The sequence below is a fragment of the Nicotiana sylvestris genome, chromosome 4, assembly GCF_000393655.2.
Source record: "Nicotiana sylvestris chromosome 4, ASM39365v2, whole genome shotgun sequence".
NCBI lineage: Eukaryota > Viridiplantae > Streptophyta > Magnoliopsida > Solanales > Solanaceae > Nicotiana > Nicotiana sylvestris.
The window spans coordinates 16,768,201-16,840,289 of NC_091060.1; the positions used below are offsets into that span (position 1 = coordinate 16,768,201).

The window sequence follows — 72,089 nt, forward strand, 5'->3', positions numbered from 1 at the left end:
ATGGTTGAGCCGAAGAACCTGGATCTGCACCCGAAAAACATGCGCATAAAGGGCATGAGTACACCACAATGGTACTTAGTAAGTGCCAAGCCTAACCTCGGTCAGGTAGTGACGAGGAAGGTCAGGACCTTACTGATTATAGATGAAAAACAAGGTAAAGTAGTATAGAATATGACAATATAATTAAAGTGCTAACAGTCTATAGAATAAAATCACAGAAGAAAATCTAACTCAGTACACAGAAGTGCAATAGGAGATCTCCCGAGATATCATCCCGTAGTCACAAACGTAAATGTACAGAGGATCTCCTGGGATATCGTCCCGTAATCCCGGAATATCAAATTCGTAGTCCCAAAATAAATATCTAGTATGGGAAATCTATTGGATGTTGTCCCGTAGTCTCAATCATAAATGTGCAGGGGGATCTACCGAAATACCGATCTGTAGTCCCAAAGTAAACGCGTAGAGGGATCTCCCGGGATATCATCCCGTAGTCCCAAAGTAAATACACAACCATCTCAAAAAAAAAATATACAGCGCTATTCAAGAGTTAGACAGGAATTTCTACTCTAAAATGCTGCATAGAGTGCAAGTAGGCAATTAAAGCAGGAAAGACAATTAAGTCACGTAGGCATGCTTTTCCTAATCTAAATAAGAGGCTTCAATACAAGTATTTGCTAAACTACAAGAAAACATGGTATTAGCTCGATGAAAACGGGATTTTCAACAATTAGCACGTGTACACACTCGTCACCTCACGTACACGGCACTCATATAACTACAATACCAAAATCCTAAGGGGAGCCCCACTACAAGGTTAGGCAAACTACTTACCTCGAACCAGCTCAATCAACTCAAAATCACGTTCTTACCATGAGTACCCGACTCCAAATGGACCAAATCTATTCAAATCAATTGCATAATGTAAATATAACTTCAAGTAACTAATTCCACTAATTAATTCGAAGCTAACACGCGAAATTAAAAACTCGCCCAAAAAGTGCTCCCGGACCCACGTCTTGGAATAGGATAAAATTCGTAAAACTAGGATCCTCACACTCTCACGAGTTTATACATATCAAATACATCAAAATCGAACCATAAACAACCCCTCAAATCCCTAAATTGAAGTCTCCAATTTCAAACCCTAAACCCCCAACTTTTATCCTATTCCGTAGAATAATACCATATAAACGAGTTTGGGTTCCAAAAATCTTACCTCTTTGAAGCTCCATTGAATCCTCTCTCAAAAACCTCCCAAAAAGCTCAAACCTTGGATAAAAATGGTGAAAGAATAGGCTAAAATCACGACAGAAACCTTATATAGGTTCTGGCCCAGGGTTTCCGCACCTGCGACCATTTCCTCGCACTTGCGGACCCGCACCTACGGTCTCAGGTGCGCATCTGCGAAAATTCACTTAAATGCACTGGCCGCATCTGCGCTTCACTTACCACATCTGCGATCTCGTAGGTGCGATAAAGCACTCGCACCTGCGACTCCTGATTTCCCTTCCTCTGGCCATATCTGCGACTGGCCACACGCTTCTGCGGGCCTGCACCTACGGTCCCCAATCCGCAGGTGCGGTTATGACAACACTTCAGCAGCTGAAGCTGCTCCCAAATCTCTCAATTTTCCTCCGTCAACCTTCCGAAATCATCCCGAAACCCCCGGGACCTCAACTAAAAGTACGAACAAGTCACATAACACTATTCAAACTTGTGCCAATCCTCGGAACACTCAAAACAACACTGGAACACCAATTCACCCTCGGATTCAAGCCTAAGGATTCCAAATCTTCCAAATTTTGCTTTCGACCACAAAGTCTATCAAACCTCGTCCGAATGACTTGAAATTTTGCACACACGTCACATTCAATATTACAGAGCTACTCCAACTCTCGGAATTCCATTCCGACCCCTAGATCAAAATTTCACTATCGAACCGGAAAATTCAAAAATTTAACTTTCGGCATTTCAAGCCTAAATAAGCTACGGACCTCCAAAGCACAATCCGAACACGTCCCTAAGCCCGAAATCACCCAACGGAGCTAACGGAACCGGTGTAATTCTATTATGAGGCCGTCTTCACACTGCTCCGACTGCGGTCCAAATTCTAAAGCTTAAGCTCTTATTTAGGGACTAAGTGTCCCAAAACACTCCGAAACTCCAAACGAACCCTCTCGGCAAGTCACAATAGCAGAAATAAATACGGAAAAACCAGTTAATAAGGGATTGGGGCGTTAATTCTTAAAATGACCGGCCGAATCGTTACAAAATATGGCATTGAATACATATAACTTAAACCATGAATCTGCTTCTGGCCATAACTTTAAAATTTGTGGCCTCTACTGCTCAAACTTGGGTTTATTGGTACATATTGTTGACATCAATAATCAAACCACCACTGAAAGTGCGCGTTGATTGTCCATAATTAATCATGTAATTTAACGGAAACAAACAAAAGAGAGCAAAAACACTACTCTGTTTGGTCCAATCATAATAAGTATTCCTTTCGATCTACAATAAGTTGATCAATTTATTTTGAGCACATCCATTAAGAAAATATTGAATTTTAGATGAAAATAATTAGTGTGATTAAACTATCCTTCATTAAATATTGCACCATAATTATAGTAGTACTTACTTTTCTTCTCAAATGTGAGGAGTAAATGACTTTTTAGGAATATGTACATAAGGATAAGTTTGAAAAAATAAATTGAATTTTTTCTTGATTATATAAATAGACATTTATTTTGGATCAAAATAAAAAAAAAAATTGATCACTTATTGTGGATGAGAGGGAGTAACTTTTTGATCTTTTTATTTTGGTTCAAAATAAGTATCTTTTTTACGTAATCAAGAATGAATTAATAATAGTTTTTCAAATTTGCCCGTATTTACATATCCCAATATGTCAAGTTAACAATATGCAAATTTTAATTAAGGTAATTTAGTCGAGATACTTATTTTTTCTAGGAGTTAGTATTTAATTAAGGATTGTGCCAAAGGCCAAAAAGCCACTTATTGTGGACCGAAGTATTGTAAATGCATACAAAGATATGCCGAAAAGAAATGCAGATTCATATTCAAAACTATCCAGAAATATTCATACATTGTTCTACGACAAATTCCAGTTGTTCGGCTATTTTTAAACATTAATAACCTAAATTTTGATGATTTCTTATTCGTATGTACAGCTACATGTTTGGCTTTTTTTACTAGCCATAGCGTCGAAGTTAGGTTATTATATATTTCATATCTCTTATATATTGTTATTATTTTTATTATGCATTTTTATGGTACTAATATATCATCTTCTATTGTTTTTTTGAGCCGAGGGTCTCCTGGAAACAGCCTCTCTACCCTTCGGGGTAGGGGTAAGGTCTGCGTACATAATACCCTCCCCAGACCCCACTTGTGAGATTATACTGGATTGTTGTTGTTGTTGTAGCGTCGAAGTTAAAAGTTTACATTATTTGTTTGAAATATTCAATACGTAATTTTCTTGTTTAATTATTTGGTATTCAAAATTTACGGATGACTTAATATCTGAATTCGCATCGTATAGACGTACCAGGGATCAAACGGTCCCTACCAAAAAGCTTTTCATTTTCATTTGCCATCAACTTTAGGTGGCGTTTTGAATTTTGCTTTTTTATATTTTTGGGAAATTGGTTTCGAAAAATGTTTTATATAAAAATAAGTAATTCTTGTTAATCTTTTAATTTTTTGAGTTTGAAAGACAATATCAATTTTCTTTTTGAATGGGAAAGAAACATCCTAACCTAAAAGATACGCATTGTCGGAATTGTTAAAAACTTTAAAATACACTTAAGTTTTAAGCCAAAATTATTAAAGCTAATAAGGAATGGAGTATAATTAGCTTCCTTTCAATTGAAAAATTACCTTCTTTTTAGCTTTCTTTAGGAAACCTTTAATATATATTTTCTTTATAAATGTTTTCCTTTTTATTACAACTAAAATTTTCCTTTTGAAGGATGTTGCTTGTATCATTTTAATCAAGAAATTTTTTAGTTTTAGCTAAAAAGTTGTCAAATACATTTCTCTAATTTTGTGTCTTAATTTCTCACACATTTAGTATTTTCCTTATTAAAATCGCATCTATAAATTTCTTTGAAATAGAAAGTTACAATAAAAAAATTATTGTGAATTACTTTAAGTCTTTAATAATCGAAACTACAAGAAATTGTTAGCTCAAAGGTGTTTTCCTTTTTCCATTCTAGTGTAGTGTCCCAACTCCAAAACGTCAAAGTATTATTTAAAATTTACTCTAAATTTTTTACAAAAAACCAAAAGAAAGGGAAGAATTTGGTTATATTTCACTGACAATTCTTATCTTCTTAATGAAAGAAAAAGAAAAAAAGACTATTCTTATCTTAGAAGGATAAGACCCGATCTTTACAAATTTAATCTTAGTAATCTTGATTGTAGCATTTAATATTTTTTCCTTAATTGTAAATCAATTCACTTAAATAGCAACAAAATAGAAGTAGTCTTTTTTTTGTTTCTCACCCGATGTGTTGTTCTGGGTTTGGTAAATACTTACCCACATCGGGTGTTTACACCAAACTATATTAACTTACTATGGTTAATTAATTTAATTAGATGAGAATTAAATTTGTATATTTCACTGCATCGTAAATACTTACCCACACCGAGTGTTTACACCACTCTGAATTTTGACTAATGTAAATTTGCATCGTAAAGTCTCATTATGAAATAAAGCGTCCTATTAAAATTAGACTTTAATTTCGAGATTCAAATCTTCTAGTCTATAAAGCTAGAAAGTTACCATATATAATTGACATTATGGTTAAGCCAAGTGACAAGTTAATAAATATCAATAATATATGGTAACTTTGTTCTATATTTGACTATTTTAGTTAAATACAAATATATATATATATATATATATATATATATATATATATATATATATTGAATTAAAAGATAATTTTGAATTTATAGATAAAGTTCTAAAATTCGAATTTAAATTAAAAATAAAATTTATCTTTTTTATCATGTTATCATACTTAATTCGGTTAATGATCATATGCAATCATGTTAGGAACTGTTGTTATTTTTTTAATTATTTAAATACTACTTCGCCTCTAGAAAAAAAAAACTACTCCATATACCTATAAAACTCTTTCACATTTAAAATCTTATAAGTATAGTTCTTTGAAATACTGTAGCTAGATTTGAATAAAACGAAATTCTTTTAAAATAAATGTAACATATAGGGTACACGTCTATATTTATCTAAATAACAAAAAAGAGTTTACAAAACCAAATAAAAGTTTACTTACATATATAATAAAGTAAACATACATGCTAGAGAAAGAAACATCACAAAATAAGTCAATATTAAAAAAAAGTTGTTTCTTTTTTCTTCTTGAAGAATATTTGTTTGAAGAGTCAATTTACATATATGGACATCAAACAAATAACAAAACTTTGGCTATACAATTGCTATCATTAATTTCAATTTAGCACATTTAAGGAATTAAAGGGTATAAGTTGGACCCTTCATTTAGTTGTAGTTAAGCCAATATTGTAAGGGTATAATAATTTTTTCGTTGAAGAATATTAATTTTGAATCATTAGATTATGTGAAAGGTTTTTTTTTTCAAACTCAACAAGATTGAAATTAGTTTCTAATTGATATTTTCTATAGCGACTTTTAAGTGTAACAAAGAGTATATATAAAGAAAATATTGGTATGACGTGAAATTTTTATTTTTTTTAAATGTAAACAAATTATTTCGAAAAAACTCTTTACTTTTTTTAATTCAAAGATAATAAAAAGATAAGATATTTTTGAACATTAGTAGAGTGTTTTAAAATTATAATAATAGAAGTTATATCATGGATAAACTCAAAAAAACGAAATCTTATGGAATATTTACATAATATCCAGCCATATTTATTGTTTACTTTTTATAGCTAATATAAATAGACGATATACCAATAACACACGATTACACACATATTATATATGGATTATATATAAATTACACATCATCCAGTTTTTTATTTAAGTGGTCGGGTGAGCACCTATTCAGGCTGATTAGATAAAGCCAAAAGAAAAATATGAAATAATTTCACTAAAGACTAAAAATATAATTAAAGTTCAGATGAAGACAATTTATCAAAACTCATCCGTTTATAGTGAAATAAATTAATTTTTTGTAACAAAAGAAATAGTGACATAAAAAATAAGATAAAAGAAAATAAATATTAGAAAGATCTAAAAACGAGAAATAAAAGATGACAACAAATTTCTTCTTATGTTTCATCTTTGTTGAGTATAAAAATTTTAAAAGTTTAATCTCATCGATTTCAAATATATTTTTTTTCAACTCAAATACATAGATTATAAGATAAGGATATCTTAGAATATTTTTTTTAATTTACATTATGTGTCGTTTTTAAAAAATCACTATTACTAACAAACTGATATGATATTCGAATTTGAATTGGAATGCAATTTGAGTAGTTGCATTGAGGTTTAACCAAGTATGGTGTCGAAAAATAAACTACTGGACAATTTTAAGACAACATATGCAATGTTATATAATAATAATCAACTAATTTGACATTTAATGATTCAAAGAACAAATTTTGTGTATATATAGGGTATTAAAAATTCAAATTCTGGGGCTAGAGATATCGATAAACTTAAAGTGGAGTCATACTGAAATAAATCCGGCCAAAGAATCATTTAGATTTTTAGATAGCCGATTAAAGTGAATTTTAAATTAAGGATAATATCTTCACTTGCATCATTATAAAGTTAATTATTATTATTATTATAATATATATATATATATATATATATATATATATATATATATATATATATAAAGTTTTAGAAATTGAAATTTCAAAATAGAAATATTTTTTGAAAAATAAAATCATACCAAATAAGAGTTCAAGTCGTAGTATAAGAGTCACATTGTAATCAAAGAATCGTTTATATCGTATCAACCTTTGTGCTTTGCCGTAAATATGAGTTATTATTTTACTTTGTAGCTATATTTATTGAGAAAGTGTAAATTTTAAGATTATTTACATACAATCCAAATAACTTAAATATTTGATATGATTAGTATCCGCGCATCCGCGCGGGTACTAATACTAGTTAAGGATAAAAAAGTATATTTCATTGACAGTTCTTATTTTAGAAGTATAAGATCTTATCTTTAACAAGTTTTTAGTAAATCTTTAACGTGGCATTAAAATATTTTCCTCAAAAGTAAATTGAATTCACCAAAATAAACGAAAAAGAAAACGTAAAAAGAAAAAGAAGAAGTCCTATAAAAATAGAAGTCTACTACATGCACTCTCCTCAAGTCCTCAGTATCATATTCATCACCCTCCCTTTTTTCTCTCTCTGCCATTTGATTCCAAACTAACTTTCATAATCCCTCTTCACATAACACCTAATCCTAAGTAAATCCCATTTTATCCACTCTTAATCCCACAATTCTTCAAACAAAGATCACTTTTTTCCCTATATAAGCACAAAAAAGTGATCTTTTTGTGTTTTTCTTGTTCTGGGTTTATAGTGTTTTTGGATCACTTTGATTCTTTCTTGTCAAAAATTGATCTTTGGGTATTTTCTTGATTTGGGTCTTTAGTATTTTTGATTGAAAAGCAAAAGCAAAAATAAAAATAAAAAATGGTAGTGAAAATGATGAAGTGGAGGCCATGGCCACCACTATCATCCAAGAAAATTGAGGCTAAGATTATTGTTAATTGTCTTAAAGATTTCAACTTTATGTCAAATGTGCAAATGGGGTTCCAAGATTTTGAAAAATTAAGAGTTGAAATTAAGTGGAAAGGCTCAAAGAGTAGTTCTTTGAATTTGAGCTCTCTTACAAGGAGAAGTAGTAGTGTAAAGAAGAATTTTACAAAGGAAGAGTCTTTAAAGGAAAATGGTGTTGTTGAATGGAATGAGGAGTTTCAGAGTGTTTGTAACTTTTCAGCTAATAAAGATGGTGTGTTTCATCCTTGGGAGGTTGCTTTTACTGTGTTCAATGTGAGTTTATTTCTTTGATCTCTGATCCTTTTAGTCTTTTGGGTTTTTGGCTGTTATATTCTTATGCAATAAGAATACTGAATCCAACTCTAGGGAATTTGATTACCTCCCCTATTATTGAAACTGTTTTTGTCTTTTTCTGTGATATAGCTATTGAAACTCTATGTTATCAGAAAATTACTGAATGGGATCAAATATCTTGACTATATAGTAGCTGGAACTTGACTTTTGTTGAGAACTAGTTCGTGCTTTTGTTGTCTTAAATTAAGTACAGGTGAGCCATTCTTGCCCGTCCCCTTTTAACAGAAGAAAGGCTCACCCAGTACCTAACTTAAGACAAAAAAAGATGATATGGATTGAGCTTAAATGGAGAAGTGAGGATTCATATAGCCGACCTCAAATTGTTTTGGACTGAGATTTAGTTGTTGTTGTTGGTGGTGGTGGTGAACCTTTCTTGATTTTTGTACTGTGTTATGAATCCTGATCATGTCATATAACTTGTTTGGGATGAATATTTCTTGAATTTCCTCAAATTAGGATACTTTTTGTTTTCTTTAATTGGTTAATAATCCATGCTTGGTTTTGATTATTTGGTCACAGTGATTCAGTATATTTCAGCAGCATCTGTATGAGCCTCTTCAGAGGATGTGTTAAACTAGAGTTGCTTCATAAAGTTCATTATCAGTATGGTTTTTACCGAATTTTATTACTCCTAGTAACTTAGTGGGTTAAAGTGAGTTTTAACATAATCCAGTTTGATATATTGCTGTCTAAAAAATTGAATAGTGAAGATACTATTCCTGACTTGCGTTAGGAGTGAAAAGTTTAAGCTTTTTGGAATGTAATGATTGTCTTTAATGGATCCACTTTTTGAGCTTGTGGGGGTCATTTGTATTGATGTAATATGGATGGTGAGACCTACTATATTCATCATATTTTTCTTTTTGAAAAAAAAGGAAGAAAAATCCATACTACTGGCATAGTCTGTTATTAATTAAAAATTAGCATTGATTAAGAGTTTCTTGAGCCGAGGATCTTTCGAAAACAGCGTCTCTACTCCCTCGGGTAGGGGTAAGGTCACACTACACTCCCCGACCCCACTAGTGGGATTTTACTGGATCGTCCTTGTTGTTGTTGTTGTTGTAGCATTGATTAAGAACCTTGGAGTATATGCCGTTCCAATTTCCATAGTTGTTCTCTTTATGCATCCAACAATAGGAGGTGTTATTGGTCGGTTGCAAGCATATTCTTATGGCTAATTGTTTCGCGGGCATGGCTTTGGCCTTTGTTGCATGTTTCTTTCACTGTTTCGAGACCTATCTTGTTGTTCATAATCGTATATTTCAATCCATTGGTATATTACTAATCCTTTATTTTCAGTTTGAGCTTTCATCTACACTAATTTCTCAAGTTCTCCGCCTTTTCTTCGTGTCATATACTTATTCATACTTCTAATAAATCAGGGTACAAGCAGAGGACCAGATCAAAAGGTAAACATACTTGCTGCAGCGTCATTGAACCTTGCAGACTTTGCTTCTCTAGCTAGGGACAAAGAAGACGGCATTGAAATTGCAATTCCTTTGGAAGCCTCTATTGGCAGCTTCAAAAGTTGCGTTTCACTCTGTGTAAGAGAAACTAGAACATACCTTTTGCTTGCTCTCCTCTATTAGTGCAGCCATGTGAATACTTTATTTAATCAGTATATTTCATATCTACTTATATATATATATATATATATATATATATATCTCTGCAGCTGTTTCATCTAAAGCCATGTTCATATATTTGACAGCTATCTCTCGGACTTGTGGAATTGAGGAATGGTCACGAAGCTTCAGAGACCATTCCGAAGTTTATCATGTCTGCTCCAGTATCTCCAAACCCTGGAGAGGTTTTGTTGACAGAGAGAAATGAGGTTTCTGCTTTAAAAGCAGGTCTGCTGAAAGTTAAATTTCTCAAGGGATTATCTGCTAGGCAACACAAGAAGGCATGTCATGAAGAGGAAGGCAGTGATGGAAGGAACTCGGTCAGAAGTGAGGACACCGATTATGGCTATCCACTCGACACGGATTCATTTGATGATTCAGAAGAAGGAGATTCAGAGGAAGGAAAGGAGGATGGGAGTGTACGGAAGTCATTCAGTTATGAAACACTTGCATATGCAAACCATGCTAGTGGATCATTATACTCAAACACAAGCAGCAGCGAAGACGAGGATTTAGTCCATCATAGCAATCATATTTCAGATGCAGGGCACGGATACCCTGCGGATACAACTGCAGCACTACAAAATCAAACTGCAGAGCAGAGTTCAAAACGCAGAATTCTCCCCTGGAAGAAGAGGAAGTTGAGTTTCAGATCTCCTAAAACCAAGGGAGAGCCGTTGCTGAAGAAACATTATGGAGAGGATGGCGGGGACGATATAGACTTTGATCGCCGACAGCTTTGCTCATCTGATGAGTCTTCTTCAGGGGTAGGTGTCCGTTTTTCTTGCTTTCTTTGTCATGTTTGATTATCCCAGTATCCAAGTGCAATTTGTACTATTATACTTCTTCACCAGTGTGCCTGTCGAATTGAAGATAGCAGAGCTTGATAGCTTTCTTTTGTAGCTACTGTACTTGTAAAGTTGTATCAATTGTCTTGCTGATTTGTGTAATTCTTGCAGTGGTGCAAATCTGAGGAAGGTTCTGCAAATCAATTTTCCGAATTTGGAGACGACAGTTTTGCTGTGGGTAGTTGGGAGCAGAAAGAGATAATAAGCCGGGATGGACAAATGAAGCTGCAGACTCAGATCTTCTTTGCTTCGATTGATCAACGAAGTGAACGAGCTGCAGGTGAAAGTGCTTGTACAGCGTTGGTTGCTGTGATTGCTGATTGGTTCCACTCGAATCCTAAAGATATGCCGATCAAGTCCCAACTTGATTGTCTTATCCGTGAAGGTTCACTGCAGTGGAGGGATCTTTGTGAAAAAGAGACCTATAGGGAACGTTTCCCAGATAAGCATTTTGACCTCGAGACAGTCCTCCAAGCTAAAGTGCGTCCACTCTCAGTAGCCTCGGAAAAATCATTCGTTGGGTTCTTTCATCCCGAAGGAACCGAAGAAGAGGAGGGATTTGACTTCCTTCACAGTGCCATGTCTTTTGACAACATTTGGGATGAGATTTCTAAATCTGCTCGAGAAACTCCTTGTCATGGAGAGTCCTTTGTTTACATTGTGAGTTGGAATGACCACTTCTTTATCCTCAAGGTTGAAAAAGACGCGTACTATATCATTGACACACTTGGCGAGAGGCTTCTTGAGGGTTGTAATCAGGCTTATATCCTCAAATTCGACAAAGACACGACAATTTTTCAAGTACCTAGCGAGACTCAACAATCAGAGGATAAACCATCTAGCAATAAAAAGGAGCAAAGTGATATGAAAGAGGCTGCCGATGAAGGCAAAATTGTCATTAGCACCAGTGGCACAGTCAAAATGCAGGAAGAATCAACCTTCGTCTGCACGGACATGGTGCCTGAAAACAAAGAAGAATCCAGCATCGTTTGCAGAGGTAAAGAGGCATGTAAAGAGTACATTAAGAGTTTTTTGGCGGCAATCCCTATTAGGGAGTTACAAGTTGATGTGAAGAAGGGTTTGATGGCGTCTACGCCCCTTCATCAGCGGCTACAAATTGAGTTGCATTACACAATGAGCTTTGACCCTAAGTTTGAGTCATCTTCAGAAGAACTGACCGCTAACAGTTTGGCCATACTACCGTCAGCAGCAGAGTAAGTGACGAAACGACCAATAAAGCTTTACAAGTGATATTACATAATGCTAATCCCTTTTGTGTTTCTACATTTCATTTAGGAATTTTGAAAAGCTAATTGTTGTTATAGTGTTCCCTAGAGGGTGTTTGTCTTTGTTTATCTTTTTTCTTCCTATGCATAAACAACTACCCAGTAAAATCCCACATAGTGGGGTCTGGGGAGGGTAATGTGTACGCATACCTTACCCCTTCCCCGATCTTCTTCCTATGCATGGGAACAATAATGTGAATAACTATGAAACTGCTCAAGACTACGCCTTTCTCTTCTCTCGAAGAGGGAACAGAAAGTTGGCATAAATGAATATATGAGTTCCATACTGTTCTTGAGTTTTGTTTGTTTTAGTTTATTTTTATTTAAAAGTATCACATTGATTGAAGGTTCTTGCTTTGGATTTTAGCCGACTGATCCATTGAGGCTAATCGTACTTGCGTGAAAATGGTGTAAATGTATGAACAGCCACAGAGACAGAAGAATCTTAACAACAATAAATTGATGTTTCTGGTTCTATATTCAATTGTTGGGGGTAGAGCCTTTACCCAAGAAAAGGACTATTGATGAAACACAGAAGCAAAGTGATAGTTTATAAAATAGGTCTCATATTTTTTTTGTGTGAAGTGATTGATATGGCATGCCACTCGCAAGCGGAGCTAGAAGCCCAGATATAGGTTCGGCTGAATGCAGTAGCTTTTGCTCAAACAGTATATTCGTGTTAAGAAATTCATTAAATATTTACTATTTGTAAATTTAGAACCTAGTTATTAGTGTTTGACCGCTGTTCTAAAATTTAAAACCCACAAAGTTGAAATCTTAGCTTCGCCTCCGATGCAACTTAAGCAATGTGCAAAAAATGCAATCGCATATATACTTTCTTCCTGTGAGAGTGACTTTTAAAGGGAATAGTTGAGTGACTTTTATGTAACAAAATCAATAAAGAGTAGTGACCTTCCAGTAATAAACTAATACTTGGGATGACCACCCATGAAACTTCCCGAGCAAAAGCTATTATCCGTTGCACTAAAGCAGCTGTATATCAGGAATCTAAACTCTTTTGAGTGGAATAATTTAGAATTCATCCCCTCTCATATTGATTGCTTAGAGTTAGCCATGGGCATATATTCTCAGCTCTTGATTATATGTCTGGTGTCATATTAGTTATTTCTCAATTTGAAGTTTTGTGCTGTTAGGCAATAGTTATGGTTGGAGATTAATTGGCATGACTAGGACAATTCTAGGGTGGTTTTATGTGATCGCATAGTTCTTACCTATTTTTTCAAACTTTCATGTATCTCAGAGGGATATCCTTGGTTAATTTCATAATGTACTCTATTCAGAGGGTCTTTTAGAGGCTTTTGTTCAGGATTCTACAACAGTCAATTTGATTTACTAGGATCGAAATCTATCATTTATATTTATTTTGTGAAGTTTTTAACACATATACAGAATTCGAGCCAAAATTATTAGGTTCAAATGAACATAGTAGTTACTGTCTAAAGATGCTTGACTAAGGATGCCGCTTTAGCTTGTCAAGATTAGGCTCTTGTTTTAGTTCTTCTTGCATGTATAGATATTTTTGTAGTTGGTAGAACATTTCTAATGAGATGAGATGAATGAAATTAATTACTCCAATAAGGATAAGATCCATCAAAATATTATTCTTTTCAATTCATTTGTTTTAGACCATCTAATTTTAATTTTTATTTGTCTAATATGTTATATAGTTATATAAAAATATAATTTATTGTTAATAATGTAAAATTTTAATATATATGTGTCGTGATGACATATGAAATGATATAGCACCTTCATAAAATCACAAGAATACTTTAAAAAGCTTATTAGCATAAGTAAAGGATACCAACCAATAGCTTTTAACAACAAATTATGGCACTAACAACCAATAGCAAAAGCTATTATCCGCTGCACTAAAGTTGTTGTAGTTATCAGGAATCTAAACTTCAATAGCAAAAGCTATTATAGAGTGTAACGAATGGAAAGAACGACCAAATCTTCGTATTGCAATTTAACTCCAAAATTATGGTTTACTTTTATTAGGACTCTTTAGTTGTTAGTAATGTCAGATAGGCCCTAAGTCATTTTAGGACTTTATATTCAGATAGAAAGAGCATTAAATCTGAAATTTTAGCTTTTAATTTCTTTTCTCTTTTTCTAGTTTCTCTTTCAAGTTTCAATGGTGAATCCACCGTGGGATTCGCCATATTTGGTATCAGAGCTGACGATTCTCTGCCCCAATTCCGCTACCATGTTCAACCAGGCAGCCGTGGATGATTCATATTTCTATGGTTCACCAAATTCATATGGTTATGAGTATTACCATGGATATTCACATTCTTATTCGTATCCGGATCCATGTGTTTATCAGGTTGACAACACCAATCCGGGTTTTTATTTTGTTGAGAGTTGTAGTTCGATTATAAGCACTTATTTTGAAGCGTTGAAGCTATTATGGTTTTCAGATAATATGGTTACTTTCAGTCAGGCCAAGAAACACGATCAACAGTGGATTGAAATCACAGAAAAGGACTGTGAGATTCAACCTTTCATAGTTCATTACACCTTCATATTTTATCTCCTTAGAACTGGTTATTCGAAAGAAGCTCTCAAGCTTGTTAAGTGTATGGCATTTTTCTCCATTACTATTAACGGATCAATTATTGTTTGAGTAGAATATCAGAGAGAAATGATAGCTACAACTTCTTATATTTGTATGGAGCTCCCTACCACGTGCAGACATGTCAATGTTGATAGTGCCGAAGAGGGTGCTGCTGAAACAATGCAATCAGAAGCTTATTGGAATGTTTACAAGGTGATGGGATGTACTAATGAAGTGATTCCAACTCACTTCTTTGATGTGGAGTCCCCAAGAGTTTTGTGGAGTTCTTGTGTGAACTCATTAGTGACCACTAATTCTGCAACTTTAGAGAAATTTTTGAAGAATCTGGAGTGCGAAATAATATCCTCCTGTTTGCACATCTTCATTCAGCACATTTACATTCACGGCTTTAAAATAAATGAACCAAGTATTGTTTTTGAAGCTGGAGGAGGCATCCTTGCGGGATCATGTGAAGACAGTAATGATTTCTTTGAGGTGTCTGCTTGAAGTAACCTTGAAGGTGATACATTTAAACTAAAGTTCTTGGTGAACTATATTGTGTTGAATTGTTCTTCTGCGAAGTCGATGAAGTCCAATAAGTTTGTAATGTAGGAATGCGAAATTAATTCATCCAATGCAGTAACTATCAATAGGATTCTAGACTCACTATGGTCATTGTTACTCTCGTTTTACAGTTATCCTGTGGAGAGTAAGGAATTCTTTAAAGATCTATGGAAGTTTCTTGTGGATAAATAAGGTAACAAAAGTTTTGCCATCTGTTAATAGAGTGGATGCGCTGACATGGATTAGAGTCTCGTCCCTGATTACATCATTTGTAAATGTGTACTCAAATCTCGAAGCTACGGATATTGTCCTAACAATTTGCTATGAATTGTCAAAAAAGAAATATTATTTGTGGGACATTCATGATATCATATTATGTCCACAATGCACAACAAGAAGTTTCCACTGGAAACAATTTCGTCTCGGTTTCTAGTACAAATGATTTGCTTGAAAGAGTTCTAGTTGCTTCTTCTGTTAGCGATTGTATGGAGTTGATTAAAGTGCACATATTTGTAAAAACCAGTTATCAAATGGTATCCTGATATTGTTTGGTGCAATTCTTGTTTTTGTGATGCTATGAACATAAGGTATGCACATTATTTTCCACAGAAGTTGCCTCATAGGTCTTTAGACCATGAATTGGGTGAGGACAGAAATGAGGTTACCATTGGAGAATTTATCAATCTTGGGGATGATAAAGCTTGTGTTGTTACTACAGAGAAAGCATTAGTTTATGCTCTATATGAGTCCATTATTTTTGCGCCACGTCCCAATAGGCCTGCAAGTCTTCACCAGAGTGAATTTGGCAAGGATATACTTTCAACTGTCAAAGGAAAAGCTGGTAGTATTATCCTCTTGATCTGGAGGAATGTTGCAGTTTATTTCACTTACCCTGCGGATTTGCCCCACAACTTTTGCTTATCAGCCTTGAGGACAAGGTTTCTATAAGGGAGATGGAATGTAGCGAATGGTAGGAACGCCCAAGTCTTCGTATTGCAGTTTAACTTCAAAATTATGCTTTATTTTTATTAGGACTCTTTAGTTGTTAGTAATGTCAGATAGGCCCTTAGTCATTCTAGGACTTTATATTCATATAGAAAGAGCATTGTCATGGTATGTTGAATGAAAATCTGAAATTTTAGCTTTTAATTTCTTTTCTCTTTTCCTAGTTTCTCTTTCAAGTTTCAATGGCGAATCCACCATGGGATTCGCTACATAGAGTTAGCCGTGGGCATATATTCTCAGCTCTTGATTATATGTCCGGTGTTATGGTTATTTCTCATTTTGAATGTTTTGGGCTGTTAGGCAATAGTTATGGCTTGAGATTAATTGATATAGCTAGGAAAATTCTAGTGTCATTTTATGTGATCGCATATGTGTTGCGGAAGCCAAATGTATATAGTGTGAATAAGTCACAACTACTATACCAAAAATTATGACAGCCACCAAATAATAAATAAGACAATAAAGCAACAATAAAGGGAACACCAGAATTTACGAGGTTCAGCTAATTTTGCCTACTCCTCGGACACAACCAATATTTTATTTCACTCCAAAAATACAAGTGAAATAATACTAAAGAGAGAAGATACAAATGCCTTAAACAGATGAGAAGGCAAATGAGAGGTGTGTATCAATCCTAAACATTAGGCCTTCTTTTATAGGGGAAAAATCCCCCCAAACTTAACTCCCAACCAATGTGGGACTTTGGCATTTTGCCAAACTTCAACAAATCTCCACCTTGGCAAAATTCCACATTTTCAATTCTCTCTCAATAACAAATTTTGGTTGTGTCTTCATCTTCAATCTTCAGTGTTCAACAATGTTGATCAAATCCAAACAATGTTGAAACTTGACCGCAGTCACCACCTTTGTCAGCATATCAGCAGGATTCTCTGTAGTATGAATTTTCTTCACCGTGACTCCACCTTCTTCTATGATTTCTCGTACGAAATGATACCGAACATCAATGTGCTTCGTCCTTGCATGATAAACTTGGTTCTTCGCTAATTGAATAGCACTTTGACTATCACAAAAAATTGTGATACCTTTTTGTTCAACACCAAGCTCCTTTAGCAATCCTTGAAGCCAAATTGCCTCTTTCACAGCATCTGTAATAGCCATGTACTCTGCCTCTGTTGTAGACAAAGCAACTGTTGACTGCAAAGTAGACTTCCAACTAACTGGTGCCTTTGCAAAAGTAAACACATAACCAGTAGTTGATCTTCGTTTGTCCATATCACCCGCAAAATCTGAGTCACAATATCCAACTACAAACTGATTGTCTTCCTGCTCAAAAACTAACCCGACATCTACAGTATTATGAATATACCGTAGAATCCACTTCACAGCTTGCCAATGCTCCTTCCCTGGATTGTGCATATATCTGCTAATAACTCCAACAGCTTGTGAAATGTCAGGCCTTGTGCAAACCATTGCATACATCAAGCTACCAACAACATTTGCGTATGGTACCTTTGACATATACTCTCGTTCAGCTTCATCCATTGGCGACATAGTAGTACTTAGCTTAAAATGGGAAGCAAGTGGAGTACTAACTGGCTTAGTCTTGTCATCTATGCCAAAACGTTGAAGTACTCTCTTCAAATATTCCTTTTGAGATAAACAGAGTTTCTTTGAACGTCTATCTCTAATTATCTCCATGCCAAGAATTTTCTTTGCCTCACCCAAATCCTTCATCTCGAACTCCTTCTTCAGTTGAATCTTCAACTTATCAATTTCTTCCGAATTCTTGGAAGCTATCAACATATCATCAACATATAGGAGAAGATATACAAAGGAACCATCTTTAAGCTTGTGCAAATACACACAATGATCGTATTTGCTTCTCTTGTACCCTTGCCGCAACATAAACTCGTCAAATCGCTTGTACCATTGTCTAGAAGATTGTTTCAATCCGTACAACGATTTTTCAAGTTTGCACACCATATTTTCTTTTCCAGCAACTTTGAATCCTTCTGGCTGAGTCATGTAGATTTCCTCCTCCAAGTTTCCATGTAAAAACGCAGTTTTTACATCCATCTGAACTAGTTCCAAATCCAATTGTGCTACCAAAGCCAACATAATTCTAATGGAGGAATGTTTTACAACTGGAGAAAACACTTCATTGTAATCAATTCCCTCCTTTTGAGCATATCCTTTGGCCACCAATCTTGCTTTGTAGCGAACATCTACTTGGTTAGGAAATCCTTCCTTCTTTGCAAATACCCATTTGCACCCAATTGCTTTCTTTCCCTTCGGGAGATTGGCCAATCTCCATGTATGATTCTGATGAAGGGACTGTATCTCATCATTCATGGCAATCCTCCACTTATCTTCTTCTGAACTTTGAACAGCGTCTTTATAAGTAGTAGGAACATCATCAGCTACAATTGAGGTTGCACAAGCAACCGTCTCTATGAGACGAACATGTTTCGTTATTGTTCTTTTTGGCCTGCTGGTTGCTATTGATTCAAGTTGTTGTTGAGATTCCTGAGTTGGAATCTCCTCTACTGGCTCTCCTTCCAGAGGGTAATCTTCATTTGTTTCCTCCTCTGCTTCTTGTGTAGGAAAAATAAATTTTCCCTCAAACTCCACCTGCTTAGAAGCACCTTCATTTTGTTTGGTATCTTCTGTTACCTTATTTACCATAGCAAATTCATCAAAGGTAACATCTCTGCTGAATATTACTTTCTTTGTCATAGGACACCATAAGCGATATCCTTTGACTCCAGAAGTAATTCCCATAAAAATAGCCTTCTTTGCCCTTGGATCCAATTTTGACTCCGTCACATGATAATATGCAGTTGAGCCAAACACGTGCAAAGAGTTATAATCTACAGCAGGTTTTCCGTACCATTTTTCAAATGGTGTTTTGCCATCAATAGCAGCAGATGGTAGACGATTAATGAGGTGGCATGCATATGTAATTGCCTCAGCCCAAAATTCTTTGCCCAAGCCAGCATTGGACAACATACACCGTACCTTCTCCAGCAAGGTCCGGTTCATACGTTCTGCCACTCCATTCTGTTGTGGTGTATGTCTAACAGTGAAGTGTCGGACGATGCCATCATTTTCACAGACCTTATTGAAATGATCATTTTTGTATTCACCTCCATTGTCTGTGCGAATACACTTGATTCTCCTGCCTGTCTGATTCTCCACCATCGTCTTCCATTTGAGAAAAATTCCCAACACTTCATCTTTGCTCTTCATTGTATACACCCATACTCTTCGAGAAAAATCATCAACAAAGGTTACAAAATAGTGCTTCCCACCCAATGAAGGTGTTTTGGAAGGACCCCAAACATCAGAGTGTACATAATCCAAAATGCCTTTAGTATTATGGATCGCTGTACCAAATTTAACCCTTGTCTGTTTCCCTTTAACACAATGCTCACAAAACTCCAAGTTGCAAGCCTTTACTCCTTTTAACAATCCTTGATCTGATAGAGTTTTCAAGGATTTTCCTCCAGCATGTCCCAAGCGCATGTGCCATAGCTTGGTTGCTTCTGCCTCTTTGTCGTCACTGGATGTTACTGTCGCTGTCCCAATAACTGTACTGCCACGATAGCGGTACATATTATTATTCTTCCGATTAGCCTTCATTACCACTAGTGCACCGGAGCATACTCTCATCACTCCATTTTCTGCAATGATTTTGAACCCTTTTGATTCTAGGGCTCCCACAGAGATGAGATTCTTCTTCAAATCCGGTACATATCGAACATCTATCAATGTTCTGATCATTCCATCATGGTTCCTTAATCGTATTGAACCAATGCCATATGAGGTAAGAGGGCTGTTATCCGCTGTGTGGATGACTCCATATTCTCCTTCTTGAAATTCCACGAACCAGTCCCTGTTGGGACACATATGATAGCTACAAGCCGAGTCCATCAACCATATGTCTGATGATGTTGATGACTCTGTTGTAACTAATGAGAAGTCTGAATCATCACAATCAGCTACATTTGAATCCATAATAGCCTTTCCATTGTTATGTTTGGCCTTATTCTTCAACTTCGGACAGTCTTTCTTCCAGTGCCCTTTTTCTCGACAAAAGGCACATTCATCTTTGCTGGGTCTGGATCTTGACTTGGATCTTCCCTTCTTTGTCCTCGTTTGATTTTGAGGACGACCCCTCACAAACAGTGCTTCTCCTTCTCCGCCCTTCTGTTTTTCTCGCTTTCTTTGTTCATAGCTGTACAAAGCTGAACAAACTTCTCTGAGAGAAATTTCGTCATTTCCATGGAGTAGAGTAGTTTCAAGGTGCTCGTACTCATCAGGAAGTGACGCCAACAACATTAAGGCCAAGTCACCATCATCATAAGTTGTATCCATATTTTGCAAATCTGTGACCAACTTATTGAAACTGGTGATATGTTCATTCATCGTGGTACCAGGAACATAGGTGAAGTGAAACAGTCTCTTCTTCATGTACAATTTATTTTGACTGTTTTTCTTCAAAAATTTATCCTCCAGTGCTTTCCATAATTTACTTGCAGAAGTTTCCTTTGTGTATGGATATTTCTGCTCTCTAGCAAGGTAGGATCGAATGGTACCGCAAGCAACACGGTTGATAATTCTCCAATCTTCTTCTCCAATAACATCTGGTTTCTTTTCTTCAATGGCCAGATCTAGCCCTTGTTGAAAAAGGACATCTAGAACCTCGCCTTGCCACATCCCAAAATGTCCGGACCCGTCAAATATTTCGACCGCAAATTTCGCATTTGACACAATTCTTGTCATAAGCGAAGATGCCAATGATGACGTATTGTTGACACTTGATGTAGATTCTTCTTGTTTATTGTCTCCCATCTTTGACACAAATATTATTTAATAGCTGACGACACAAATCAAGATTATTTCCTTTCTGGTGTGGAAGATCAGACTAAGCTGCAACCACAGAGCATACTCAGACAGAACCTTGACTCAGTTACCAAGATAAATCTTTTCTGATGTGGAAGATCAGACTATGCTGCAACCACAGAGCATACTTAGACAGTACCTTGGCTCTGATACCAATTGTTGCGGAAGCCAAATGTATATAGTGTGAATAAGTCACAACTACTATACCAAAAATTATGACAGCCACCAAATAATAAATAAGACAATAAAGCAACAATAAAGGGAACACCAGAATTTACGAGGTTCGGCTAATTTTGCCTACTCCTCGGACACAACCAATATTTTATTTCACTCCAAAAATACAAGTGAAATAATACTAAAGAGAGAAGATACAAATACCTTAAACAGATGAGAAGGCAAATGAGAGGTGTGTATCAATCCTAAACATTAGGCCTTCTTTTATAGGGGAAAAATCCCCCCAAACTTAACTCCCAACCAATGTGGGACTTTGGCATTTTGCCAAACTTCAACAATATGTTCTTGTCTATTTTTTCAAACTTTCATGTTTTTTTCATACTTGGTTAATTTCATAATGTTCTATTATTGATTTATCAGGTTTGAAAATCTATCATTTATAATTACTTAGTAGAGTTTTTTTTACCACATGTACAGAATTCGAACCAAAGTTACTAAATTATGGATGAACCTAGTAATTACCTTCTACATCCGCGACAGAAGCCCTTGAAGATGCTAGACCAGGGATGCCGCTTTAGCTAAGTCAAGATTACCTTCTTGTTTTTGTTTTTCTTCTATGTATATTTTTGTAGTGTGAACACTTCGAATGAAATGATGATGAATGAAATTAATTAATACGGATAAGACCCATCAAAATATTCTTTTCAAAAGAAAATTGGTCCATGTAATCTTATTTATTATTTGTCTAATATTTTATATTGTTATATTAATAAGATAATATATTGATAATACTGTTGGAGTAACTTTTTAAAATATGTATATCGTGATGACATATGAAGTGATCTGCCACCCTTACAAAATCACAAAAATATGTTAAAAAGCTTATTAGCATATCTGAAGGATACCAGCGAATAGCTTTTAACCACAAATTATAACACTAACAACTGCTCCCTCCGTTTCATATTAGATGGGATAGTTTAACTCGGCACGGAGTTTAAGAAAAAAGAAGAAGACTTTTGAAACTTGTAGTCTTAAAAGTTTAAGAGGTAAAAAGTTTGTGGGACCATGATATTTGTGTGGCTATAAAAGTTTCTCATTAAGGGTAAATGAGTAAAATGAAAGAGTTTAAAGTTACATTATTTCCAAATTTAGAAATGTGTCATTTGTTTTGAAACATATTAAAAAGGAAAATACATCATCTAACATGAAACAGAGGGAGTAAGACCCTCATGAAAACTGAAAACTTTAGGTAATACGAGAATTACTTTACAGAGTATATTTTCATAAATTTTTCATTATCCAGGAAAAATAAGTAGCAAAAAACCCAATAAATCAAATCGTAATATAATGATGTGAGATAAAAATTAAGAAAGAACATTTGGAGAAGATCAACCTGTTGTGAAACTGCTTAATACATTTTAATATTTTTATTTTAGGGTTCTCGTTTTAATTATTTTTTCCTTTATATTATCAGTATGTGGGCTAAATGGTTCTCATATTTTTGGGTGAGAAGTGGACCTACAAATAAGTGATCTGGTCATTTAAACAATGTGCAAAATTTTTAATCGAATACATACATTTTTAGATGAGATGACTTTTAAATCAATTGGTGAATAATTGTATGATTTTAATGTGATAAAATAAAGAATAATAACTTAATTGTAAGACTTTATGTGATAAAGTAAAGAATAATTACTTTTTTGCAGTAGACTAATACTTAAATAACCATCCACGAAATTTTCCCAGCAAAACTAATGTCCAATACACTAAAGTAGCTGTAATTATCAACAATCAGAATACTTTTGAGTGGGATGAGTTAGCACTGCGCATAGATTCTCAGCTTTTGATTATATTTTATTTCGAACTACATTGAGGGATTGTGATCCATGAAACAAAAAGAAAATAAAAAAAATTACTATATGTATATAATTACAACAAAAAATTGAAAGGATAGGGGAGTCACAACTCCCAACCAAGGGAGTCGTTACGTTTACTATGTCCCCTTATTCATGACATGCTATGATGCCCCGGGATAGTCTCGCGAAGATCTTTGATCCGAACCTTTGCATCTACTCACTCTTAGAGGATGAACCACGCATTCGCTATCGAAGAATATAGCAATCGAAGAGCTATGGCTAGGGCTGTCTAAGGGGAGGGAAGTACTTGAATTGGTACCGGTACGATAGCTCCGTACCGGTCTAGTTTGGGTGTAGGGTTTGGACTGGTAGGGTACCGAAAAAAGTACCGATAGAATTGGTTCAGTTGGTACCCTTAAGGTACCGGTTCAGTACCTTCCCAGTCCCCATTTCATTTACCCTTTTTGTACAATTAGCCAACTGTTATTTTTTTAAAAATAGTCGTTGGCAACGACCAAATGGCTATTTTTGCTTTCCTAGCCCCCTAAACACCCCCTACCCCCTAATTTATATTTTTAACCTCTAAGTTTATTCAAATACATTTTGGCCCTATTTTAAAACTATAAATACCCCATTTCATTCTTTCAATTTTTGCATAAAACTCTCTTATCTCTCTAATTCTCCATCTCTCTCTATCTCTAATTACAATTAACCTTTTATCATTATTATTAAGTTTCGGATTTATTTTTCAAGAATAGGAACAGGTGAAGGGCGAGTATGGAGTTTGGGTAGGGGAGCCCGGAGAATTAGAGGAGGAATAGATTTTTGTTATACGTATGTTGTTATTTATTGTTATTTTAATTATTTATTATTAAAAATAACTCCTAAACTGGTAAAAAATCCTAGTCAGTCCGGGTTTATTCGTTACATACAAGAGACATATAATATTGCTTTTCAAGGTTTTTCTAGAACAACTATTAGAAATAATGTTTGTGATGATAAAGAGAATGAAGGCTTGCTGAAATATTGGATTAAAGCGGAGAGAAAAAACTTTGACTTTCCAGAAATAATTCAAGAAGACGACGATGCATATAGTGAAATACTATCTACTAGAGACACCACGAATGCAGAAGAACAAGTGCTATCAATTTCAAGAGAAGAACCAATAAAAGTTATTGAAAAATTCCATAAATCGTTCAAAAGAATTTGTAATTTTATTTTGATAAGTATTAAAATAAAAGTATTGATTTTTTTTGCATTCATTAAAGTTTGTTTGTATTTAAATATAATATTTTTTAAAATTTTAATTTAAAAATACCCCTAAGTACCTTTACCGTCCCCTTAAGTACCAGTACCCATAAAATATCTTTACTCGTACCCTTAAATCCCCTTAACCAAAGTCCTCTTAACGAACCCCCCCCCCCCTCCCCCTCTCCTTATCGGTACAGCCTTTGTACCCAATCCCCTTAAGATCCCAATATCCATCAACAGTGGTTGCGATGGGTTTCTTGCTATCACACCTCAGCATGGTTGGGCATACGGCCACGGACATAAGTCGCGCCCCGCCGGCTTGTAATCTTATAATTGACTATTGAAATTGTAAAGCAAATCAATCTTAATGTGGCTATGTGACATCATATGAGTGGGAATAAAAAATATGGTTCACCAACATTTTTAGTTTTTAATTTATTTATTTTTAGGGGTCAGAGTTAAACGATCCACAATGATCCACCTATATCAATTTAAGCTGCCATTCCACCAACAAAAATAAATACACTATCTGTGCTTCAATCTACTATATAATTTTAAGAGAGTATAGTAATAAGCCGCACACGTAGGGTTTGTGCATCACATTAATGATTGATCTGCCTATTAATTACTTTCCTCCGGTCCAAAATAAGTGATTTTTGGGCCTTTTTCTTGTGGTCCAAATAAGTGATTTTTTCAAATTTCAAGAATAAATTAATTATTTTTTCCTACATTACCCTTGGAGTAATTAATGTTGGAGTATGTGTTAGGAGTGTGTATGTGAAGAGATAATAAAGGTTAATATAGTCAATTTCATAGCTAATTAATGTAAAAGGTGAATTTCTTAATATGTGTGAAAACAACCAAAAAATTACTTCTTTTGAACCGGAGGGAGTAATCTTGTAATAATAATTAATACAGTTGCCAGTACTCACCTAATTCGTCTTTAAAAAGTGAAAGATATTACTTCCTCCATTCACTTTACTTTTTCACGCCTCTTAAGAAATAATAAATGAAGTATATAATTTCTCATGATACCCATATTAATTGATGCATATTTTATTTGATTTGAGAAAATGATTTGAAATGAATAATAAATATTGTGGGTATAACAGGGAAAAAAATATTGTCTTGTCTTGATATGCGTAAAGTGACAAGTAAAAATAAAAATCTATTTTTAATATACATGCCAAGTAAAAGTGAACGGAACGAGTAATAAGATTCCTTTTTGTTCTTCTTATATATCTTAAATCCTATTATATCATTCAACAAACACTAATTTATCTTCTATTTTTTGTAAGTTAGGTTGATTTTCTCAATCAAAATTGTGTTAACTTCTTTTTAAATATTTAACAATTGACAGATTATGTTACTCCAAGAGGCAGCGATATCAAAAAATGCAACACATCCTGACTTCCTTATTATCGTTTTATTAACAAAGTTCCATAAAACGTATTTTCTAAGTAATTCTTAAATATCAACATCTTTTTAGATGAAAATAAACTAAATATCTTAAGTCTTAATGTAATAGATTGTAATGAACTGGAATCTTTTATTATTTGCTTCTTTTTTTTGTGGTGTTGGCAGCCTATACAAATGATTATTGGGTGGTTTTTAACGGATTGGTAACCCCCCCCCCCCCCCCAAAAAAAAAATTAATCATTTTTTCTACTCTCAGATATATATTAGTCATTTTAACAAGTTGAATATGTTTAAACATATTTGATTTCTTAGAAAAATAAGAACTAATTATACTTTTTTCTCAAATCTTGTCATACTATTCCAATCAGTAGAATGTTAATGAAGTGAAACGATTAAAAGAGAGATAGTTGGCGTTCTTAAGAAGAGTACAAAAACCTTAAAAGATGCACGAAGATAGTATGATACATACTATTTGATATATGTCGAAAAAAATGGCTTTTGGGCATAGTACATCCATCCATAAACGGGTGAAATTCAAAAATAACCAAATTTACAAGTGGTAATTGAAAAATAGCTACAGTTTCAAAAGTAATTGAAATTTAGCAACTTTTATGTAAAGATAAATCTGAGCGGAAACACTATTCAAAATCCGGAAAATATTCCAGCATAATATACTGGTCCAGCATAATATGCTGGAAGTTCATACACAGGTACTCCAATCTCCAGTATATTATGCTGGAACTTTCCGTGTGTTGGAGTTCCAGCATAATATGCTGGAAGTTCATACACGTCTACACCAATCTCCAATATATTATGCTGGAGCTTTCCGTATTGCAGCAAAATAGTGGCTATTTTTCAATGACTTCCACCACGGAGAAACAATGTAAATCTCCTAAACTAGCATTTACACGCACAATTAACAACAATATAAAACACTAAAAAAAAAAGGAAAAGGAAAGGAAATGGACTCAACTTGCAATTTAAATTACCTAAATTGCAGATGGAACCACTTCAACCAAAGGAGTAGTTAATGGAGTTGGTAGTGGAGAATTTCTACAAATTGGACAAGTTGTATGAAGCCTTAGCCAAGGATCAATACACTTGACATGAAAAATATGGCCACAATCAGGCAATATCCTAAGTAAATCACTATCTTTATAATCAGCCAAACAAATTGAACATCCAGAGACATCAAACTCTCCTTTATGAACTTTAGCCTCAGAATACAATAACTTTGGATAATTTCTCAAAATTTCTTCATTTAAACCATTATCAACTGTAATTGTGGTCATAGAGCTGCCATGAGAGGAAGATTGATTATAATTAGGCACGTTAGAATTGTTGCGCGATCGCGTTCGGATGCATAAATATGTAGCATATGCTATGATTGCTAGTAATACTAGGATTCCAAGTGAAAATCCAAGGCCATAGCCATAATTCTTACCAAAGGTTTCTTCACTTAACTCTTGATCTGAACCTTCACTACTATCTTCCATAATTGTGCTGCTCATGTTGGAGGAAAAAAAATGGAGGTTTTAGTTTGGATTTTTGAGGCTAAGGAAGAAAGAATTTGAGAGATGGAAAGAAAAGTGAGACATAAATATTTATTTGAGTTAGGTTTATATATATATATATATATATATATATAGTAATGAGAGCTGACATGATGTCATGAAGGACTCAAGCAACTTAAAAAAGGGGTACCAACAGGATTGTGGTGGAGTAGTGGCTATTTATTTATCAGATGTCTCGGGTTCGAGCTTAACCTATAAGGATTGCAGTGGAGTAGTGATTACTCATATATCCTTCGGACGTATCGGGTTCGAGCTTTGTATATGGAGTCTCCTTGGTTAAATAACATTTTACCCCCAATGTGGGACTATCCCATGCAAATTCGGATTTAGTCGGGCCCAAATACAAATATCGAATACTGAGTGAGAAATTAAAAAAAAAAAAAAAAACTTAAAAAAGGGGTTGAGCAGGAAAAGGTCTTTTTTTTAATCAAATGTCACCTAAGGGACAATCCAGAAAAGGTGTTATTTAGGAGAGTTTGGTATGAAAGGAAAGTATTTTTTACATTTTCTAAGAAAGAGGAAATTACTCCTTTGACTTTTAGAAGCAAGTCATTTTTCTTCATAATTATCTCTAAATCGTAACTTGATATCACCGTTTTAACCAATATTTAGACCTTATTATAAATATTTAAATACCTAAAAGTTTCATCAAAATGCTATCTGATTTGTTAATATTAGTAATCTTTAATAAATCATTTCCTAGAACTTTTTCTGGAAAATGGCCTTACCAAAACATATCCTTAGTTTCATATCTATACAATCATATCATTTATAAGTTATTAATGTAAATTTCTAGGATAAATACTAATCAGTAACATGATAAAAATAATACATACTAGTAAGTAATAAGATATAATATATAGGTATTACAACATCATGGTATATAATAATAAACTTAAAAAGAAAAAGAAAAAAAGGGTAGCCCGGTTCACAAAGCATCCCGCGTTCATGCAGAGCCCGAGGAAGGGTCGCACTCCAAGGGGGTGTGATGTAGGCAGTCTACCTGATACAAGCGTCAGTGATTGATTCCGCGACTCGAAACAGAGACAATTTGATCGCTGCTCCAAGGCTCCCCTAATTAAGTTTATAATAATAAACTTAAACCTTTTTATATATTTGTGAGGAGTGGGGGGTTGGGGTTTTGGGGGGGGGGGGAAGTTGAGGTTCATTACCCTATGTATCTACCAAAGGTTTCAACTTGGCTAGTTAGACTCTTATTACAATCTATTATTAAATGTCAACTGGTTTGTTTCATTGTCTGGATCTAGAATTAAACTCATTCTTTATCAAAGTTTGACTTTAATAACTGACTGGTGGAGTCGACAAATTTATATGAGGAAACGTACCCCAAATAACACCAAGGTAAAGGAAATTTAGGTGATATTTGACTTGGAATTTTTATTTTATTTTTAACTTGTTTTTTTTAAAAAAAAATGCCTTCCAATTTAGGATGATCCGTAGTATTTTCACATTTCCCCTCAAATGTGACTCGAACTCAGGACCTAACGATTATGGATGGAGGTGCTTTACCAACCGAACAAGCCTCACTTGTCTAATTTGATGTTGACAAAATTAGTTTAGGGGATGGTTTTTTTGGGAATTAATAGCTCGTAATATCAACTCCTACCACTTAAAATAAATATATATTGACCCAAATGAAGTCACTAACATGCTAAAGGATGAAAATAGTCACTACTTACTTAAAAAATGCAGGTACCTGTACTTGTGAGATTGGGAGTGCCGAAGCCAAAAACAATTAATAAGAAAATTTTGAAAATACAAGAATGTAATACCTGAGTTTGACTTTGTATGAAATAATTTTTGGACTTTCTTTGTCGCTATACTAAAAGCTTCATGTCGTTTCATTCACATGCAGAAAGTAGGGCAAAAATTACTTTTAGCTCGTGGCCGAAATTATTTATATTCGGTAGCTGCATAACATTTATATTTATATATATATATATCTGTATATTTCAAAAGGGCGTAGATATCTTTCTCATCCTGTAACTTATGTTTTCAGCAAAGCAGCGTTAAAACGCCAAGGCAAAGGGGACCAATGAAATAATTGATCTCAACTATCCATATATTCGTCCCTGAAGTCAATAAAATCGACTGGAAATATATGCTTTCCTTAGAAGAGATAAGGGGTAATAATCCCCGAATTAAAGATACATGATTACTTTAGCCCATGTTTAATTGAATTTTTGAATTCGGAATTAACAATCTCGAGAATAATTAGTCATACAATTGGGTATTATTCTATCCCATATTAAGGATTGGATAATAATCTCGGGACACTAAAATGACAAAGTTACCCTTTTAAGATTAAAATCAAAAATAAAAATTTGTCTCAGCTTATTTAAGATACACCAAACACATATTTATATTGTATCCCGTATTCCTATGTTTCGTCCAATGAACCCAACATCTAATAAAACTATATTCACTAAATTCCCGTTATTATTTGATCCCCTTATTATAATCCTCATCATTATAGCCCCGGGATAACTTGCTCCCTTACCAAACGACCCCTAAGGTTCCTATCTAATTTTAGCTATGCCTCATCCTAGTAGGTTTCTGCACCGTTGGGCCAGCAAAAGTACTTGCTCCAATCTAGTGTGTGCTTCTGTTCTTGTCCGAGCTCACTCGTCATTCATCAGAAAGCTAATACTCTTTTACATACCCCTAAAAATATAATCTTCCTCATTGAAGCAAGCTACTTTAACTATGAAATGAGTGGGACAAGTCGAGTTAGACGAGAGGCAGGGATGAAGTTTCAAAGAGGCTCGATCGAACCCATGAACATGAAGATCTTGTTTTTTGGGAGGCTCCGCCAAAAAGAACCAACAAATCACTGTTGGGTCAATATCTTTGATCCGAAATCTCAATCACTATCATCTCTATAATAGAAAAGACAAGACAAAGCGATTGATGAGGCAGCTATACATTGAAGAAACAATGAAGATGTGACATTATATATCAGTCTGGAAATCAAATAATTGAATAAAGCTGTGGTTCAAAACATGTCGCAAAAATCTTTCACCACTCTTACAATTGTCAATAACCATTCAGTTTGCATAAATAAAATTCCTACAAAAAGCACATTCCTGGATGTCATTTCTTATCAACCCTATCATCAAACCCAAGACCAGGGGTTGATACTTCCTTGCCAGAATAACTCCTGTTATCTGCCAAAAGACACATGAATTACTGTTGTGCACATTGCACTCTTTGCGCACCACCATGCATATCGTCGTCGTCATCTTCCTCGTATGCCTCTTGGGCCTGCTGCTGTCTCTTCCTACGCATCTCTTCTTCCATGTTCACGTCATGCAAAGTGGTCTCCTCGCACTCGTCCAATTCCATATCGGATGCTTGTGTTTTAGGCCTTGGCGGCAGTACTGCTTCAAGGTTCTTGCACAGCTCTGGAGCTAATGTATCGGGGAAGTCCACGGTGAAGTGAATGTACAGTTTTCCCCTCATGAATGGCCTTTGGTACATTGGCATTCCTTCATCATTTATGCCCTTAAATTGATCTAGGTGCCAAAAAGAAATTACATGATCAGTAAACATGAGGATATTTTTCAGACAACTTGTAAGTAAAACATTGGCAATCACAACCATGAGCAAATGACAATCATGTAGACACATATGTATAGATAGAGAGAGAGTGTGGAGTTGGATACTTATTCTAAATTTCCCGAGCAGTGTCCGCCTGTCCGGTACCTGCTTTAGGGCCCGACTAATCCGGATTCCCGTTAGAAGTCCCACTTTGGGGTTTAAAGTACTCCCTACCAAATGCAACTTCATTGCTAGGGCTTGAAGTCGAGACCTTTGGTTAAGAATTTTTTTATTTTAGCACTAAGTGCTGAAAATGTAGACATATACATGTAAATTCATATATGCATAAAAAAAAAGAATAGACCAAGAACTACAATGAAGTGCTTGATAATTGTCTAGTTACCGGTTTGAGGGCTCAAAGAAAAGCATACAAATTCCAGGAAATTAATTAATTAATTAATAGAATTCACATCAAATATATTAAGTTAGTACTAGACAGCAGTTGCCAAGGGGCATAATTGACAGAAGCAGCCTATACAGGGAGACTCCAATACATTGCAAATGATAATTAAACACAAATATCAGAATCAAAAAGCCATCAAGTTTCTTCAGCTTACCAGGCTTGACAACTTCTCCAGGTTGGGATTTAATGAGCAGCTGTCTGCTGTCTAGGTGAGTCAAGACGAACTGGAAACCACATAGAGCCTCAGTCAAGGTCAAGGTGTGCTCTGCAAAGAGATCATCTCCCTTGCGCTTAAACTTGGGGTGTTCCTTCTGCTGTAATATAAAAACTATGTCCCCAGTAATTGTTTCGGGCTGTGAAAGAACACAAACCATGTTAAGAAAAATCAACACAGTTTTGGTCATTAAGAAACAAAACATTTCAAACACTTTGTTGCATATCTTACCGCTTCGTCAGCCTCTCCTGGGAATGTAATCTTTTGTCCATTCTGCATACCCTTCTCCACATGAACTTCCAGCACCTTCTTCTCCTGCACAACTTTCTCACCCTTACACTGTGGGCACCTATCTTTCTCATTGATTTTCTCACCAGTACCCTTACACTCATTACAAGGGTGCTGCATCTGCTGGATCATGGGGCCAAGTTGTCTGATGGAAACTTTCATTCCAGACCCTTGACAGCCCGAACATTTCATTGAAGCACCTGATTTAGACCCTACTCTGGAAATACAAATATAGAACAACTGTCAGCAGATCCTCATTAGATTATGAAAAATTATAAAAAATGAGATTGCATACTTACCCCTTGCACTTTGAGCACAACACATTCCGAGATAGTGATAGCTTCTTTGATGTCCCATTGTAGAGATCCTCCAAAGAAACCTTGAGAGAGTGGACAACATCCTCCCCTTTCCTTTGCCTTCTTCCTCTGCTGCTTCCACCACCTGGACATCAAATAATCCGTATCCGTGAGGAATTAATTGGAGATGCATAAAGGGAATCAGTACTTCAACTACAAACATGCTTGAAAACATACCGCCAAATCCACCGCCGCCAAAGAATGACTGGAATATGTCAAATGGGTCATGTGCCCCACCTCCACCCCCCATTCCTTCCTTAAGAGCATCTTCACCGTACTGATCATAAATCTCACGCTTCTCTGGGTCACTCAAAACCTCATAGGCTTGGGCAAGCTCCTTAAACTGAAATATAAATTTGAAAACAAAATAACTAATCTATTGACAACACTGCAAAGCAAGCATCATAACCGCTCCACTAAAAACACAATCAACATTAAACACAACCATTACAGCTCATATTTTGACACTAAGATACACATTCTTAGTGAGCAAATAAGTAACCCAGCCTAGAGCAGAAGTATTGCCAAACATATCATGATAACTGCGCAGTTTCACATAATACCTAACATCTAAAGTTGAGAGCTGAAACTGAAGAACACAAGGTGTCAATTACAAAATAGGTCAAGGTGACACCAAAACATTTAACTACTTCTACTTCGGTGAAGCAGAAAAATTAGACACAATAATCCTTTCTTTCAAATATATAGAATTCTTTTTTACCCACCACCACTGACTCGAACTTCCAACCTACCGTATAGGAGTAATGGTGTCTCACAAACTAAGTCAACCCTGCCAGAGATCACATTAAAAACTCCTGTTGACCAATTGCCAGACGCCCAGACCTAAATAAGGTTAAAAACAACATTTTTATACATCTATAGCATATAATAACCCCTTTACACAAAGAGAAATACATGTTTAAAATCCCAGGTATGACTTTTGTTTATTTATTGAGTTCCCTAGTCATAATTCCTGGCTCCGCCACTGCCTCAAGTAATACACCAAAAGGTAGGTTAGATAGACAAGAAAAAATTCAGCTAATTTTTTTGTTTAACCACTACTGGAATTTGAACCCTAGTCCCCTAGGACTCATTCCACCTTCACTAACAACATTAATTTTACCGTTTCAAATTTCCCAGTACAATTATAAACTACTAAGACGGATCCTAGGTAAACAGTAAAAATTACAAAACTGTAAATCCATAAACAAAAAAAGAAAGTCAGAATAGTAAAAACAGTATATTAAAAAAGTGAAGAATTTTACTTTTTCAGGATCGCCGCCCTTATCAGGATGATTTTTAATGGCGGCTTTACGGTAAGCTTTTTTCAGATCATCTTGTGAAGCACTCTTAGGAACTCCTAAGATCTCATAGTACTTCGAGTTGTCACTCTTCTTTGGTGCTCTCCCAAACATCTTTGATTTCAACTTAATTACTCAATTTTCACCTGCAAATCACAAATCTAATTCACCAACTATGAATTTTGATTACGTTTAACTGAATTAAATCAGCAAGAATTTATATATTTATAGTAGTACGTACCGATTGAAAATTGAAATCCAAAGTTGAGAAGATTTGGGATTTAGGTATTTGGGAATGAAAAGGAGAAGAGGAAGGAGGCGGCTAGCGTATGATCTTTGGTTTTATTGAAAGGAAGGGAATGAACGGCCTAGATTTGTTTTTGGGCTTTAATAGCGATTGGGGGTTAATAGAAGAATCTAGAAGGTCTTCAATTTTGTGCGGTCATAGGTAGGCTCACCGATTTAAAATTGGATTTAACTCTATGTTCCCACTCAACAACCCTTGTTTACCTAATTGTATATTAATTACCGATAGTGTAGATAATCAAATTCTTTTTTACACTATAAGATTATGTTTACATAGTCAATATAATACCATAAGTGGGATCTGGAGATTGAGGTATACGCAGGTCTTACCTTACCTTATGTGAGGTAAATAGGTTGTTTCTGATGGACTCTCGGGCTTCGGCTCAAGAAAAGTGTTATCGAAAGAGGTGTAAAAAATACAAGAGAAAAAAAGCTAAAATAAAAATACTTAAGAAAGAAAAGTATTCACAACAAAAATAGTAAAGATAACCAAAATAAAGGAAGAATATTAGTAATTAAATTAAAAAATAAGATAATTGTAGAGTAATAATAATTTATATATACTGATAGAGAAGGGGGAGGGCATATAAAGTGCTTTAAACTAGAACCATACTCAAATTTTTACTTTTTATGAATAACTAACGTATATTCCTACTATTAATAAGCCACGGTTTGAGGAGCTTGGGGTCAACATGACATGTGTGCTTTAGCAGCTCGCTTAAAAGTTAACATGCTTAGAAGTGGAGGATATTTTCGGTATTTCATGAATTATGTGCTTGAAATAATTTGTAATTGATTGCCTTCAAAGGTATACATTTCTTTTTCTGGACAAAACAGTCACACTTGGTTGCATGTACCCATGAGCACGTGTGAGCAATTTGTGAACAAGTGGGCCCACTTTAATTTACCATCTCACATGGCCAACACTGTTTTTAAGGTTATTTTGTCTATTCGTATTAGTACCCGCACGATGTGCGGATAATATTATGATCCTACTAAATTCTATAATTAAAAAGAACAAATTATATGAATAATATTGACATAAACTTAAATATTATAGCCCCCATATATAGTCGGTGATACAAACAAATAAAAATACAATATGATTCAAAAATAAATACTCCTTCCTTTTCAATTTACATAAAATATTTTTCTTATTAGTTTGTTCCAAAAGAATGACATACTTCTGTACTTGAAAATAATTTAGATTTAAATTTTTCATTTTACTCATTTTACCTATAATGAGAAGTTCTTACACTCATACAAATACCATGGCCCCACAAAACTGTTAAAACCATAAGTTTCAAAAGTCTTCTTTTTCGTTCTTAAACTTCGTGTCAAGTCAAATTATCTCATTTATATTGAAACTGATTGAAGTCATACTATATAGAGTAATAACTAATAAAAATACATTTAGTAATATCTTAATTTAAATTATAAAAATATATTATATTATTATCTCGATATAATAACTTCTCTCATCAACATCAACTTCTACTAACCTAAAATTACACAATGATAAATTAATATATACATACATGATAATTTATTAACAACCATTATATTCTAACTTTTGGGAGTTACCAACTTATAAAATAGTTGGATCGTAATTTGCTCAATAATTTTGCTAGTTACCTCAATTTTAACCACACAATTAAAGTCACTTTATTTTTAATAATTTAAATAATACCTTTGGGATATAGTTAAGATTAATATATTATAATTAAATAAATATTAACCCACTTTAAATATTTTTCTTCTACCATGCACATGTACTAAAAAAAAGAAAGATGAGTTCTTACATGTAATTCTTAATTAAATGAATCTTACCTTATGATTTTTGTAATTCACTTTATTTTGTGTAAATATCAATCCCAAATCTATATAAGAATTTAAATTATATTTAAAATTTTCTAATTTGTTTCTCGGAATTATGTCAATTGTTTATATTTTTTTAGTTTTATCTATTATAACGGTTTTAAATACGTATATCTTATTTATATAGTATGATTTAGCTCATTATTATTTTTAAAACTTTCTCATTATTATTTTAAAAATTATCTCTTCTCAAAGATCAAATAAGTCTTATTATTATGTATACATCTACTACTTAAATTATTTAATTATATATTTTTTCTTCTTTTTCTGATTCCCTGTTCATGTTATTACATTACCCATAACTTAGAACTGTTCATATTATTGCCCACAACTCTCATTAATAGATGAATTTAGTTTTTCTTTTTCTTGTAATAAAAATTATATTCACTATTTTTTATTCTACTGCTCAAATTAATATTTAAATTTATCAATAATATTTTTGAGTAACATTTATTTATTATCTTTATTTGATATTTTAGCGGATTGGAGTACTACATACTCGTAGTATGTAGTGATAATACCTCCATATTTATCTTTATAATGAGTTAAGATAGGGGTGTTATTTTTATCTTTCAATTCAATTTTTTTTGTGGTATGACCTTTATTAATTAAGATAGGGTAGTTGGTTATATCATTATAAGACTATTATTCTTTCTTTCTATTCAGATTCAAAATAATCTTATTACTATCTTTCCATTTAAATTAAAAAAATTAACTTTTAATTTTAAATTAAATTAAATATTATTATAAATATTATCCTAAGTTGTCAAATAACTTTATAGTAGCGTGCTACTGCCCACTTAACTTAGCCACAATACAAATTATTCCTTTAATATATATAAATATAAATATAGATTGATTTCAACATTGAGTTTACTGATTGGTGAAGAAAATGCTCTATCACCTAAGCAAATTTTCCTTTATTAATCACAATATAAGTTGATGCTTCAATTTATATTTTCTGTCTTCTGTTATCACTACTAAATACTAATATAATATAAATCTTAATTTCATATTTGTTATACTTAAATTTATTGAATTAACATCTTAGGCATACGGAGAAGTGAACACTATTGATCACCTAAGGTAGTTACGAGAGTTATGTTTTGATCCAACAACTCGGTAATTATGAATATGGGTTCGAACCTGGATTTTTTTTAGTCTTATTTCTATTAACAAATACGTTTTTGTTTTTTCTGTTGTTTCTGTTGTGAACTCAAATTTCAAAAAACTCTTTCTCATTATTTAGAACAATTCACCTCACTCGTTGAGCCTCTAGTTTGAATTGGAACATTTATGTGTTGATTAGCCTTCCTAAATTAATTAATTAATCAATTCAATTTTAACTTTGTTTCCATTCAAATTCAAAAGAATCTTATTTGCTATCTTTCTATTTAAATTAAAGAAACATTATCTTTCAATTTAAATTAAATACTATAATAATATTTTCCTAAATTGCCAAGTGGCTTTATATTAGCTTGCCACTTGGCTTAACCATAATGCAAACTTTATATATATATATATATATATATATATATATATATATATATATATATATATATATATATATATATATATAGAGAGAGAGAGAGAGAGAGAGAGAGGTAATTAAATTTATCAATAATATTTTTGAGTATCATTTATTTATTATCTTTATTTGATATTTTAGCTGATTGGAGTACTATATACTCGTAGTATGTAGTGATAATACCTCCATATTTATCTTTATAATGAGTTAAGATATTAGTGTTATTTTTATCTTTCAATTCAATTTTTTGATGGTATGAACCTTATTAATTAAGATAGGGTAGTTGGTTATATCATTATTAGACTATTATTCTTTAACTCCATTCAGATTCAAAATAATCTTATTTAATATATTTTCATTTAAATTAAAAAAAATTATGTTTTAATTTTAAATTAAATTAAATATTATCCTAAGTTGTCAAATAATTTTATAGTAGCTGTGATGACCCAAAAGGTCACCACTTGTTTCTAAATTGAATTTTGTGTTCCGAGGCCTTGAAAAACTCTTTTAGCATTACCTCGATTTGCGTGCACAGTCCGGACGCGTAGCCGGAAAGCCTAAATGTGAAAATCTGTGAAAAATGATAAATTTTGATTATAAAATGAATTCATTTGACTTCGGTCAACGTATTGGGTAAACGGTCCAGGACCCATAATTTGACGGTCCCGGAGGGTCCGTAGGAAAATATGGGACTTGGGCGTATGCTCGGAATCGAATTCCGAGGTCCCAAGCCCGAGAAATGAATTTTCGAAGAAAATTATTTTCTGAAATTATTTATAAAGTTTGGAAATGAATTTTGATTAGAACATGTTGGTATCGGTCTCGTATTATGGTTCCGGCGCCCGGTACAGCTCTTATATATGATTTAAGATGATTTTGTGAAGTTTGGTAAGAAACATAATCCGTTTGACGTGATTCGGACCTTAAATGCATAATTTGATGTTTAAGAAATTTTGATAAATTTCATTGATATTGAGGTCTACTTCGATGTTACTGATGTTATTTTGGTGATATGAATACACGAATAAGTCCGTGGGATGTTTTTGAGGTTGTGTGTATATTTGGTTTGGAGCCCCGAGTGTTCGGGTGAGTTTTGGATAGGCCACGGGGTGCATTTGGAACTTAGAAAAAATTGCAGAATTTTAGGTGGTGTGCCCAGGCCTGCAGGCTTCGCATTTACGAATGCGAAGCCTGGCTCGCAAATGCGAAGGCTGGATCAAAAATGCGAAACCATCCCAGGCCTGCCTTGGCTTGCAAATGCGAAGATTTGCCAATGGGCAAGTGATCACAAATGCGACCTATGTATCGCAAATGCGAAGTCGCAAATGCGACACTATTTTCGCAAATGCGAAGGTTCAGCATTTCTGAAGGGTTCGCAAATGCGAACCTGCGAACCCTATTTCGCAATTCCCAAGTTAGTAGAGGTCGGGGTTCGCAATTGCGAACCCCTATTCACATTTCCCATACATGTGACCTGCAACTTTATACTTAGACAATTTTAAACCTATTTTTCACATCTTTTCAAAACACAAACTTCTTTGGGCGATTTTCCAAAAACAGCTCTTCTTCCAAATCGATTGTAAGTTAATTTTGACTTGCGAACCCCTATTCGCATTTCCCATACATGTTACCTGCAACTTTATACTTAGACAATTTTAAACCCATTTTTCACATCTTTTCAAAACACAAACTTCTTTGGGCGATTTTCCAAAAACAACTCTTCTTCCAAATCGATTGTAAGTTAATTTTGACTCATTTCCTTCAATTATTAACATCTTTTAACATGATTTTAACTTAAAATCAATGATTTTCATGGGGAAAATTGGGTGTTTTGGGTAGAACCTAGGTTTTTCAAAAATTGGAGATTTGGACCTCGATTTGAGGTCCGATTTCAAAACAAATTATAGATTTGGGTTCGTGGGGGAATGGGTAATCGGGTTTTGGTTCGAACCTCGGGTTTTGACCATGTGGGCCCGGGGGCAATTTTTGACTTTCTGGGTAAAACTTTAGAAAACTCATTTTCATGCATTGGGGTTGATTCATTTAGCGTTTATTGATGTAATTAAGTATCTTGTGACTAGATACGAGCGAATTGGTGGTGGAATCAAGGGTAAAGCTGTAATTGAATCGTGAATTGTGTTTGTGGCATCGAGGTAAGTGTTTGGTCTAACCTTAGCTTGAGGGATTAGGAGTCGAGTCCTATTTGCTATGTGGTAATTGTTAAGTACGACGTATAGGCATGGTGACGAGTATCTATAAGTTGGTGTCTAGCATGCCCGTGAGTCTTTATATTGTGATTATCATGACTTCATTGTATCTTTCATGCCTTAGTGGTGGTTTCTATTGGTTGTATAAAGTTTGTGGAAAGAATTGTGACCTATGACCATTGAGAAGCGTTGGCTCAAGTTGTGTAACGAATTGTGAAAGTATAAGTGACAGTTGAACTTTTAGAGCATTGGCTCGAGTTGTGAAATGGGTTATGAAGGTATAAATGATAATTGAACCTCTAGAGCATTGGCTCGAGTTGTGAAGTGAATCATGAAGTAAAAAAAAAGAGAAAGAGAAGAGATCATTATGTTGTCACCTTTGCCGGGCTATTGTTGATTTAATTGTTATCTCCCTTGCTGTGACGACCCGACCAGTCGTCTCATAAGTTACCACTCCGTTTTTCCCTATTTCTACTTCCTTATGCTTCATTATACGTGTTTTATGTGATCGAGTTGATTAGTTTGAGTTCGGAGAGGATTTGGTAAGAAATGAGACACTTAGTCTATTTTAAGAAGGTTTAAGTTGGAAAAGTCAATCGGATATTGACTTATGTGTTAGAGGGCTCGGATGTGAGTTCTGGTGGTTCGGTTAACTTCGGGAGGTGATTTGTGACTTAGGAGCGTGATCGGAATGGGTTCTGAAGGTTCAGAGTAGAATTAAGCTTGAATTGGCGAAGTGTTCATTTTGGCGATTTCCGGTTGATATGCGAGACTTTGATATAGGGGTCGGAATGGAATTTCAAGAGTTGTAGTAGCTTTGTTATGACATTTTGGATGTGTGTGTAAAATTTTAGGTCATTAGGACGTGGTTTGGTTGGGTTTTTGACCGAAAGCGTATTTCGAAAAGATTTTAGAAACTTAGGCTTGAATCCGAGGTGTTTTGGTTGATTTGATGTCATTTGAGGTGTTTTGATGATTGGAACAAGTTTGAATAAGGTATTGGGTCACATTTGTGCTTTTGGTTAAGGTCCCGGGGGCCTCGGGGTAATTTTTAATGGTTAACGGGAAGATTTGAGACTTGAGAGATTGCAGAAATTTGTTGCTTCTGGTGTTTTCGCACCTGCGGTTTGGGGGCTGCAGGTGCGGCGCCGCATATACGAGAGAGAAGCCGCAGAAACGGTTTTGGAGTAGAGTGTTAGGAAACCGCAAATGCAGTTGTGGGGGGCCGCATCTGCGGAACCGCAAATGCGGAAGAAGGATCACAGATGCGGCAGTGGTCGACTTTAGTGATTTCCGCAGAAGCGGAGTGTTAACCGCAAATGCAGTATTGCAGAAGCGGATTTTGGACCGCAGATGCCGGTATGTCTGGGTAGAACATATAAGTTATTTCATTTTCGCGAGTTTGAGTTATTCCACCATTTTTGACTTCAGCTTGAGAGCTTTTGGACGATTTGGAAGAGGGATTTCAATGGAGCTTCATTAAGGTAAGGATTTTGCACCTAAAACACATTTCTATGGTAGTATTTCATGGATTAAGGCTGTAATTAAAGGAATTAAAGGGCTAAATATAGAGGATTAGGGCTTGAGTTTAAGAGGCCTTTAAAGGAGGATTTGAGGGGTCATTTGGACTCCGATTTTAGTGTTCTTGATATGCATAGACTCGTGGGGAGATGAGAAATCTATTGATGTAAAAATTTCTGAGTTTTGAGAAGTGGGCCCAGGGCTCGGGTTTGGCCATTTTCGGGATTTTTGGTATTTTTCGATTGTTTTTGCTTGGGCTTTGTTCCCTTAGCATATTGTGACGTATTCGTTCTGATTTTGGATAGATTCGACGCGCGTGGAGGCTGATTCGAGGGGCAAAGGCATCGCGAGCTAGAGATTTAGTTGGTTCGAGGTGAGTAATGATTGTAAATGATGCTCTGAGGTTTTAAACCCCGGATTTCACATCGTAGTGCTATATTGAGGTAAGACACACGCTTGATGACGAGCGTGGGGTCGTGCACTATTGGGGATTGTGACTTGGTTCGTCTCGATTGATCATTTTACCGCGTATTTGACTGAAACTTATTTGCTATCATCATGATTTGGGTTGATTGCCATATTTGGGCTTCGTTCCAATTATTTGAACCCTTCGGGAATTTTTATTACCATTTCCTCACTGTTTGACTTATTACTTGAACTCAACCTCGTTATTTTCCACCATTTTACTACTCAGCCATTTTTACTCAATTTTGAGACTTAAATGATATTTTAAATGATGTTTTGGGCTGAGAGATACTGTTTTACTATTGCCCGAGGGGCTTGTGATGATTTTTTGACTGAGTAAGGCCGATGGCCTAGTTGTGAGGATACACTGGTACTGATATGAGGCCAAGGTCCTGCGATACATATATACGCCACGAGGTGGCTTGATTGATATGATGCTGAGGGCCTAGACTTGATGCCACGAGATGGCTTGATATTGCGCTTGGGCCGTAAAGGGCCCCTCCCGGAGTCTGTACATCCCCAGTGAGCGCGAGTACCCATTGTGATGTGAGATTGAGCCCGAGGGGCTGGCATTGTTTTGAGATTGAGCCCGATGGGCTGGTACTGTTTCTGAGATGTTGCCCGAAGGGCAGATTTGTTGATACTGTGCCCGAGGGGCAAACTTCTATTTGTTTACTAACTTGTCAACTACTTGTTTTACTTATTGAAAAGGGATTTTTACTTGACTCTTCACCGTTTTACTGTTTTAAGTGATTATTTTACTTCTTCATTATAGAATGTCTTGTACCTTACGTGTTTTTTTACCTTCAGTCATTATTTATATTTATTACTCACTGGGTCAGAGTACTCACATTACTCCCTACACCATGTGTGCAGATTCAGGCATCACTGGTTCCGCTCCTGAGTGCTGATTCCTCCAGTTCCAAGCAGTATTTGGAGACTACGAGGTAGCTATTGGCGTCCGTAGCCCCGTGTCTCTACTATCTTGTCATTTCTATTTCTTTCAAACATTTGTACTAGATATTGGATTTAGCATACTTGTATCATGGTCTATAGATGCTCGTGACTTGTGACACCCCGGTTAGGGCTGTGTCGGGTTGGACTTTTCAGCATTGTTATCATTATTTCCGCTATTCAGGGTTATTAATCATGTTTAGACTATTTTTGTGTTGCTTAACTATTTTAAAAGGCAAATTGGGTTAAACTGGCTGGCCTTGTCTTCACGAGAGGCGTCATCACGACCGGGTTCGGGGTTGGGGTCGTGACAAGTTGGTATCAGAGCCTAGGTTACATAGGTCTTATTCATGAGCAGGTTTAGTAGAGTCTAGCGGATCGGTACAGAGATGTCTGTATTTATCCTCGAGAGGCTGCGAAACCTTTAGGAAAAACTTCATATTCTTGATATTCTTGTCGTGCGAACTTGTTGGTCCGAGTACTAAACTTTTGTTATTCTATTCTTTCATAGATGGTGAGGACATGAGCTACCGGATGGGGCGGACGACCACCAGTGCCACTAGCTGAGGCCACCAGAGGTCGTGGACGCGGTCGTGGTCGTGGCAGAGGCAGAGCAGCGAGGGCAGCACCTGTAGATCCACCAGCTGCCCTAGCTCAGGATCAGGATCCAACTATGAATGCTCCAGTAGCACCAGTTCAAGCACCAGCTGTGCCCATCGTGATCCCGGGTCTTCAGGAGGCCTTGGCACAGATCTTATCAGTTTGCACTAGTCTGGCTCAGACGGTTTCAGCCACTACAGTCGCAGCTACTTCACAGGTCGGGGGAGGCAATCAGACTCCCGCCGCTCGCATACCTGAGCTGGTAGTGCAAGGACTTCAGATGCTGGGGGCACCTCCAGCCCAGCCGGTTGCACCAGCTCAGGAATTTGTAGTACCAGTTATGTCGGATGATGAGCAACGTCGACTTGAGAGGTTTGGTAGACTCCAGCCTCTGATATTCAGCGGAGCAGAGGGCGAGGATGCCCAGGGCTTTTTGGATAAGTGCTAGCGGATGCTTCGTATAATAGGGATTCTTGAGACTAGTAGTGTGGCATTTACTACCTTTCTGTTTTCTGGGCTACCTTCACTTGGTAGGAGGCATATGAGAGGCGTAGGCCTGTTGGTGCAGCGCCCCTTACTTGGCAGCAGTTCTCCGTTCTCTTCCTAGAAAAGTATGTACCGCAGTCCCGTAGAAAGGAGTTGCGTAGACAGTTTGAATGGTTGCTACAGGGGATATGACTGTGTCACAGTATGAGTCGAGCTTTTCTGAGTTGGCTCGTCATGCCATCTGGTTGGTTCCAACAGATCAAGAGAGGATCAGGAGATTTGTTGATGGCCTTACTTATCATCTCCATATTCTTATGACTAGAGAGAGAGTGATGGGTGCTACGTTCGAGGAGGTGGTTGATATCACTCATGAGATTGAGTCGGTTCGCCGTCAGGAGCGAGAGGAGAGGGAGGCCAAGAGGCCTCGAGGATCGGGCAGTTATAGTGGTGCTCCTTTGAGGGGCCAGTTTCAGCATGGTAGAGGTCGTTCATTCAGGCCTGCTCAGTCAGCCCGCCCAGGTTATCGTAGGGCATCTTCAAGTCATGGTTATCATGGATCTCAGCAAGGCCAATCATCACTCAGCGCCCTTCCAGCTCAAAGTTTATCTCGTTCCCCATCAGCTCAGGGCTCTTCTATGCCGAGTGCATCTGCTAGTCCCTCCGGTGCAAGGGGTTCCCTTCAGTCCCCTTCTCCAACACCTGGGAGTTGTTATGAGTGTGGTGAGATGGTCCACATGTGGAGGCAGTGTCCTCGTCGTATTGCTAGTTTGTCCCAACAAAGGGATCAGTCATCGGCTTCAGTGCCAATTCCTTCACCACCACCCGCTCAGCCAGCTAGGGGTGGAAGTTAGTCAGCCAGGGGTCGCCCCAGAGGGGGAGGTCGATTAGGGGGCGGTCAGGCTCGTTTCTATGCCATCCCAGGCAGACTCGATGCTATTTCTTCAGATGCTGTCATTACAGGTATTGTTTCAGTCTGCCACAGAGATGCCTCTGTATTATTTGATCCCGATTCTACCTTTTCTTATGTGTCCTCATATTTTGCTCATTATTTGGGTATGCCCCGTTAGTTTCTTGCTTTACCTATTCATGTATCTACCCCGGTGGGCGATACTATTATTGTAGACCGTGTACTGGTCGTGCGTGGTAACTATTGGGGGTCTGGAGACCCGAGTGGATCTATTACTACTAAGCATGGTGGATTTTGATGTCATTTTGGGCATGGATTGGCTATCTCCATCTCATGCTATTCTAGACTCTCATGCTAAGACAATCACATTGGCTATGCCGGGTGTGCCACAGATCGAGTGGCGAGGTGTGACTGATTACGTTCCTAGTAGAGTGATCTCTTTCTTGAAGGCCCAGCGTATGGTTGGGAAGGGTTGTCTTTCATATCTAACGTTTGTGAGGGATGTCAGGGCTGAGACACCGAGTATTGATTCTGTTCCAGTTGAGGGATTTTCCCGATGTGTTTCCTGCAGACCTGTCGGGCATGCCACCGGACAGGGATATTGATTTTGGTATTGACCTGGTGCCATGCACTCAACCCATTTCTATTCCGTCATATCGTATGGCACCAGCAGAGTTGAAGGAGTTAAATGAGAAGCTTTAGGAGCTCCTAGATAAGGGGTTCATTCGGCCTAATGTGTCACCTTGGGGTGCCCCAGTTCTGTTTGTGAAGAAGAAGGATGACACAATAATAATGTGCATTGATTATCGGCAATTGAACAAGGTAACAATTAAGAACAAGTATCCTTTGCCTTGCATCGATGATTTATTTGATCAGCTTCAGGGAGCGAGGGTGTCCTCCAAGATTGATCTCCGTTCGGGTTATCACCAGTTGAAGATCAGGGATTCAGATATTCTTAAGATGACTTCAGGACCCGATATGGTCACTATGAGTTCTTGGTGATGTGTTTTAGGCTGACTAATGCCCCAACATCGTTCATGCATGATGAACATCGTGTTCCGGCCTTATCTCGATTCATTCGTCATAGTCTTCATTGATGATATTCTGGTATATTTGCGTAGTCAGGAGGAGCACGCGGAGCATTTGGGAGTTGTGTTGCAGAGATTGAGGGAGGAGAAGCTTTATGCAAAATTCTCCAAGTGTGAGTTTTGGCTCAGTTTAGTGGCTTTCTTGGGGCACGTAGTGTCCAGCGAGGGTATTCAAGTTGATCTGAAGAAGATAGAGGCAGTTCAGAGTTGGCCTAGACCATCCTCAGCCACAGATATTCGCAGCTTTCTTGGTTTGGCAGGCTATTATTGCTGGTTTGTTCAGGGATTCTCATCTATCGCATCGCCCTTGACCAAGTTGACTCAGAAGGGTATCTCATTTGTATGGCCGGACGAGTGTGAGGAGAGCTTTCAGAAGCTCAAGACAGCTTTGACCACAGCTCTAGTGTTGGTTTTGCCATCAGCTTTAGGTTTATATACCGTGTATTGTTATGCTTCGAGAGTTGGGATAGGTTGTGTGTTGATGCAAGAGGGTAGAATTATTGCTTATGCTTCTCGTCAGTTGAAGCCCCATGAGAAGAACTACCCCGTTCATGATTTGGAGTTGGCTGCCATAGTTCACGCATTGAATATTTGGAGGCATTACTTGTATGGCGTATCTTGTGAGGTGTTTACTGATCATCGCAGTCTTCAACATTTATTCAAGCAGAAGGATCTTAATTTGAGGCAGCGGAGATGGTTGGAGTTACTTAAGGATTATGATATCACTATATTGTACCATCCGAGAAAGGCCAATGTGGTGGCCGATGCCTTGAGCCGAAAGGCAATGAGTATGGGGAGTTTGGCACATACTCCAGTTGGGGAGAGACCTCTTGTAGTTGATGTTCATGCCTTGGCCAATCGGTTCGTAAGGTTGGATATTTCGGAGCCTAGTCGGGTATTGGCTTGTGTGGTTTCTCGATCTTCCTTATATGATCGCATCAGAGAGCGCCAGTATGATGATCCACATTTGCTAGTCCTTAGGGACAGAGTTTAGCATGATGATGCTAGAGATATGCCTATTGGTGATGACGGAGTCTTGAGGATGTAGTGCCAGATTTGCGTACCTAATGTGGATGGGCTTCGGGAGTTGATTCTGGAGGAGGCCCATAGCTCGTGGTATTTCATTCATTCGGGTACTGCGAAAATGTATCATGATTTGAGGCAGCACTATTGATGGAGAAGAATGAAGAAAGATATTGTGGAATTTATAGCTTGGTGTCTCAATTGTCAGCAGGTGAAATATGAGCATCAGAGACCGGGTGGTTTGCTTCAGCAGATGGATATTCCTGAGTGGAAGTGGGAGAGGATCACTATGGACTTTGTTGTTGGACTTCCACGGACTTTGAAGAAGTTCGATGCTATTTGGGTGATTGTGGATTGGCTGACCAAGTTCGCACACTTTATTCCTGTATGTACTACCTATTCCTCAAAGCGGTTGGCAAAGATCTATATCTGGGAGATTGTTCGTTTACATAGTGTCCCGGTTTCCATCATTTCAGATAGAGGTACTCAGTTTACTTTGCAGTTTTGGAGAGTCGTGCAGAGAGAGTTGGGTACTCAGGTGGAGTTGAGCACAACTTTTCATCCTCAAATGGACGGGCAGTCCGAGTGCACTATTCAGATATTGGAGGACATGTTGCGTGCTTGTGTCATTGATTTCGGAGGATCATGAGATGAGTTTCTACCGCTTGTAGAGTTTGCTTATAACAACAGCTACCCGTCGAGTATTCAGATGGCTCCATATGAGACTTTGTATGGGAAGCGGTGTAGATCTCCAATTGGTTAGTTCGATCCCGGTAAGGCTAGGTTATTGGGGACTAATTTGGTGCAGGATGCTTTGGAGAAGGTGAAAGTGATTCAGGAGAGGCTTCGTACAACGCAGTCGAGGCAAAAGAGTTATGCTGATAGGAAGGTTCGAGATGTGTCCTATATGGTTGGCGAGAAGGTTCTATTGAAGGTTTCACCCATGAAGGGTGTTATGAGATTTGGGAAGAAAGGGAAATTGAGTCCTCGGTTCATTGGGCCTTTTGAGGTGCTTCAAAGGATTGCGGAGGTGGCTTATGAGCTTGTTTTGCCACCCAGCTTGTCGAGTGTACATCCGGTATTTCATGTTTCTATGCTCCAGAAGTATGTTAGGATCCGTCTCATGTTTTGGATTTCAGCACGGTTCAGTTGGATGATGATTTGACCTATGATGTGGAGCCTATTTTGGGTCGTGAGGTTCGGAAATTGAGGTCGAAGGATATAGCTTCAGTGAAAGTGCAGTGGAGAGGTCGGCCCGTGGAGGAGGCTACCTAGGAGACCGAGCAGGAGATACGGAGCAGATATCCTCATCTGTTTGAGGCTTCAGGTATGTTTCTTGACTCGTTCGAGGACGAACGTTTGTTTAAGTTGGGGAGGATGTGACGACCCGGCCAGTCATCTCATGAGTTACCGCTCCATTTTCCCTCATTTCTGCTTCCTTATGCTTCGTTATTCGTGTTTTGTGTGATCGAGTTGATTAGTTTGAGTTATGAGAGGATTTGGTAAGAAATGAGATACTTAGTCTCTTTTAAGAAGGTTTAAGTTGGAAAAGTCAACCGGATGTTGACTTATGTGTTAGAGGGCTCGGATGTGAGTTCCGGTGGTTCGGTTAGCTTCGGGAGGTGATTTGTGACTTAGGAGCATGATCGGAATGGGTTCTGGAGGTTCGGAGTAGAATTAAGCTTGAATCTGCGAAGTGTTCATTTTGGCGATTTCCGGTTGATATGCGAGATTTTAATATAGGGGTCAGAATGGAATTCCGAGAGTTGTAGTAGCTTCGTTATGACATTTGGGATGTGTGTGTAAAAATTTCAGGTCATTCGGACATGGTTGGTTGGGTTTTTGATCGAAAGCGTATTTCGGAAAGATTTTAGAAACTTAGGCTTGAATCCGAGGTGTTTTGGTTGATTTGATGTCGTTTGAGGTATTTTGATGATTGGAACAAGTTTGAATAAGGTATTGGGTCACGTTTGTGCTTTTGGTTGAGGTCCCGGGGGCCTCGGGGTAATTTTTAATGGTTAACGGGAAGATTTGAGACTTGAGAGATTGCAGAAATTTGCTGCTTCTGGTGTTTTCGCACCTGCAGTTTGGGGGCTGCATATGCGGCGCCGCATGTGCGAGGGAGAAGCCGTAGAAGCGATTTTAGAGGGGAGTGTCAGTAAACCACAAATGCGGTTGTGGGGGGCCGCATATGCGGAACCGCAAATGCGGAAAAAGGATAGCAGATGCAGCAGTGGCAGACTTTAGTGATTTCCGCAGAAGCGGAGTGTTAACCGCAAATGCGGTATCGCAGAAGCGTATTTTAGACCGCAGATGCGGGTATGCCTGGGCAGAACATATAAGTTATTTCATTTTCGCGAGTTTGAGTTATTCCACTATTTTTGACTTCTGCTTGAGAGCTTTTGGACGATTTGGACTAGGGATTTCAAGGGAACTTCGTTAAGATAAGGATTTTGGACCTAAAACACATTTCGATGGTAGTATTTCATGGATTAAGGTTGTAATTAAAGGAATTAAAGAGCTAAAAATGGAGGATTAGAGCTTGAGTTTAAGAGGCCTTTAAAGGATGATTTGAGGGGTTATTTGGACTCTGATTTTAGTGTTCTTGATATGCATAGACTCGTGGGGAGATGAGAAATCGATTAATGTAAATATTTCTGAGTTTCGAGAAGTGGGCCCGGGGCTCGGGTTTGGCCAATTTCAGAATTTTTGGTATTTTTCGATTGTTTTCGCTTGGGCTTTGTTCCCTTAGCATATTGTGACGTACTCGTTCTGATTTTGGATAGATTCGACGCGCGTGGAGGCCGATTCGAGGGGCAAAGGCATCGTGAGCTAGAGATTTAGTTGGTTCGAGGTGAGTAATGATTGTAAATGATGCTCTGAGGATTTGAAATCCCGGATTGCACATCGTAGTGCTATATTGAGGTGAGACACACGCTTGATGATGAGCGTGGGGTTGTGCACTATTGGAGATTGTGACTTGGTTCGTCTCGATTGATGATTTTACCGCGTATTTGGCTGAAACTTATTTGCTATCATCATGATTTGGGCTGATTGCCATATTTGAGCTTCGTGCCAACTATTTGAACCCTTCGGGGATTTTTATTACCATTTCCTCACTATTTTGACTTATTACTTGAACTCAATCTTGTTATTTTCCACCGTTTTACTACTCATCCATTTTTACTCAGTTTTGAGACTTAAACAATATTTTAAATGATATTTTGGGCTGAGAGATACTGTTTTACTATTGCCCGAGGGGTTTGTGGTGATTTTTGGACTGAGTAAGGCTGACGGCCTAGTTGTGAGGATACAGTAGTACTAATATGAGGCCGAGGGCCTAAGATACATATATACGCCACGAGGTGGCTTGATTGATATGAGGCCGATGACCTAGACTTGATGCCACGAGATGACTTGATATTGCGCTTGGGCCAAAAGAGGCCCCTCCCGGAGTCTGTAGACCCCCAATGAGCACGGGTACCCATTGTGATGTGAGATTGAGCCCGAGGGGCTGGTACTATTTCTGAGATGTTGCCCGAGGGGCGGATTTGTTGATACTGTACCCGAGGGGCGAACTTCTATTTGTTTACTTACGTGTCAACTACATGTTTTACTTGTTGAAAAGGGATTTTTACTTGACTCATCATTGTTTTACTGTTTTAAGTGATTCTTTTACTGCTTCATTATAGAATGTCTTGTGCCTTACGTGTTTTCTTACCTTCAATCATTATTTATATTTATTACTCACTGGGTCAGAGTAATCACATTACTCCCTGCACCATGTGTGCAGATTCAGGCGTCGCTGGTTCCGCTCCTGAGTGCTGATTTCTCCAGTTTCAGGCAATATTCGGAGACTACGAGGTAGTTGTTAGCGTTCGCAGCCCTGTGTCTCTACTATCTTGTCATTTCTATTTCCTTCAAACATTTGTACTAGATATTGGATTTAACATACTTGTATCATGGTCTATAGATGCTCGTGACTTGTGACACCCCAGTTAGGACTGTGTCAGGTTGGACTTTTCCGCATTGTTATCGTTATTTCCGCTATTCAGGGTTATTAATCATGTTTAGACTATTTTTGTGTTGCTTAACTGTTTTAAAAGGCGAATTGGGTTAAACTGACTGGCCTTGTCTTCACGAGAGGTGCCATCACAACCGGGTTCGGGGTTGGGGTCATGACACTTGCTGGGATGTTGATGTTATTGATGTTGTTCCCTTGTCGGGATTTAATTATTGACTTGTTGCTCCCTTGCCGGGATTCTTATTGCAATTTCCTTATTTTCTTGCCCTATTGTTTGTGATTGTTATTTGGGCGAGGAAGAGAGTTAAAGCACGAAGGGTGATGTCGTGCATTGTTTGTTATGTGAGGAAAGAGTGTAAATCACGAAGGGTGATGTCGTGCCGCACGATGTACCATTTCGTGCCTATTATATTGATTTCATGGTGAGGAAAGAGTGTAAAGCATTAAGGGTGATGCTGTGCCGCACGATGTACCATTCCATACCTATTGTATTGATTTTTATGGTGAGGACTAGAGTAAAAGCACGAAGGGTAATGCCGTGCACTTGTCCTTGATTTTCCCTGATTCTTGCTGATAATTGAATTATGTTGCTCTTTACGTTTATTTACTGATTTTCTGTTGTTACTTGATTTTATTTCGAGGTTATAGATTCCCTTACCCTATTTGCCTTATGATTGTTGTTTGGGTGAGGAGGAGCATAAAGCACGAAGGGTGATGCCGTGCATTGTTTTGGTGAGAGAGTGTTAAAGCACAAAGGGTGATGTCGTGTATTATTTTGGTGAGAGAGAGTAAAAGCACGAAGGGTGATGCCGTGCACTTGTCTTTGATTTCCTAATTTTTATTGATAACTGTGTTACGGTTTCTCTACACTAAATTGTTGGTTTCCTGTTGATACTTGTTGTACCCCGCAACATGATTTCCCCTTCCTATTTTCAATCGAACTGTGGTGATCCTCATATTTATTTGTTGCTCTTCTATTACTACTCGATGTTTCCCCGCAACATGTTTCCCCCTCCCATACTTGACTGTATATGATTGTTTCTTTCTGTACTTCTTTTCCGCTGTATATAGTTAAATTGCACAGGTTTATTTGGTAGTCTGGTCCTAGCCTCGTCACTACTTCGCCGAGGTTAGGCTAGGCACTTACCAGCACATGGGGTCGGTTGTGCTGATACTACACTCTGCACTCTTTTGTGCAGACCCCAGTGCTGTAGACTTCGGACCGCAGTAGGATTGCTGATTCTTGCTCATCAGGCGACCCGAGGTAGTCCTGCAGGTAGGGGTGTACTTAGACCGGGTTGGTTCGGTTTTTATCAAAACCTACCAAACCAATTATATCGGTTTGGATTGGTTCGGTTTTGTCGGGTTTTTCGAGTTTTTTTTGTTACATGAATATTATTTCAATCTTACTTTATTAAAATTATATATAAAGCTTTGATAAGTGAATATATGTTTAGTAAATAGGGGAAAAAATAACAAACATATGATCTATTAAAATATTCTAATGGGAGAATTTTTTTAGTAACACATGATAGTTATTTTCTTAGTCGTCTAACAATAATTTTTCATTAATTTACGCATTCAAGGTTTATACATGAGAGGATCCCAAATATTTCTGCATTTTCTAAAGAAAAATCACTATAAAGTCTTAAAATATAAATAAAATTTATATATTTATATGTCGGTTTGGTTCGAATTTTTTTACTTAATACCAAACCAAGTCAAACCAAACCTAGTCGGATTTTTTAATCGGTTTGGTTTGATTTTTCGGTTTGGTGCAGTTTTCCGGTTCGGTTTGAACACCCCTACCTGCAGGTGTCCGCAGGCCTTGGCGTCTCCTTCTATCTATTATTCCTATTTCTTTCATGTATTTTCAGAGATAGTGTTATATTTATTTCTTTCAGATCTTTAATTGTAGTATTTTTAGATCGTCTGTGAAACTGTGACACCAGTTCTGGGTAGTCGAGACTCAAATAGTTGTATTGGATTCATGTTCAGCTAGCTTATTGCTTTTTCTTCCGCTTATGTTAAATTCCGTTGTTTAAATGTTATTACTTTGGAATTGTTAATGGATATAAAATGGGTAAAAAGGTAAATTGTTCATGTAATTGGCTTGCCTAGCTCGCAATAGTAGGCGCCATCACGACTCCCGAGGGTGAAAAATTCGGGTCGTGACAGTAGCGTGCCACTGCCCACTTAACTTAGACACAATGCAAATTATTCCTTTAATATGTATAATATATATAAATATAGATTGTTTTAAACATTGAGTTTACTGATTGGTGAAGAAAATGCTCTATCACCTAAGCAAATTTTCCTTTATTAATCACCATATAAGTTGATGCTTCAGTTTATATTTCCTGTCTTCTATTATCACTACTAATATAATATAAATCTTAATTTCATATTTGCTATATTTAAATTTATTGAATTAACGTCTTAGGCACACGGAGAAGTGAACACTGTTGATCACCTAAGGTAGTTACGAAAGATAAGTTTTGATCCAACAACTCGGTAATTATGAATATGGATTCGAACCTAGATTTTTTTAGTCTTATTTCTAGTAACAAACACGTTTTTGTTTTTTCTATTGTTTCTGTTGTGAACTCAAATTTCAAAAACTCTTTCTCATTATTTAGAACAATTCGCCTCACTCGTTGAGCTTCTCGTTTGAATTGGAACATTTATATGTTGATTAGCTTTCCTAATTAATTAATCAATCAATTCAATGTTAACTTTCTTTCCATTCAGATTCAAAAGAATCTTATTTGCTATCTTTCTATTTAAATAAAGAAATATTATCTTTCAATTTAAATTAAATACGATAATAAATATTTTCCTAAAAAGCAACTGAATTAATCATTGATTACTCCATAAATGTCAAAATTCTAACCGATGGAAAAACATATCAAATTTTGTGAGAAGTCGTATGAAGACTAACACTTTAGCAAATAAAACTTATTTTGTTAGCCTCAAACCATTCAGAGATTTACTGATTAACACTCAAAAAAAATTAGTACAACATGACAACTCCAGTGCTAATCTTATTAGCAATATTGTTAAGGGGTCTTCCACTTAGAAAGATTAGGAGAAATATTTTCAAAATAAATTTCCTCTTAAAATAGCATAAAGTTTGATTGGAAAGATTAGAAAATAATTTTTACATCAACAATGCACTTTTTATTTGACTGTATAAGAAAAAAATCACTGCATAAACTAATGACGTGTTTAATTAGTTGGGGTTTTAATTAAGTATTAGATTTTGCACAAAATTATATACTTACACCGTCCTTATTTATGTGATGGTATTTGACTAGTCACAAAGTTTAAGAAAAAAGGATCACTTTTGATACTTATGGTCTAAAATAATTCATAAATATATCTGTCAGCTAGAAATTATCTCATTAATTGTACACTGAGAATTTTAAAGTTAAATTATTATTAAATATAAAAATAGCATTTTTCAACAGACTAAAAAAAGTATCACATAAAATGAAATAAAATTATATCATAGTAGATGGAATAAATGTAAAATAAGAAAACCCATCTTAGCATTGTAGAGTAAGGACAAACGAATTACTACGAAACCTATATAGTTAGAATACAGGTTGGAGTCGTAATCTTGAAATGGAAAAGGGAGATTAATATACTTTACCTAAAAGGGACTACTAATATTTATATAAATTAAATTAGGTAATCTAATCAAATTAACATGTTAATCGTGCTAGAAAACAACAAGAAGAATACATGTTTTATTATTAATGATGTAGGATTTAAAAGTTTTCAACACATGTAAAACACGAAGGATACAAATAATATTAATAAGACCCAAAAAAGGTTTATGCTTAATGTGAAGATAAAAGATGAGCTGGATGATATATCCGTAAGTGTGCCAAAAAGATTACTCTATAATAGCATATACATCACACATAATGTTCTTTATATTGCCATATAAAAATTTAATTATCACATTTGAACTTGTACATATTTTATATTTTTTAAGGAAATAGCAAACTTGATAACAAATAATTAGAGAAGTTAATAATAAATAATTAAAAAAGAAGCTCCATGGGTGCCCTAAAAATTACTATCCTTATACTAGGTTTGACAAAGTCAGTACAAAGAGGATGCTGCTAGAAAATAACTAGAGGAATATAGGTTTTGTTACTTAATAGGATTGAAAAATTTTCAACACACGTAAAATGTGAAGGATGCAAATAATAATTTTAAATAAGACCAAATAAAAGTTTATGATTATTGTGAGGATGAGCAGAATGTGACGATCCAAAAGGTCATCACTTATTTTAAAACGAAACTTCCGTGTTCTGAGGCCTTGAAAACCTCATTTAGAGTCACCTCGATTTGCGTGTGCAGTCCGGACGCGTAGCCGAAAAGCTTAAATATGAAATTTTGTGAAAAATGATAAGTTTTGACTATAAAATGAATAAATTTGACTTCGGCCAATATTTTGGGTAAGTGGACTCGGATCCGTGATATGACGGTCCCGGAGAGTCCGTAGGAAAATATGGGACTTGGGCTTATGCCCGGAATCGAATTCCAAGGTCCCGAGCCCGAGAAATGAATTTTTAAAGGAAATTATTTTCTGAAAATTTTTAAGGAAATTTGAAATGAAGTTTGATTAGAAAGAGATGGTATCAGGCCCGTATTTTGGTTTCGGTGTCCGGTACAGGTCTTATATATGGTTTAAGTCATTTCTGTAAAGTTTGGTTGAAAATGGACGTCGTTTGACGTGATTCGGACCTAAATTGCTAAATTTGATACTTGATGAAGTTTGAGAAAAAGTTCTTGATTTTGAGGTTTGATTCATTGTTATTGAGGTTATTTTGGCGATTTGATCGCGCGGATAAGTTCGTATGATGTTATTGAGTTAGTACGTGTGTTTGGTTAGGAGCCCCGAGGGCTCGAGTGTGTTTTAGATGTGTTTCGGCAAGTTTTGAACTTAGGAAAAAGTTGCAGGTCTCTGAAGCCAGGTCTTGCGGTCCGCGATGGAAACTTCGTGGCCGTGGTGGGGACTCCGTGACTGCGGTGACATTTGTGTGGTTCGCGGTTATCAAGGCCAAGCCTCCGCGGCCGCGCTTGATTCCTTGCGGTCCTCGGTGGAGCTCCGCGGCCGCAACCCTTTTTATGCGGTCCACGATGGAGCTCCGCGGCCGCAGTTCATTTTATGCGGTCCGCGGTGGAGCTCCGCGGCCGTATTCCTTTTTTTGCGGTCCGCGGAGAGGGTTTGAGAGGAGTATATTTAAACGGACTTTTCAGTTATTTTTCACTTTTCAAAACCCCAAAAACATAAGAGGCGATTTTCAAATAACCTTTCTTCTCCAAATCAATTGTAAGTCATTTTTAACTAGTTTTGTTTAATCATTAACATCTTTTAACATGATTTCAACTTCAAATCAATTATTTTCATGGGAAAATTGGGTGTTTTGGGTAGAACCTAGGTTTTTTCAAAAAAATAGGGATTTGGACCTCGATTTGAGGTCCTATTTCAAAACAAATTACATATTTGAGCTCGTGGGGGAATGAATAATCGGGTTTAGATCCGAATTTTGGGTTTAGACCAAGCGGGTCCGGGGTCGATTTTTGACTTTTTTGGGAAATCTTTATAAACCTATTTTCATGCATTAGAATTGATTCATTTAGCATTTATTGATATCGTTAAGCAAATTGTGGCTAGATACAAGCGAGTTGGTGGTGGAAACAGGAGGTAAAGCGGTAGTTGAGGCTTGAATTGTGTTCGTTGCATCGAGGTAAGTGTTTGGTCTAACATTAGCTTGAGGAATTAAGAGTTGTGTCCTATTTTCTATTTGCTTCTTGTCGAGTACGACGTATAGGCATGGTGACGAGTATCTATACGTTGGTGTCGAGCATGACCGTGGGTCTTATATTGTGAATTTCATGACTTCGTTGTATTATTCATGCCTTGGTGAAGATTTCTAATTGTTGTATAAAGTTTGTGGAAAGAACTCGAGTTGTGAAATGAATTGTGAAGTAAAGATTAAGAAAGAGTTATTAAATTGTTCCCTTGTCGGGATATTGTTGCTTTGTTAATTATCTCCCTTGCGGGGATGTTGAGATTATTGATGTTGTTCCCTTGCCGGGATTTAATTGTTTAATTGTGTTCCCTTTGCCAGGATTTAATTGTTTAATTGTTCCCTTGCCGGGATTTCTATTATTATTTTGTTTATTCTCTTGCCCCTTTATTTGTGATTGTTGTTTGGGTGAGGAAGAATGTTAAAGTACGAAGGGTAATGCCGTGCATTTTTTGTTATTGTGAGGAAAGAGTGTAAAACACGAAGGGTGATGCTGTGCCGCATGATGTACCATTCCGTGCCGATTTTATTCATTATATGGTGAAGAGAGTAAAAGCACGAAGGGTGATGCCGTGCACATTTTATTATATGATTGCTTTGGTGAGGACAAGAGTAAAAGCACGAAGGGTGATGCCGTGCATTTGTTGATTTCTGATTCTTTGCTGATATCCGAGTTATGTTGTTTCTTTCATTACTTGTTGTTATTTGATTTACTTCGAGGTTATAGATTCTCTTACCCTATTTGCCTTGTAATTGTTGTTTGAGTAAGGAAGAGCGCAAAACACGAAGGGTGATGCCGTGTATTATTTTGGTGAGAGAGAGCTAAAGCACAAAGGGTGAGCCCCCAGCATCCTGAGCCCCCCCAGCAGTCGCTCCCACAAGGGGCAGAGGGCGAGGCCGAGGCCGTGTTAGAGGCCGAGGTAGGGGCAAACCTCAACCCCGAGCAGCCGCCCCAGTGACGGAGCCTCAGGTTGATTTTGATGAGGAGGTTCCGGCTCTAGCAGTTCCGGTGGGCCCAGCTCAGGTCCCAGAGGGGTTTATTGCTACCCCAGTTCTTCAGAATGCTCTGGTCCGATTAATGGGCCTCATGGAGAGTGTCACCCAGGCAGGCTTGCTTTCTGTAGCACCAGCCGTCTCTCAGGCTGGAGGAGGGGCCCAGTCTCCTGCTACTCGCACTCTAGAGAAGGTAGCTCCTTATAATCAGACTCCAGCGGTTCAGCCAGTTGGAGCAGTACAGCCGGGTGTGGTAGCTCAGACCGGTGATGGAGCGGCTATGTCCGCCGATTCTTTGTGGAGACTGGATAGGTTCACCAAGATCTTCGCTTCTACTTTTAGCGGTGCATCTACTGAGGATCCTTAGGATTATCTAGACAGCTGCCACGAGGTTCTCAGGAACATGGGTATTGTTGAGACAAACGGGGTCGATTTTGCTACATTTCACTTGTCTGGATCTGCCAAGACTTGGTGGAGGGATTATTGCTTAGCGAGACCAGCCGGATCACCATCCTTGAATTGGGAGCAATTCATAGAGCTATTTCTGGAGAAGTTTCTCCCTGTTACTCAGCGAGATGCTTATCGAAGGCATTTCGAGCGCCTCCAGCAAGGTTCCATGACTATTACCCAATATGAGACTAGGTTCATCGACTTAGCTCGCCATGCTCTCATTATACTCCCCACTAAGAGAGAGAGAGGGTGAGGAGGTTTATTGACGGTCTTATCCAGCCGATTCGTCTTCAGATGGCTAGAGAGGCTGGGAGTGAGATTACTTTTCAGGAGGCGGCCAATGTGGCCCGTAGAGTTGAGATGGTTCTGTCACAAGGAGGCGGACATGGGTCAAACAAGAGGCCCCGACATTCAAGCCGATTCAGTGGTGCCTCATTCGGAGGTTGAAATTCGTATAGTAGAGGTCATCCTCCTAGTCCCTTTCAGTCAGCGCTCCAGGTTTCTCATGGTACTTCAGGTGGTCGTGGTCCCCAGATGCAGTATCTCGATCAGCAGTCCTACAGTGTACCACCTGCTCCTATTAGTCCACCGCCGCTTTAAAGTTTTCGGGGTGGTCATTCAGGCCATCAAGGACAGCAGTCTCAGCAACCGAGGGCTTGTTACACTTGTGGTGATACAGGTCACATTGCCAGGTTTTGCCCTCGAGCACCTAGTAGCTCTCAGCATCAGGGTTCTCGTGCTATGGTACAGGCACCAGGTGTTCCACAGCCCGCCCAACCAGCTAGAGGTGGGGGTAGAGGTGCTAGAAGTGGAGGTAGAGGTACTAGAGGTGGAGCTCAAGCCGCCAGAGGTGGAAGCCAGCCAGCTGCAGGCCGTCCCAGAGATATAGTTCACGGTGGTGGGGCCCAGCCTCGATGTTACGCCCTTCCAGCCAAGCCTGAGGCTGAGGCTTCAGATGCAGTCATTACAGGTACTATTATGGTTTGTGATAGAGATGCTTCAGTGTTATTTGATCCAGGATCTACCTACTCGTATGTGTCATCTTATTTTGCACCATATCCGGTCATGCCTAGTGATTCATTAGGTATTCCTATTTATGTGTCTACACCGATGGGTGATTCTATTGTGGTAGATCGAGTCCATCGTGTGGATTTGTTGCTTCTAGACATGGTCGATTTCGATATTATATTGGGATGGACTGGTATCACCTTACCACGCTATCTTGGACTGTCACGCCAAAATGGTGACCTTAACCTTACCGAATTCGCCCCATTTAGAGTGGAGAGGGTCTCCTGATCATTCTACCCGCAGTGTTATATCGTATGTGAAGGCTCAGTGTATGGTCGGGAAGGGGTGTTTGGCCTATTTGGCATATGTTCGTGATTCTAGTGCTAAGGTCCCTTCTATTGATTCTGTGCCCGTTGTTCGAGAGTTCTCTTTATGTTTTCCCTTCAGACCTATGGGTATGCCACCTGAAAGGGATATTGACTTTTGCATTGATTTGGCTCCGGGCACTCATCCCATTTCTATCCCGCCATATCGTATGGCCCCGCCTGAGTTAAAAGAGTTTAAGGAACAATTGCAAGACTTTCTTGAGAAGGGTTTCATTAGGCCGAGTGTTTCGCCTTGGGGTGCACCAGTGTTGTTTGTTAAGAAGAAGGACGGATCGATGAGAATGTTTATTGATTACCGGCAGTTGAACAAGGTTACAGTCAAGAATAAGTATCCATTACCGAGGAACGATGATTTGTTTGATCAGTTTCAGGGTGCCAAGGTGTTCTCAAAGATTGATTTGAGATCTGGCTATCATCAGTTGAGGATTAGGGCATCCGATGTCCTTAAGACAGCTTTCCACACTCGGTATGGGCATTAAGTTCCTGGTCATGTCATTTGGGTTGACCAATGCCCCAGCAGCTTTTATGGATTTAATAAACCGAGTGTTCAGGCCTTATTTGAACTCGTTCGTGATAGTCTTCATTGATGATATTTTGATATATTCCCGCAGCCGAGAGGAGCACGAGCAACATCTTAGAGTGGTTATTCAGACATTGAGGGATAGTCAGTTATATGCTAAGTTCTCGAAGTGTGAGTTCTGGTTGAGTTCAGTTGCATTTCTGGGTCATGTTGTATCAGCAGCGGGTATTCAGTTTGATCTGAATAAGATTGAGGTAGTCAAGAACTGGCCTAGACCAACATCAGCTACAGAGATTCGGAATTTCTTGGGATTGGCAGGCTACTACCATCGGTTCGTGAAGGGGTTCTCATCTATCGTAGCCCCGATTACCAGGTTGTCCTAGAAGGGTGCCCAGTTCAGATGGTCAGACGAGTGTGAGGCGAGCTTTTAGAAGCTCAAGACAACTCTGACTACGGCACCGGTGTTGGTTTTGCCCATAGGTTCAGGGCCTTATACAATTTATTGTGATGCATCTCATATTGGGCTTGGTGCAGTGTTGATGCAGGATGGCAAGGTCATTGCCTATGCTTCACGGCAATTGAAGATTTATGAGAAGAACTATCTGATTCATGACTTGGAGTTGGCAGCCATTGTTCACGCATTGAAGATTTGGAGGCATTATCTGTATGGTGTGGCATGTGAGGTGTTCATGGATCACAAGAGTCTTCAGTATTTGTTCAAGCAAAAGAAGTTGAATTTTAGACAGAGGAGGTGGTTGGTGTTGTTGAAAGATTATGATATCACTATCTTGTATCATCCGAGAAAGGCCAATGTGGTGGCCAATGCGTTGAGTAGGAAGTCAGCCAGTATGGGCAGTCTTGCTTATATTCTGGTCGGTGAGAGACCTCTTGCTTTGGACATTCAGGCTTTGGCCAATCCGTTTGTGAGGTTGGATATTTCTAAGCCTAGTCGTGTATTGGCCTACACAGTCGCTCGTTCTTCTTTATTGGAGCGTATCCGTTATCGGCAATATGATGATCCCCATTTGTGTGTCCTTAGAGACACGGTGCAGCGCGGAGGTGCTAAGTAGGTTACCTTAGATGATGATGGAGTTTTGAGATTGCAGGGTCGAGTGTGTGTGCCAAATATGGATGGGTTCCGAGAGTTGATTTTAGAGGAGGCACATAGCTCCCAGTACTCTATTCATCCGGGCGCTGCAAAGATGTATCAGGATTTGCGGCAGCATTATTGGTGGCAAAAAATGAAGAAGGATATCGTAGCATATGTGGCTCGTTGTTTGAATTGTCAGCAGGTCAAGTACGAGCATCAGAGGCCTGGTGGTTTACTTCAGAGAATTAAGCTTCCCGAGTGGAAGTGGGAGCGGATCACTATGGATTTCGTTGTTGGACTCCCGCAGACTCGGAGGAAGTTCAACGCAGTATGGGTCATTGTTGATAGGCTGACCAAGTCAGCGCATTTCATTCCTGTGGCGGTCTCCTATTCCTCCGAGAGGTTAGTTGAGAACTATATCCGGGAGATTGTTCGTCTTCATAGTGTGCCTGTATCTATCATTTCGGACTGAGGTACGCAGTTTACCTCGCATTTCTAGAGAGCATTTCAGCGAGAGTTGGGCACCCAGGTTGAGTTGAGTACAATATTCCATCCTCAGACGGACGGGCAGTTTGAGCGGACTATTCAGATTTTGGAGGATATGCTTCGAGCTTGTGTCATTGACTTTGGAGGCTCGTGGGATTAGTTTTTGCCTTTAACCGAGTTTGCCTACAACAACAGTTATCAGTCGAGTATCCAAATGGCTCCTTATGAGGCTTTATATGGTAGGCGGTGTCGATCTTCGATTGGGTGGTTTGAGCCGGGAGAGGCTCGATTGTTGGGTACGGATCTGGTTCAGGAGGCTTTGGACAAGGTCAGGACTATTTAGGATAGGCTTCGTACAGCTCAGTCTAGGCAACAGAGTTATGCAGACCACAAGGTTCGAGAAGTGGTATTTATGGTGGGAGAGCGGGTATTGCTCCGAGTGTCGCCTATGAAGGGCGTGATGAGATTTGGGAAGAAGGGCAAGCTTAGCCCAAGGTTCATCGGTCCGTTTGAGATTCTTGATCGAGTGGGAGAGGTGGATTATAGACTTGCATTGCCGCCGAGCTTATTAGCCGTGCACCCAGTGTTTCATGTGTCCATGCTCCAGAAATATCACGACGATCCATCCCACATATTAGATTTCAGCACTATCTAGTTGGACAAGGACTTGTCTTATGAGGAGGAGCCAGTAGCTATTCTAGACCGGCAGGTTCGTTAGTTGAGGTCGAAGAGTTTTCCTTCTGTTCGTGTTCAGTAGAGAGGTCAGCCTCCTAAGGCATCGACCTGGGAGTCTGAGTCCGATATGCGGAGCCGTTATCCCCATCTTTTCCCCGACTCAGGTACTTCCTTCTTCTGTCCGTTCGAGGACGAACGGTTGTTTTAGAGGTGGAGAATGTGATGACCCAAAAGGTCATCACTTGTTTTAAAACGAAACTTCCATGTTTTGAGGCCTTAAAAATCTCATTTAGAGTCACCTCAATTTGTGTGCGCAGTCCGCGCGCGTAGTCGGAAAGCTTAAATTTGAAATTTTGTGAAAAATGATAAGTTTTGACTGTAAAATGAATAAATTTGACTTCGGTCAACATTTTAGGTAAACGGACCCGGATCCATGATATGACGGTCCTGGAGGGTCCGTAGGAAAATATGGGACTTGGGCGTATACCCGGAATTGAATTCCAAGGTCCCGAGCCCGAGAAATGAATTTTTAAAGTAAATTATTTTTTGAAAATTTTTAAGGAAATTTGAAATGAACTTTGATTAGAAAGAGATGGTATCGGGCTCATATTTTGGTTCCGGCGCCCGGTACAGGTCTTATATATGGGTTAAGTCATTTGTGTAAAGTTTAGTTGAAAACGGACGTCGTTTGACATGATTCGGACCTAAATTGCTAAATTTGATACTTGATGAAGTTTGAGAAAAAGTTCTTGATTTTGAGGTTTGATTCATTGTTATTGAGGTTGTTTTGGCAATTTGCTCGCACGGATAAGTTCGTATGATGTTGTTGAGTTAGTACGTGTGTTTGGTTAGGAGCCCCGACGGCTCGAGTGTGTTTCGGATGCGTTTTGGCAAGTTTTGAACTTAGGAAAAAACTGCAAATTCAGAGAAGTTGCAGGTCTCTGAAGCCAGGTCTCGCGGTTCGCGGTGGAAACTTTGCGGCTGCGGTGGGGACTCCGCGACCGCGGTGGGATTTGTGTGGTCCGCAGTGAGCAAGGCCAAGCCTCCGCGGCCGTTCTAGATTTCTTGCGGTTCGCGGTGGAGCTCCGCGGCCGCAGTCCGTTTTATGCGGTCCGCGGTGGAGCTCCGCGGCCGTAGTCCTTTTTATGCTGTCCGCGGAGAGAGGAGTATATTTAAACGGACTTTTCAATTATTTTTCACTTTTCAAAACCCCAAAAACATAAGAGGCATTTTTTCAAATAACCTTTCTTATCCAAATCAATTGTAAGTCATTTTTAACTAGTTTTCTTCAATCATTAACATCTTTTAACATGATTTCAACTTCAAATCAATTATTTTCATGGGGGAAATTGGGTGTTTTGGGTAGAACCTAGGTTTTTTCAAAAAATGGGGATTTGGACCTCGATTTGAGGTCCGATTTCAAAACAAATTACATATTTGAGCTCGTGGGGGAATGGGTAATCGGGTTTAGGTCCGAATTTTGGGTTTGGACTAAGCGAGCCCAGGGTCGATTTTTGACCTTTTGGGGAAATCTTTATAAACTGATTTTCATGCATTAGAATTGATTCATTTAGCATTGGCTTAGAGAAAGAGTTCCACCGCGGCCGCGCACATTTTATTATATGATTGCTTTGGGGAGGAAAGAGAGTAAAAGCATGAAGGGTGATGTCGTGCACATCTTAGTATATGATTGCTTTGGTGAGGACGAGAGTAAAAGCACGAAGGGTGATGCCGTGCATTTGTTGATTTCTGATTCTTTGCTGATATCCGAGTTATGTTGTTTCTTTCATTACTTGTTGTTATTTGATTTACTTCGAGGTTATAGATTCCCTTACCCTATTTGCCTTGTAATTGTTGTTTGGGTGAGGAAGAGCGTAAAGCACGAAGGGTGATGCCGTGTATTGTTTTGTTGAGAGAGAGTTAAAGCCCGAAGGGTGATGCCGTGTACTTGTTTTTGATTTCCTAATTTTTATTGATAACCGTGTTATGGTTTTCTCTACACTAAATTGCTGATTTCCTGTTGATACTTGTTGTTTCCCCACAACATGTTTCCCCTCCCACATTGACTGGTTATTTCTGTATTTCTTTTCCGCTGTATATATATATATATATATATATATATATATATATATATATATATATGAATGAACTGTACCGGTTTATTTAGTAGTCTGGTCCTAGCCTCGTCACTACTTCACCGAGGTTAGGCTAGACACTTACCAGCACATGGGGTCGGTTGTGCTGATACTACACTCTGCACTGTGTGCAGATCCAGGAGCAGCTTTTGGATAGTAGTTGGAGTGCTTCCTTCAGTCCAACCGGAGACCCAAGGTAGACTTGCAGGCGTCCGCAGGTCCTGGCGTCTCCCTCTATCTCTATTTCCCGTTTCATTTCCTTTTGTTCAGAAATGGTGTATTATATTTCTTCAGACCTTATTTGTAGTAACTCTTAGACAGTCTGTGACACCAGGTTTTGGGGTATTTGAGGTTTTAAAAGTTGTAATAGACATAGCCTTAAGATATATAATTGTTGACTTCCGCTTATTTATTTAAAATTCTGCTTTTATCATATTATCGGCTTGTGTTTGTTAAAAAAGGCAAAAATGAAAGTATAGCAAGTAGTTAAGGTTTGGCTTGCCTAGCTCCCATTAGTAGGCGCCATCACGACTCTCAAGGGTCGAAAATCTGGGTCGTGACACTGAATGACATACCTGTGAAAGTACCAAGAGAAATAACAACATATACATTACACATAAGTATTCTTTGTATTGCAATATAAAGTTGAATTATCATATCTGAATTGTACATATTTTATATTATTTAAAAAAATTATATAATAAATAATTGGAGATGTCGATAATAAATAGCTAAAAAAGAGGCTCTATTGGTGCTCTAGAAATTACCATACATTGGATAGACAAAAAATATACTAGGTTTGACAAAATTAGTACAAAGAATATGCTAAAAAAACATTCGTGAATTATTAAAGTTATTGCAACCTCGAACTTTCTGATTTTATACGAAAGAAAAGGATAAAGTCACTATCTCAAGATAATCTGATAGAGAGAAAGAGAGATACATGTCATAGACATACCTTAACTTAAAAGACATGCTCAAATGCTGATCAATGCCTATTATATATGAATTCTGCCTTTAGCTGAAATAAAATCTCAAGTTCAAGAGGTATGCACTCTATTTTATCGCAAGCTTAATTTGGTTATAACTTTTATTATAATATTTATTTGATACATAACATACTTTTATATTAACTGGAAGTTCCAGGGACATATAACAAAAATATATATGTAAAATTATCTTAGAACAGAATAAATAACTATTAGAGAGTTAAACTAAACATGTTCCACCACTTAAGTTGCCTCATTCTATTTGGTGAATATAGCTAATTCTGAGGTCTTTTTAAGATGCTTAACAATTTTTGAATAGTACTCAGAGGCAGGAGGTTGTTACTATTGAGAGCTAATAGAAAAGTCATTAAATCAAGATATAAATTTAGACACGAATTGTGACTACCCGGCCGGTCGTCTTAAGAATTAACGCCCTAATCCCCTATTAACTGCTTTCCCAAGTTTATTTATGCTATTTTAATTTGCCGGGATGTTCGGTTTTGAGTTTCGAAGAGTTTTAGGACACTTAGCCCCCAAATGAGAGCTTAAGTATTGGAAAGTTGACCGTAGTCGGAATAGTGTGAAGACGGCCTCGGAATGGAAATCTGATGGTTCTGTTAGCTTCGTTGGGTGATTTCGGGCTTAGGAGCATGTTCGGATTGAGTTTTGGGGGTCCGTAGCTAATTTAAGCTTGAAATGCCGAAAGTTGAATTTTTGAAGTTTCCGGTCCGATAGTGAGATTTTGATCCGAGAGTCAGAATGGAATTCCGAGAGTTTTAGTAGCTCTGTAGTGTCATTTGGGATGTGTGTGCAAAATTTCAGGTCATTCGTACGTGGTTTGGTTGGGTTTTTGATCAAAAGCGAAATTCGAAAGATTTTAAAAACTTAGGCTTGAATCCGATGTGTTTTGGTTGTTTTGAGGTTGTTTGAAGTGTTTTGAAGATAGGTACAAGTTTGAATAAGGTTTTAGGATATGTTGATGCTTTTGGTTGAGGTCCCGGGGGCCTCGGGATGAATTCAGATGGTTGACGGAAGAATTTGGAGTTTGAATTTTGCTGCAGCAGCTGGTCTTCTGTGATAACCGCACCTGCGGTTTGGGTTCCGCAGGTGCAGAACCGCAGAAGCGGCAGAGCCATCGCAAAAGCTGATCTGGGGAGGGTCTTCAGGTTCCGCAGATGCGGGAGGAATACCGCAGAAGCGGTGGCGCATCTGTGAAAGGATAATCGCAGATGCGGTTTCTGGTCTTTAAGTGAAAGTCGCAGGTGCGACCTTTGGTCCGCAAAAGTGGGATCGCAGATGCGGTCCCAGGGTCGTAGATACGAAAATGCCTGGGCAGAACATATAAATAGTTGCCTTCATGAATTTGAGCTATTCTTTCATCATTTTCATCCGGATTTGAAGCTTTTGAGAAAGGTTTTTGAGGAAAACAAAGGGGAATCACTTGGAGGTAACATCCTTGACTTCATAACTCGTTTTTATGTGATTAAAGACCTAATTAGTGGTGAAAAATTTGGGAAAAATGAGTAATTAGGTCTTGAGTTTAAGAGACCTTTAAATGAGGATTTGCGGGGTCATTGGACTCCGATTTCAGTGTTCTTGTTATATATAGACTCGTGAGAGTACGAGGTTTCTGAAAATGTAAATTTCACCCGATTTCGAGACGTGGGCCCGAGGAACATTTTGGTCATTTTATATAATTTCGCGTATTAGCTTAGACTTTAATTGTAGAATCCGTTACTTGAAGTGTTATTTACATTATGCAATTGAATTGAATAGATTTGGGCCATTCAGAGTTGAGTACTCGTGGCAAAGACGTGGTGTCAGGTTAATTTTGAGCTAGTTCAAGGTAAGTGGCTTGTCTAAGCTTGTGTGAGGGACCTTCCTCTTAGGATATGATATATTTGATAATTGAAATGCCTTGTACGTGAGGTGACTAGCGCGTACTTGAGCTAATTGTTGAAAATCCGATTTTTCCTTAAGTATTTCAATTGAGTTCTTTTTCCTATTTTATTCTACTTGCGTATTTAGCCTGTTACTAGTTTAGGAAAGCATGTTTTGTTGGCTTAATTGCCTATTTCACTAAAATGCCTAAATTGCATTACATGAAGCATGTTAGGCTAGAATTAACTGTTTACTTGGTACGGAATTTAGCTTAATTGGGTATTCTTGTGTTGCTACTGTGTATTTTTACTTTGGGACTATAGGACGACATCCCGGGAGATCCCCTATACGTATTTATGATCTGAACTGAGGTGCAAGATACCAAGAGATCCCTAGCACGTATATTGAGGATACCAAGAGATCCTCGGGATATTAAGAGATCCCTAGCATATAATTGAGGATACTAAGAGATCCTCGGGGTACCAAGAAATCCCTGGCACATATATTCAGGATACCAAGAGATCCTCAGGATACCAAGAAATCCCTAGCATATATTGAGGATACCAAGAGATCATCGGGATACTAAGAGATCCCTAGCATATAATTGAGGATACCAAGAGATCCTCGGGGTACCAAGAGTTCCCCGGCTATCATCCTGGTTATGAGTGGTATTTCCTGGTGTTTGCCTTTATTTTTGTTTCCGTTATTTTACTCTTATTAACCTGTATAGATCCTTACTGTAGATTTTCAATTGTACTGCTTACCTTATCCTATCATCTTTATATTTATTTAACCTCAGTAGGGCCCTGACCTTTCCTCGTCACTACCCAACCGAGGTTAGGCTTAGCACTTACTGAGTACTGCTGTGGTGTACTCATGCCCCTTCTGCGCATGTTTTTCATGTGCAGATCTAGGTACCGCTACTCAGGCCTATCATCCTTGGGGAGGTGACTGCTCTAGAGACTTCGAGGTACATCTACCGCGTCCACAGACCGAGAAGTCCCTTTCTATTCCTACTTTTAGTATTTAACACTTATGTATTTTTTTGTTCTTATTAGACATTCCGGAGTTAGACTATGTAGTATTGATCTTAGCTTGTGATTCGTGGGTTTCCGGGTATTGGATCTATGTATTGGATAGTGAGAGTTAAACATGGTGTATGTCGAGCGGCACATTTAAACACTGTTATTACTTTATTACCGTTTTAAAATATTTTACTTCCGCAAATTTTGGTTTTCTTCCGCAATTTAGGCTAACCTAGTCGTAGAGACTAGGTGCCGTCATGATGGTTCACGGAGGGCGAATTGGGGTCATGACAGAATTACTCATACTGTCATTGGTCCCGGCTTAGCCCGGGCATAACCTTACTAGTACTAGTATATATTAAGTAGTGTAAAAAGTTATATGGTCGTAGTATATTAGTTAAACTTTACTAGTACTTGCAAAGTGATAATCTTTCAAATAATAATCTCAATGTTAAGAAAATATTATTGTGAATGTTTATTTATTACTCCCTTGTAGGTATTCCATTGAAGTTTATTTTCAAGCAATCGATGCAGGCAGATTGCAAGCAACTCAATTAAATGACTTGTAATAGCTTCTTATTAAATAGGCGGGTTACGAGCAGCTCATGCAGATAGCTTACAAGCAGCTCAAGAAAAGTCTCGCAGCTGCTTCCTCTTTTCTATAAATAGAGGAGATTTCAATTCATTATGTACATTAGTTTAAAGCTGAATAATATATCAATTTCTCTATACTTGTTTTTAGTGTATTTGCTTTGCATTCTTTATTTTATAACACGTTATCAACACAAAACTCTACCATCTCAAGCAAATACTTTGAAAGTATCAAAGGATGAAAATCACCAATTGACTATGGGCAACTCAGCAAATAGAGGTGGTGTGCTTCTTCTCTCGTGACAATACTTGGTTAGTCTTCGTTAAAAAAAATCCAACTCTCTGAACATCAGAGGCGAAATTCTAGTGCTATTCTTAAGATAAATACTATGTAATTATGTTCTTTGTGTCTTTTGAGCTTGAATAAATATATGTTTATCATGTATGTTAATCACATCTTTCTAGCCAACTAATAATGCAGTTGCCATTTTACTTGGATGCGGTCTCGTGAAATTGGAAAGAAAAATTGATTTTACTTAAGCTATTATATGGTCGCGGGACTACAACAGTAGTTTATGTGGCAAACGGTTGGAGCTACGTATGCTTATACAATAGCTATTTTTGTACTTATTTTCATACTTGATCGTTTAATGAAGGATTAAAAAGTAGATAACAATGTAAGATCCATCTTAGACTCCAACAGAGTTTATAAGAAATATATGATTACCAACAGTGGTAATATTTTCTAAGTCTCATTATGGATTAACTTCATGGTTCACTTGAACTCCATCAGAGTAAGGCTACCAGAAGCGGCTATATTTCGTATATCTTATTGTAACTAAATTTGTTAACCTATGTGTCACGACTCGGAATTCCCACCTTCGGGACCGTGATGGCGCCTAACATTTCACTTTCTAGGCAAGAAAACGTTAGAGGATCTTTAAACCAATATTCATCAATTCAAATAAGTAAAACCAGTTAAACTGAATGAAAGCAATACAAAATGCGAAATAACATAAAATCAGTAATATCTAAGTAAACCTCGGATCTGGAGTCATAAGTTCACGAACTTCTAGAGTTTCTACATACAGAGTTTGAAATGAGTACAACTGTCTTGAATGATAAGAATAATAAATAAGGGGAAAGCGGAAAGGGACTTAAATGTCTACGGACACCAGCAAATCTACCTCGAGTCTCAAAAACAAATCCGAGCTGAAATGCCTTACAGACAGCAGGGACTAGTACCAAAATCTGCACAAGAAGTGCACCGTGTAGTATGAGTACAACCAACCCAATATACTTCGTAAGTGTCGAGCCTAACCTCGACGAGGTAGTGACGAGGCTATAACAAGACACCTACATAAATAAACCTGTGGATATAACAATATACGTACAACATAACAACAATAAAGGCTAAACATGTACAATTGGGAGGTAGTACAAAATACGATAAGTACAGTAGGGAATGATAACAAGAAACGGTCAATAAACCTTAACCAACAAAACGAATAAACATAATGAACAAAATTGCACGGCATCATACTTCGTGCTTTAACTCTCAACCTCACTTTGAAACAATAATAACGGCACGACATCACCCTTCATGCTTTTAATCTCACTTTCATCATAAATCAATAGATACGACACGGCATCACCCTTCGTGCATTAACTCACAAAATATGGCACGACATCACCCTTCGTGCATTAACTCTCACAATGTGGCACGACATCACTCTTCGTGCATTAACACTCTACCTTACCATATAACAATAAACATATAACAACAGGGAGATAGAATGAACAAGAACAAGCCTTACATCAAAATGGTTCCACAATACCAACCTCAACTTCATAAACAATACTCAATTATCACAGATAGTCCATAAATGCGGAAATAACGATCAATTTAGTAATTAACTAGTCTAAGCATGGATACCATGATCAAATAAAGTAATAAATTACAAGAAACAAGTCTCATCCGCATGCTTTAACCCAACAACAACGCATAAGTACTCGTCACCTCACATATATGTTGTACCCAACATCTAAACAAGTAGCAAATAGGCAAACAAGTCCTAATCCCTCAAGTCAAGGTTAACCACGACACTTACCTCACTGCAAAGATCAACTCAAAGCTCAACCACAGCTTTGCCTTTCAAACAAGCTTCCAAACCAACAAAATCTAGCAAATTACCAACCAAACAATTCAAAATAAGCCTTAGGAACAACCCACAATTGCAAAAGATTCAATTTAGGTCATTATTGAAAAAGTTAACAAAAGTCAACTCTAAGGCCCGCTTGGTCCAAACCCAAAATTCGGACCAAAACCCGATTACATATTCACCCCCGAGCCTGGTTATGTAATTTGTTTCGAAAGCCGACCTCAATTTGTGGTCTAAATCCAATTTTGCAAAATCCCCTAATTCTACCCAATCCCCCAGTTTCCACCATGAAAATCCTAGATTTTAGGTTGAAATCTTATGAAATGTAATGGAAGATTGAAAGAAAATAGGTTAGAATCACTTACCAATGAATTGGGGAAGAAGGGCTATTGGGAAAATCGCCTTTAGGGTTCTCTAGGTTTGAAAATTTGAAAAATGAGAGAAAATCCCGTCTAACTCAGATTTTGACTAGTTGCAGATGTCGCATTTGCGAACTCGTAAATCTGAGGTTTTCTTCGCAAATGCAAAGTCCGAGCATTTTCTGCAATCATCGTAATTGTGATGATCTTTTCGCTATTAGGAATAGTGGCCATCCGCAAATGTGACCTTATGATTTCAAATGTGATCCAGTGGTGAGCTGGCCATCTTCGCAATTGCGATAAAGAGAGGAACCTGGGTTCTTCGCAATTGCGAACTCTGACCTCGCAATTGCGAGATCAAAGGCCTGCACCAGAACTGAAGAACACAAGCTATATTTCTAAGTCCAAACTCAATCTGTAGCCTATCCAAAACTCTCCCGAGTCCTCGGGGCTCCAAACCAAACATGCACACAAGTTCTAAAATATCATAAGAACTTTCTCGAGCGATCAAATCGCCAAAATAACACTTAGTACTATGAATCGGACACCAAATCAAATGAAATTTTCAAGAAACTTTAGAGTTGCTATTTTAACAACCGAACGTCCGAATTACGTCAAACCAACTCCGTTTTTCACCAAATTTGACAGACAAGCCATAAGTATAGTTTCGGACCTATAACGGGTTCTGGAACCAAATTATGGACCAGATATCAATAAAATCAAATATTGGTCAAACTTTTAGATTCAATAAGCCTTCAAACTTCAATTTTTCAACAAATATAAAAACTCGAGCTAAGGACCTTCGAATTTGATTCCGAGCATACACCCAAGTCCCAATTCAAGGTACAGACCCAGCGGGATCATCAAATTTGCTCAAAACATTGGCCGAAGTTAACTCAAATGGAATTTTAAGGCAAAATTTCATATTTTATTAATTTTTAACATAAAAACCTTCTGAAAAAACATCCAAACTGTGCACGTAAATCGAAAAAGGCTAAAATAAGGCATTTGAGGTTTCAAAATACGGAATTAGAGTTTAAAACTCTAGATGACCTATCGGGTCATGACACTATGACACTTAAAAGTGGTAATTTGGGCTTGCTCTGATTATAATGAAGATAAGATAGAAAAAAATCTCTATAT

The 72,089-nt window shown here is 37.5% G+C and overlaps 3 protein-coding genes across 7 annotated transcripts; 1 reads left to right on the forward strand and 2 right to left on the reverse strand.

Annotated features, from left to right (window-relative positions):
* The first annotated feature begins 7,380 nt into the window (after positions 1–7,380).
* Positions 7,381–21,660, forward strand: LOC104221840 (uncharacterized). 5 transcript variants are annotated; one of them, XM_070171769.1, is made up of 6 exons: positions 7,381–8,065; positions 9,529–9,690; positions 9,858–10,538; positions 10,731–11,833; positions 14,929–15,006; positions 15,182–15,292. In XM_070171769.1, exons 1-5 carry the CDS (start codon positions 7,706–7,708, stop codon positions 14,957–14,959), a joined length of 2,337 nt encoding a protein of 778 aa, XP_070027870.1. In that variant the 5' UTR covers positions 7,381–7,705; the 3' UTR covers positions 14,960–15,006; positions 15,182–15,292. The 5 variants fall into 5 exon arrangements, with proteins under 5 accessions (XP_070027870.1, XP_070027868.1, XP_070027869.1 ...); XM_070171767.1 differs by lacking the exons at positions 14,929–15,006; positions 15,182–15,292 and adding an exon at positions 21,573–21,660; XM_070171768.1 differs by having other exon boundaries at positions 14,929–15,292.
* A 4,950-nt stretch (positions 21,661–26,610) lies between these two features.
* On the reverse strand, positions 26,611–27,117 carry LOC104217577 (RING-H2 finger protein ATL70-like). Its single transcript, XM_009767861.2, has one exon. The coding sequence runs from the start codon at positions 27,115–27,117 to the stop codon at positions 26,611–26,613; it is 507 nt and encodes a 168-aa protein (XP_009766163.2).
* A 3,025-nt stretch (positions 27,118–30,142) lies between these two features.
* LOC104217578 (dnaJ protein homolog 2-like) lies at positions 30,143–33,739 on the reverse strand. Its single transcript, XM_009767862.2, has 7 exons — positions 33,620–33,739; positions 33,343–33,524; positions 32,255–32,420; positions 32,021–32,162; positions 31,665–31,938; positions 31,374–31,572; positions 30,143–30,731 (listed from the first exon to the last, which is right to left on the reverse strand). The coding sequence occupies exons 2-7, from the start codon at positions 33,490–33,492 to the stop codon at positions 30,403–30,405; spliced, it is 1,260 nt and encodes a 419-aa protein (XP_009766164.1). The 5' UTR covers positions 33,493–33,524; positions 33,620–33,739; the 3' UTR covers positions 30,143–30,402.
* Between the last annotated feature and the right edge of the window lie 38,350 nt (positions 33,740–72,089).

Bases quoted from the DNA above. Each gene is read 5' to 3' on its own strand.
- LOC104217577 (XM_009767861.2), bottom strand. From the start codon at position 27,117: ATGGAAGATAGTAGTGAAGGTTCAGATCAAGAGTTAAGTGAAGAAACC.
- LOC104221840 (XM_070171767.1), top strand. From the start codon at position 7,706: ATGGTAGTGAAAATGATGAAGTGGAGGCCATGGCCACCACTATCATCC. The intron at 8,066-9,528 runs GTGAGTTTATTT...CTAATAAATCAG, and splicing joins TTGCTTTTACTGTGTTCAAT to GGTACAAGCAGAGGACCAGA. The intron at 11,834-21,572 runs GTAAGTGACGAA...CCACATGTACAG, and splicing joins ATACTACCGTCAGCAGCAGA to AATTCGAACCAAAGTTACTA.
- LOC104217578 (XM_009767862.2), bottom strand. From the start codon at position 33,492: ATGTTTGGGAGAGCACCAAAGAAGAGTGACAACTCGAAGTACTATGAG. The intron at 32,421-33,342 runs GTAAAATTCTTC...TTTATATTTCAG, and splicing joins AGGGCGGCGATCCTGAAAAA to TTTAAGGAGCTTGCCCAAGC. The intron at 31,573-31,664 runs GTAAGATATGCA...GTTCTTTCACAG, and splicing joins CAGGAGAGGCTGACGAAGCG to CCCGAAACAATTACTGGGGA.